Below are 72089 nucleotides of genomic sequence, written 5' to 3' on the forward strand. Positions count from 1 at the left end.
ACACAAGACTGATTGAAAGCAAAAGGAAACAGCTGGGTACAATTCGGGAAACACACGTGGGTAAGCAGGGGGCGTGGCACACAGGAGGAGCGGACGAGCCGGGCGTGACAATAATATGTGATCTTGATCTGTGGTTTTTCAGTGAGTTGGAGGGATTTGACAAAAGCATCCTTTTAGAAATGCGTGAGGAAGTAAGTTCTTTTCTTTTTGACAAGTAGTGTATCTGTCAGGTTTGCGACACAACAGAGAAATTAAATATTTTATTTCACTCCTCAGGGTCAAGACTCTGGTCTCCAGCTCACCGCTCTCTGTTACATTTCCATGGCCATTTTGTCCGATAGTATCATTCGATTTTTCTATGCTATAGTTTTTTTATGTTTAATCATTGCACGGTATATAAATTATTATAAATAATAGTTTATTTTCCTCGTGATGTATGTGTGCCTAAAAGTATTAAATAGAAGTAAAATCAACTACAGTTTCCTCAGTAATGTATTTCATGAACTGATATTTTCCCAACAAAACCCATGTTTGCATTCAAGTCTCTGTCATATTTTCTACATAATATTTGCAACAACCATTATGAAAATTTTGCAGAATATGTACTACAAGCCTCTCCAGTTGCAGCCACACCCATATCCAAACTCACATATAAGGTATATTTGTATATTGTTTCCAAGGTACCAACATTCCTACAGAACCATGTTACATAATATATCCACATATAGGCAATTTCAGTGTGAGTCCTGATGCATTATGCATACTGCTTTCAAATCTGTCATCAAAGCATTGACTGTAAAAAACATGGAGACCAAAATGTCTCTAAAAGGTGAAAACGCAACATGTCAAGCGCCCCCTACTGGCTGGCTGCAGTACTATTATTAGCACCACCCATACCAATGTGTTTCAGTGGTAAGAGGCGATTTTCCACATTACTTTCATGTCTTTCCATCTACACAATAACAAAACATTTCTTCTCAATGTATTATTAGTTATGTAATTAATGTCATCTAAAAATGAACGTCACTAATATTATTATTACAATTACTTTGAATATTTTGTAAAATGAAAATCTATACTTTTCTTCAACACAACATGCAGCTTCTATCCCAAGCACAATCCACATTATTACTTAAAAGCTTATTGACCCCCTGATCCTGGTATCACTTTTCAGTCATTTCAAGTAAACATCATGTGTGTTGTATTTGTATGAGGAAACCAATCTTATCAACATCAACAACTGAAATAAACACACAATCATTCAAACTTCACCACTTTTTAATTTTGTTTTGTCTTTCATTAAAAGCTGCAACATCAAATCTGGCCAGTTCTGATCTGCCTGCCATTTTTGCCTAAAAAATAAATGCTGGTGTTATCAAAAACTATGTCATATAGCTATATTCCAGATTTATTACAGCCAAACACATCTGGGAGCTCCGAGGAACCTCCTTCTCCTTACATTTGGGGAAGATGGTGGCGCAGGAGGTAGTGCTATCGTTTAGCAACCAGAGAGTTGCAGGTTCGAGCCCTGGTTTCTTCTCACCCCATAAAAAGTGTCCTTCAGCAAGATGCTGAACCCCAAATTGCTCCCGGCGTGCAGCTTGGCGCCTTGCATGGCAGCCTCCGCCCCCGGTGTGTGGATGGGTGAATGTGAGGCATGAATTGTAAAGTGCTTTCAGTTCTCATAAAAGTAGAAAAGCACATTTACCATGTGTGTTTTGGATTTGGATTGTATTGGTGTGTAGTCAATCGCTCATGTACATGCTCAATTGCAGTAACATTTTCACAGGAATTTCGGAGGTTGAAGTGCTAATTCTATGGGGGTGTATTCAGTGGGAAAGGTGTGTATGTAGGGCATGTCCCCCCCCCCCCCCCCTTCGTGGTGTTAGATATTCTGTTTCCCCCCCTGTGTGTTAAGTAGTGGGGTTGCTCTTGCATGTTTAATAAAAGATTGTACTACACTGCTTGTCCTGGCATATTGCCTGTGGTTTGGGGGGAGGTTAATCTGTGTGTGTGACCATGAGTGACGCGACATGTGTGTTACAGTATACATCCAGTATGTAACTGTATAAAGTAAAACTCACTGTGTAATATAAAATGCAAATGGAATACTGTAATATGAAGCATTGCAGTAAGAGGACAATATTACAGTACAGGGCACATTGTTGGATTACATACCTGTTGGCTCTATTAAATGTTTGAATGGTTGTGGACATGGTTGTTCTCCCATCATTCGGCCGACCAGCCTCAGCCATTGTAAGGCCATGATTGAGGACCTAATTATATATATACAGTACTGTGCAAAAGTCTTAGGCAGGCAAAGAAAATGATGTTTAGATTATTCTCCTGTTGGTGTAAAACTATGATATGATGCCTGTCAAAGTGTGTCAGCTTCGCCAATTCAGAACCTCTGCTAAAATCATCCTAGTATTTGCAACGACCGTCCAGTGCAGCCATGTATTTTTTGACTTGGCCACTAGCAGACCTCATACAGCTAGTCAATCTCTCACTGACTTTTTAAACCAATATATTTATATATTTAATTGGGCTATTTGTGAAATTTAACAAAGTCATGGAACGGCTGAGGTCCCCCTGAGGAGAAGATTGGGAACTGAAGCGGTGTTCATCTAGCCATCCAACTAGATATCAGTAACTTTTTAGAAAACTTAAGAAATTGTTACTAGTTTTTATTGTGTTACTCTTAATTTGCACACGTTCTAATGTTAAATTGTGTTTTTTGTTCTAAGCCAAAGTACACTTGCTACCCAGATAAACAGCTTCAAACATTTCTTTGGACTGCCTAAGACTTTTGCACAGTACTGGATATATATACATGCACAGTTGTACAGATGTATAGAGAACATGCTTGAGCGATTATGACGACCATTTTGCAGGTAATGAGTTATATAATGAACTAACACCAGATGTCAGACTTTTCAACAGAGAACCAGTATAATATATTTTGACCAACATGTCATGAACAATTGAAAATGTAGGATTGTACATAATTATTCGCATGACTGAACCAAAGCATTTGCAATTTGACCAAAAGAATGAGACTTTGCATTTATGATGTGCAAAAGGGACTCGATGATGTGGAGGTTGTACAAGTAGTTATGAGAATTTCATTTCTGATCTGAGAAATGTACCAAAGTGACCGAGAAAACCTTGTTCTGTTGTACGCTAGAGTAAATGCATGGGCTGGACTATTCACAGTCCCTTAGAAGAAGCTAAATCACATTTCCTTGGAATTACATCAAATAAAATACTCTGTTATTTTAGAAATCTGCTGCATGACCACAATTCTGTGTCATATCAGCCGCCTGTCAGCTATGAGAGATGGATCTCTCCTATAATCAGCTCTCACTGTACTGTACAGATCTGTGTGGACCACAGGCTTTAAAATGTTCATGTGCTAAGGGCTCTCAAACAGAATTTCTGAAAATACTGTTCCATCCATAAAGTTTTTTGCAATTAACTTATCTTTATAATTTGCGTAATTTAAAGCCAGACAGGCCTGCAGTAGTTGCTGGGGATGTTCACATCTCCTTCTAATGGAGGAGGTGAGGAAAACAATGGAGTGAAATCGCTGCCGGGATGAAAGGCTACTGTGGCCAGCAGTGATCTGGGACTGAAGTCTGCAGGAAATGGCAGGACTTCTACAGCCTCGCAAAGTGATAACTGGGGATAAATGGGGATTGAGGATCATGCTGACTGGGCAGGGGGTCAGGAGCTGCGTCACACACACAGGACAACACAGAGGGGTCTCTGTGAAAAGGGTCATTTTTCGTAGAGACAATTCCTCACTACGGCTTGTGGGGACTGACCGGCTTAATGTACAGTCAGAAGAGCATCAGTGTGTTTTGGCCAAACTCTGTGTCTCTGTGACACGACAGCAGGCAAAAAAGGATGTAGAAAATAAGGAGTGGGGGGGAGCACTGGTTACTCTACCAGCATTACCCACTGATCTAATACCAACCGCCTCCTGTTGGCATTCCTCACTTCCTCACGGGTGGTTCTCTGCTCCACTGTGGGCATCTTGCGGTTTCTATTACGTCACACCATTTGATCTTGACATCACTCCAGGGTCTTATCCTCTCTGTCCTCAGTGCTCTTCTTCTGGCAGGACTTGGGATGAGAGAGTCCAGTTGTCTGATGCAGTGGGTCGGTCTCACTGGATGGTATAATTTAGAAGCCAATCATTTATGTCTGTTATTACAGTCAGTGACGCTAAAAGGTGAGCTTCAGTGAACAGTGTGTGGCAGCTGCAGGAACAGAGGCACTCAGGCAAACCCAAGTGCAGAATATTACCCCCGAATGGCAGCTTTTTATCAGCAACAGGGAGATCTGGGATGGGGGAAGGGTGGGGTGGGGGGGGGGGGCTGAAGGGCTGTTTGCTCTGGTGGGTCCAGGCCAGTCACTGGCAACTTCAGCACTGGTGATTTGACAGGTCGCTGCTGCCTGTATTTTGTCTGAAATTTTGTGGTTTCCTTTCAATAGGCTGTCAGGCTGTAGAGTCACAGAGAGGCTGTTCTTCCCTGACTTCAGCTCTGAAGTCAAACCTCAGAAAGCTGAATCTGAGCTACAATCACCCAGGAGACTCAGGAGTGAAGCTGCTCTCTGCTGTACTGGAGGATCCCAGCTGTAAACTGGAGAAGCTGAAGTGAGTAGAGAATGAATATTTTATGTCGGTTTAAGTCAAGTTTATTTGTATAGCACATCTTCATACAAGAAGGTCATTCAAAGTGCTTTCCAGAAAAGATGATAAAAAATAAAATGCATAATGCACAAAGTAAAATCGTGGGAATACATATGAAAATAAAACATTTAGTGCATGTGTGAGTGACTGGTGTGTGAGTAACTGGTGTGTGAGTGTGCCCTGCGATGGGCTGGCCCCCCATCCTGGGTTGTTCCCTGCCTCGTGCCCATTGCTTCCGGGATAGGCTCCGGACCCCCCACGACCCAGTAGGATAAGCAGTTTGGAAAATGGATGGATAAAACATTAAATTAAAAGAACATGAAACATATAAGGAGAGATATTAAAAGTGACAAATTACCAGTCCCATCAGACTGCCATCGGCCATCGACCTGCGGCCCAGGGTGCTCCGGTGACAGGATTATGTTCCACCATGCTGTTCGTTATGGACACACTGTGGGCAGCACAGGGATTCAGATCGGCCAGGCCGTTCCTCCCAATCACACCCTTCCAGGTTTCACTGTCGCTACGCACATGAGTGTTAATGTCTCCCAGCAGGACAATGCAGTCCCCACGGGGGGCACCTCCCAGCCCCCCCTCCCAGGTCTCCAAGCAGGCCAGGTTCTCTGAGCTGGTGTTCGGTGCATACGCATAAACAGTCAGACCCCCTCCGCCAACTCGAAGTGGAAGGGAGGTAACCCTCTCGCTCACTGGGGTGAACTCCAACGTTCTGGCACTGAATTGGGGGGGCTATTAGTGACCTCTGTGAAATAAGCTATTTTGAAAATGAAAACGAGGCTGAGGTGGGATGAATTCCACAAAATTCGTTGATGCTAGTATGGCATATTCTTGTGAACCAGGATGTACATCTTATCAAAGACGAGAATGTGATCAAGGTTTGTCTTTCCCTTGATTTCCTTGTAACCGGGACACTTAGAAGCTAAGTTCAAATTTAGAAAACACACTTTTGCAGAATCATGGATTTACAGTAGTGAGGATGTTTCATATAACCAAGCTGCCTCCTGCTATAATTCCTCACAGTGGGGCTGAAGATTTTTATTTTCTATGTGAAAACCCATGATCCATTGGAGGTGAAGTACCTGACTCTGCTTGGACCTAAAATATATTCATACCCCATTGATTAACTCTGTAATGTACCATATATGTTTAGTAATATGTATCCAGCATTTTCAGCCTCTCTCAGGATAATAGTGCTTGTTGTCTCAGAAAATTGTAAACTCAGAAAATAAATCAAGCTTGTTAATGACTAACGTTAGTTATTCACGCTGCAAACAATATTTTGATATTTGCTGATTAGCTAGTACATTAACACTTAGGCTACGCCTGTCAAAATCCTTAACTTACCTTTAATATCAGTAATGTTCCCCTCTATTCAGTCGCTGTATCCTTTTAACAGAACTGCTCTTGATATTCAACATCCCTCCTCAGCCCATTTTTCAGCATCGTTTATGGTAAAATGTGGCACCAGCTCAAAGTTTACGGTCCAAGCCGTTGTTATGTGACTGTACTTCCAGGCTGCCACTTGGGGTGACTCCCTCCTCTGCCTCGCTTTCCATTCAAAATGGCGGCCGTGTGAAATCAGCACATAAGTAGACCCACACCTGCCCAGCGTCTCTCACCAGGGGCAAGTCAAGAGTGGAATAGAGGGGAGTCCAGCCCCTCTCACCAGGGGCAAGTCAAGAGTGGAATAGAGGGGAGTCAAGCCCCTCAAGCCCAACCTGTGCATATAGTTAGTCGGTATCTCTCTACCTCCCCAACCAGCTCAGGTTCCTTTCCACCAGAGAGGTTACATTCCATGTTCCTAGAACCAGAACTGGTAGCCGATGATCGGTCCGCCTAGGCCCCTGCATACACTGCCACCTCATCCACATTGCACCCAACCCCCACAACTCGTCCCGCAGATTTGACACGGTTCCCTGGTAACCAGCCGACACCTGCCACACTGCTCCATAATGTCAGGCCAGCGTCCACCTCTCTGTCCTCTGATGCCTGGCCAGCACCCACCTCAATGTCCCCAGACGTCCAGCCGGTGCTCACCTCATCTCCTGACGGCCTGCTGGTGCCCACTTTCTATCCTGACGTCCCATGGGCACATGCCTGCAGGCTGCCACCAGCCCAGAGAAGATGGATCCAGAGGATGTCCTGCTGGACTGCCCTGGGTCCTGCTACGTGGGTCCCTCCTTCATCCCAGACTCCGGTTACTCTGGTCCCAGTTTCTGGTCACCAGTATCAACAGGAGTCCCAAGAAAGCGGCAGGCAGAATGTCTGTCTCCCAGAGAGGGTTTGCCAGTCTCTGCTCTTGCCCTGTATGTCCCTTGTCATCTTCCTGTTCCTGTCCTGTTGTCTCCTTGCTGCCCTACTGCTCTGCGGTTCTCTCATCACCTCCCAACTCCTCACGTCCTCCGGCCCTGCTGGCCCTCCCAGACCCTCTGGTCCTGTGATTCGGCAGAGTTCAGCCTCACCTGGAAAGGGGCCTAGGAGGGTCCCCAGCCCCGAATCTTCACCTGGCTTCCCTGGATGCCCCATGTTATTCCTTTTTGTGCCTCAGTGTTTGTCTTGTTGCTCTGTCCTGCCTGTATCTCTCCTTGTCTTGTGCATCCTGTGCCCCTGTTCTTGTTGACCCTCCACCGTGTCCATCCTGTTTTGGGGTCTGACAGGACTGCTGTACCTGTGGTTCCTAGCTTTTCTTTATCCGCTCCATGTCCTTAGTGATGTCCTGCAACTGCTCTTATGTCTGGTGTTGCTGTCTGTCTAGTGTTCTGTCTAGTCTTGTCTGGCCTTGTCCTGTCTACCATCTGTTCTGTCGTCCTCTGTCTAGTCCAGAGTCCAGTCTGGTTCCATCCCTGTTGTCTAACCCCTTTGGATTTCATGGCCGGAGCGCATGGTTTTGGTGGGTTTGGGGGGGGGGGGGGGGGGGGGGGACTGTCACATTAAGCAATGCCATTCTTATCCACTATGCTTGTCCATTTATGTGTCGATGCATGTTCTGACCATCCATGCTCTCTGCCTCCCCACATTTCCAGGTGCTGCCGGGGGGGGGGCACCATCTCAGCTGGAGTCCCTGGTTCTGTCCCATGGAGGGGTGACACTGCGAATTGGACCTGCTAACTGTGTCATCCTGGGTGCAGCCTTGAGTGTCACCCTACACAGGCCAGCGTGGAGAACAGGCTTATTGACAGACTTTAATCACACCTCACACCTGGCCTTTAGCAAGCAGCTCCACTCTTTTCTGTTCTCAGTAATATTAGTCTGCCGGGGGGGTTGGGCAGCCAGTTGTCCATGGACCCCCAGAGGTCTTTTTTTCTCCTTACTTGGGGTTTTTTGGTTCCTCTCCTCCGTTGTCATCTGGCTTTCTTATTTAATATCTTTCTTTCCTTTTTCCCCTTGTGTATTACTGTCTTTAATGATGTTGTAATGTATGACTACGCATCTATGTAAAGTGCCTTGGGACGACTCTGTGAGGCACTATATAAAAATGAAATTAAATGTCCCGCCTCCTCCCTGACGTGGCTCTAACAGGCCATGTTTGCTGCTTGTTGGTCTCACGTCTCGTTCCAGCCTCGTGTTAAACACTCCCAGCTGTCTCCAGTCTCTTCCATCATTAGTCCTCCATTTAAGTGCTTCCTGGTCCTGTGTTCCCAGTTCGATCACTGATGTTGTGCCTTACGTGTTGCCGGGTTCCATAGCCTTCCATCCTGATCCCAGTAAGTCCCCGTTTGTTGTCTGAGAAACACCTGCTGCACGAGTCTTTCATCCCGGTGACCACGACACCAACCGCCAGTGATGTCTGTGGAGCCCAGAAATACCAGCCTAGCTGCACTAGTGCCCAGGCAGCACCTTGACAGCGGCATGTTTGCATTGTTATATTTGCCTCACTTGTTCACCACTTTCAGCAACAGGTATCTGCTATGTACTAGAACTGTAATCATATGTGAGTGAGTCTGTCTGCTTTGAAGGAGCAGAGATCCCAGCTCCTTACTGTAGGTACAGGGCACAGAAACGGGTAAATCCTGTAAGGTAACATTCTTACAGTCAGCATAGATTCCAACACAGTTCTGGAATATGAAGTTCATAGTCAGTCATCATTTTGTAGCATTAAAATATAACTTTTAAATAAATCCTAACAGTATGTGTGATTGTGGGGGGGTGTGGGGTCTCGGGGGTGTAACCTCTGTCTCTTGCTTGTTTCCTGTCCCTCCTGCTGTATGTGTGAAGTCTGCATGTTCTTCCAATGTGGGCTTTCTCCTCCTACTTTGGAGAACATGAAACTGCGATCAGCCGATTGGAATCTCTAAGCTGCCCTTAGTGTGAGTCTGTATGTGTGAGTTTGTGCTCTGCTATAAACTAGTATCCTGTCCATTGTGTCCCCTGCCCTGTGCCACCTGGGACAGGCTCCAGGCTCCCCACCCCCCCGTACAGGATAAGCAGTAATGCAGGACGGCTCCACACTGTTCCAAAGAAATGGCGCTCCAGCTCCCTTCAGGACTTCAGACCAGCTGCTCTCACTTCACACCTCCAGGCTTGTGGGTGTGGTTCCCAGTCCTGGTTCTGCATGTACAGCTTGCATGTTCTCCCCGTGTTCCTGTGGGTTTCCTCTGGTTTCCTCATGCTGTTCACGATCATGCAGTTTGGTGAATTAGTGTCTCTTGATTGTCCTCAGCATGTGAGTGAGTGTTTGCCCTGTGATGGACTGGCATCCCATCCAGGGTGTCTCTGCCTTGTGCCCTGTGCTTCCTGTGATGTGTGTGTCCCATAACCCTGTACTGCAGTTATTGGAATTTGTTGGATACTTTTTGATATATGATCTTCTGTTCCTGGGGATGGCTGAAGCTGGTCCATTAACTTTTGGCTTAAATATAAGAGTAGTGTTCAATTTTCATTATTAGAGTATGGAATTATTTTGGATGATAAAAATGATCACTCTGAACTTGACTGTCCCTTCCTAACATAAATACACTCCCTGCACAAACACACAGAAAGAAAAGGAAGAGATGACATATATTTTCATGAATATTGTATATAGAATAATGTAAAAAAACAAATCTGTGCATTGACAGTACTTGTCAAAGCTTGTTCTGTCTAATCCTGACACAGTCTGTCTATAACTGCACATCCCTGCATGTTTCACCTGAAACCACATGATCCCAAACGTGATTCTAAACCGACACAGAAATTCATTCTCAGTAGATCTGCTCTCTTATACCTTTATACCTAATTTCTATCTACTGTACAAAATCAAAGAGTAGGATTATAGTTTGTTTACAGAAAAACAATGTCAGTAACTGTTATTCTCATAAAAGATAAATAAATGTTCGCTTTGGGTACAGTTTGTATAATGTACTATTTTGTTCATAAACTGCAGCTCCACTGTTTGCCCAGTCTGCTCTTCTCAGTCTGGTCTCAGTCCAAAACCACACCTGCTGCAGCCTGAGAAGCAGGAAGTTCCTCCCACTGTCACACACAGACGACTGTGAGAGAAAACGAGACTGAATCCTATCACTGTTCGTGGTAAAATGGCAGAAGCCAGAGTTGCAGTGGATGTAAACGAGTTAAGTTGTGCAATCTGTCTGGATCTACTAAAGGATCCAGTGGCTATTCCCTGTGGACACAGTTACTGTATGAGCTGCATTAAGAGCTGCTGGGATCAGGAAGATCATGCTGGAGTTTACAGCTGCCCCCAGTGCAGACAGACCTTCATACCCAGACCTGTTCTGGGCAGAAACACCATGCTGGCTGAAGTGGTGGAGAAACTGAAGAAGACTGGACTACAAGCAGCTACTCCTGCTGACCAGTATGCTGGACCTGGAGATGTGGAGTGTGACGTCTGTACTGGGAGAAAACACAAAGCTGTCAAGTCCTGCCTGGTGTGTCTGGCCTCCTACTGTGAAACTGACCTGCAGCTTCACAATAAACTCCACCATGCAAAACAGCACAAGCTCATTGATGCCATCGGCCATCTGAAGGACAAGGTCTGTTCCCACCATGACAAACCGCTGGAGGTCTACTGCCGTACCCACCAGCAGTGTATCTGTTATCTCTGTACGATGGATGAACACAGAGGCCATGATACAGTCTCAGCTGCTACAGGAAGGGCGGAGATACAGGTCAGGCTAATTTAAAAGAATTTCCCCTTTCTATCTAAAAGAATTTCCCCAAAGGGATCAGTGAAAGTATAAATTATTGTTATTATCTAAAAGTTAATTTTAAATAAATGTATTTTGTCTTAACACTTGTTAGTGTAATTGCTACGAAACACTCAGATCAAGTCTGGTTCGGTAAAGTTGTCATGACCTACTTGTCCGGTCTTACTAGCGGGGTTACTAGCTTGTCGGATTTAAGATAGTCTGGGCAAAATGTAAGTAAACGAATATGAAGTCCATTTAAACTGTGATACCTTACATCCGACAAGTTACCCCGAGAAGCCAGTAACCCTTCATAGTACAGAAGAACTCACTAGAGCCACAGTACAGTAAGGCCGTGCCCGCCGAAGATGTTTGTACGGGACGCCATGACACTCAAAATAAAATAATAAGTATATCAAAAAATATAAATAAAATGATCAATATTTCAATAATGTATCCTTTTATTTTTAAATAATTTCATAAAATTTCATAAATTTCATAAAATTATATTTCATAATAACACTTGTCTTCTATGTATAATTTTTAAATTTTACAATTTATTGTTTCGTAATAATGTTGCGATTTTCATTAGACAATTATTATTATAAAATATTATTTTCACAATAAAGTTTAACTTTTCACATTATCCACATGCATATTTATACTCCATCAGGAGGTGTTTTGCAGGATTGGCACTGCAGCCACCGGATAAAACTCACACTGTTCCATTGGGACTGGTGTGGTGCTGAGGTGTCACCCACTGCACGGCTGCACTCAGGTTCTCATCCCTGAGGTGGTTCGTCGTGTGGTGGGTGCGGTAAGGCACTGTACTCAGTGTGTGCTCCTTACCTCCGTACCTTACCTTACCTTACCTACATCAACACAGTACAAATGTACATGTTAAAAAAGGTCTTTCGGTACTAAGATGTACGTAGATTAATACTTTTCTATTCAAGGGTAAAGGGCTCAGCCTTTAATGCATTGTGTTGGTTGCCATAGGATAATATTTTGGCTTTCAATGATAACCAGTGAAGCTCAAAATTTATGAAAATATTAACAAAGAGGTTCATTGTTTTGTCTGATATGCTGAATTATGTCTGACTGAACATGTGAAGTAAAAGTAGTCAGGGCTGGAGTGGGACTGAATATCTAACCAGGAATTCAAGCCCCCGGACAGCCCAATATAAAACTATATAAACAATTACACTGTTATTATATGTTTCTATTCACACATCCATTTGCTTGGCTACTGAACACACATTCTTACCTACATGCTTTAATTTTACCTTCATGTCATTTTTACCGGCACATTTCACTAATATTAATAACGCGTGGAGCAGCTTTGACATAAATAATGAAGCTTCGTCTTAGTGCCTGTCCTTCTGTCTCTTCCCCGTGTGGCCAGCAGCCATCGCTGTCCATCCCCTTTGTCCTCTCATCGTCTTTGGCCCTAGTGTGTTCTTCCTTTTCCCCACATGGCTGCATTTGACTCAATGGGATGGGTGTGTGACACAGAGGCTGGGACCAACTGGTTATGGGTTTGAGGCAGGTCAGGAACCAACCTCACCTCTTTAATTTAATTATTGCTTTTCTATTCTTCCCAGTGTTTATTAGTTTTCTGTTCTGCTTGTGAAGCTTGTGCCTTGTTTTATTATGTTCCACATGTTTCTGTACTTTCTAAGTATTGAATTCCTTGTGTGTGTTTCTTACTTTCAGTGTTTGTGGGAGTTTTCCTAGTCTTGTGTTCATTAATATAAGTTACTGCACTTGTTGCCTGTTTTCCCTGCACTGTTGTTATTGGTTAATTGTCTCACATCTGTCTTTGTTAGTTCGCTACAGCAGCCTGAGCATTAGATTGGCTACAGAAACCTGCAATGCAGGTTGTGTGTCTGACACAGACAATCACATTTTGTGCAGCGTCAGTGTGAGCCATCGGACTTTATTCTGTATTCCCCACTCCTCCATCAAAGCTGCCTCGACTGCAGCCATGTTTTCTGCAGAATGAGACTCTGGGAATTTTCCTGCTCCCAATAATAAGGTCGACAGCTCAGTCTTATCATTTATAAAATGGCATTTGACTGCTAAATAAGCTTCCATATGTATGAATGTCCACATGTCAGATGTTAATCTTACTGCTTTGGCCTTTCTCACCTCTTCCTTTGCTTTCTCTTTTTCTATCTTAAATGTTTCTGTCACCAAACCCTTTCATGTTTGCCTGGATGGGAGAATGTAGGTTGGATCCAGGATCCCCACAACCTCCCTAAATCCTGCGTTATCCACTATGGTGAAGGGTTGTGCATATTGACCAAAGCCTCATCAATCATTTGTTTCTTGGTCTCTATACTGGGAAAATTATACAGATTACTGGGTAATACCCTCACCCAAATCTGATATTATGTATTCATACAATTATTATTATTATTCATACTATTATTATTATTAAATTCCATCCATCCATTGTCCAAACCGCTTATCCTATTGGGTCGCGGGGGGTCCGGAGCCTATCCCGGAAGCAATGGGCACGAGGCAGGGAACAACCCAGGATGGGGGGCCAGCCCATCGCAGGGCACACTCACACACCAGTCACTCTCACATGCACACCTATGGGCAATTCAGCGACGCCAATTAGCCTCAGCATGTTTTTGGACTGTGGGGGGAAACCGGAGTACCCGGAGGAAACCCCACGACAACATGGGGAGAACATGCAAACTCCACACACATGTGACCCAGGCAGAGACTCGAACCCGGGTCCCAGAGGTGTGAGGCAGCATTGCTAACCACTGCACCACCATGCCGCCCCTATTATTAAATTAATTATTGAAAATGAATTATTATTAAATTATTATGATGATTAAAACTTACGCTGCAGTGTGTGTGTACGCCGAAATATGTGCTGTACAACAGGTTTGAAACCGGTAATGAGGATTGTGCCACATTTTCAGTTTCCAAAGCAGTCACATGGTTGAGTGCAGAATGAAGCTTCAGATGACCATGGTCACGTGTTCAGGGTGGAACGAAGGAAACTGAAGCTGTGCTTCAGAATGTAGTGAATCGCTTTTTTATTGTCAAGCTTAACATCACTAGCTGCCCCATTCCCTCTGTTAGTCTACGTGTCATTTTCTTAGCTACTTTTTCCCTGGTGAGTTTTGACCCCTTATTGTTCCTTTATTGTGTGTCTTTCCAGTTTGGTTCAGTCTCCTTAATTCCCTTTGTCTTGGAGCTTTTAAGTGGATCCTCACCTTGTTTCCCTGCCTGCACCAGGCTGCGCCCCAACATGCACATTAAATATATGATATGTTCAAATTCTGAAGAATCTTTAATGAATCCCATTTTACACATTTTCCTTTCTGAATTTGCGTGGAACATCAGTGATGCAGACTTTGACACAGTTTCCATATGAATGGGTCAAACAGTCCAATATTAAACCAACTTCCCAGCGGATTCAGAGTTTTTAGGGTTGCAGGAGAAAAGATGCATTATTGTTGTTCACAGTGCAGTTTATACACAGTGGCCCATTATCAACTGACATGCGATCTGACATCAATCTAATAGGACGTCAGTTGAGTAGCCGGTCCTGCAGTGCAGCCCAGGACACATTCGCCTTCACATTGCTATAAGAATGTGGCCATATGCAGCCCAGACCACCTCCCAATGTGGGTTGAGTGATCGGATCTCAATGTATCTTCAATGCGTCCTGGGTAATTAGCGCTGTTCACTTGTGATTGGATCACCCAGGACGCATGTTAATACCAGGTGGAAACAGGACCAAAGGGTCTATGTCCATTGTATCCTACCTACAGTCAATAAATCATTTATGAACATCCATCCATCCATCTCCTATCCGGTAATCCCGGTCAGGGTCAGGGGGAGTGCCTGGAGCCTTTCCCAGGCAGCATAGGGCCCAAGGCTGGGGTCCACCTTGGATAGGATGATAAATGAATGTGATCTCAGCTAATGAAACAAACTTGTTTTGTCATCTTTTTTTCTATCTATAGAAACAAATGGGTGAAACACAGAGGGAATTTCAGCAGAGAATTCAGATGAGAGAGAAGGAGCTGCAGGAGCTGCGAGAGGCTGTGGCCTCATTCACAGTGAGTATGAACCTGAGGAGAAGATAACAGCTGGCTTGTGATCATATTGTATCTTCTTTCAGATTCAACAGATTGCAGATTTACAGACTTGTGCGGATTAATCAAATTAATGCTGCTCTGGGTTATTCTGGGTCAGTGGGATAGAGTTGCTGGATTACAGAGTTTAACCAAGTGTTGCAGCAGTAGTAGCTTATTTATTTAAAAAAATACCATAAATGCCTATTTGAGAAAAATGCAACTTTTCACAACCCAGCGTAATGCAAATAAACACTAAAAAAGTCACCTATTAAACTGAGACCTAATGGTGACAACCAACCTGCCCCATACAGCCACCAGTCTCTGCCAAATCCCTGCAGCTGACAGTGTATGAGCTTAATGAGGGATCATTTCCAATCAGTGCTGGCTGGGTTTCAGTACCTGAGGCATCCAGCATGGTGTCGCTCCAAACCTCAGCCCTGTGCTGTTTTTATACCTCCTGTCAGCTCACATCTCTATTGTACAATGAGGCTCTCTGGAGTCTCAAAAGGGGCCAATTGTAATTTACTGTCCTCTGCTCCCTGTGTCACCAACAGAGCTCAGCACAGTCAGCAGTGGAGGACAGCGAGAGGATCTTCACTGAGATAATCAGCTCCATTGAGAGAAGATGCTCTGAGGTGACAAAGCTGATCAGAGATCAGGAGAAGGCTGCAGTGAGTCAGGCTGAAGGAGACATGGAGAGACTGAAGCAGGAGATCGATGAACTGAAGAGGAGACACTCTGAGCTGGAGCAGCTTTCACACACAGAGGATCACATCCATTTCCTCCAGGTAACAGAACAGCTACTTTGGCAATAAGGAAACCAGAGTATTCAAATGAATGCATATTGCCATTTGTATTTCAACTAGTCTGTCATTGGTCAGATGTTAAAGGTTCTGTTAATTAGATTGCAATACACATTTGTATTGATGAAGCTGTTTAATCAGACTGTGTGTCTGTAGAGGCGCCAGGCTCTTCCTGTCACTCCTGAAGCTGGATTTGGACCCAGAATCTCTGTCAGTCCCAGATCTGATTTTGGGAATTTGAGGAAGGCGGTTTCTGAGCTGAAAGATCAACTGGAGAATTTTTGCAGAATGAAAATGGCAGAGATCCATCACGCAGGTTAATACATTTTCTAGTCTGTTCATGTTAATATAGACCAGGGCTGGCCAATCTTACCCAGAAAGGGCTGCTTTTGCTGGATTACTAATTAGAGGACTGATTGGCTGAAGGGTCTCACACCTGGGGTTGAACAGCTGACCTAAAGGTTACCCCAAAGGTTACCACTTTGCGGGTAGAATTGCCCCCCCCCCCCCCCCCCCCCCCCCCGATGTAGACCGTGCAGAGAGAGTATGCAGTACAGTCAGCCTCACATTTGTGTGACCAAGTCAGTTTGTTTACAGTTTAAATCTTAGTGATAACTGGTGAAAGAGCTCCACATTCTACTGGCTGCAAAACCCAGATCACATGAACCATGTTTCTTCTACATTATAGAAACCAAAAATCTGTATTATGTGTAACTTACCATGATTTGCAGTTTGTTAAAATGCCTGTGATTGTCCCTCATAATGATAATACCCCACTGCTGTTATCTCCACAGTGAGTGAAGTCCATCTCCCACAAGTAAATTCCTTTTACTCACATCCCTGTTTCTCTCTGTCTCCTTCTAGTTACTGTTGGAGTTAGACTCCACCGAGTCCGTTGATGAGGGAAGGATGCAGTCTGAGGCGAAGGTTGGTTGCAAGTCAGCTCTCTTTAATGACGTCACAGATTGCAATCCGGGAGCACACTTAGATGCACAAAACAGTACATACCAAGAGTAGCTCAATATCTCTTGTCAGGGTCTGGTTTTTATAACCCAAACAGGGCGTTTACTGTTCTTGTTGGTATTTTTCCAGTTGGCGTAACATACAAGTGTTGTTTTGAAATTACTGGCGTTAGTCCCCACACCCGTTCCCTTTTACCTTGTCTTATTATGTTGCAATTAAGCAGCGTCAGCGACCCCCTCCCTTGTTATGTCCCCGCATGTCAAGCGTAAGCTTAATGTCACCGCGACCCTGTCAATGTACCTTCTGCTTTTCTAAATTTACTTGCACTTCGAGGAGGGCCGGAGCCCCCCTTTTTGTCCTGCCTATGTTCCAGTTCCAGTTACTTCCCCATTCTCAGTGTGACAGAGGTTAGCACGCGGCCTAGCCCCCCTTCAATTCCCCCTTTTGATCTCTACTAAGAGATCATTACTGGTTTTAATGATTACATTGCTTTGCGCGAAAATTTGCGGTATCCCCCTTTTGATCTCCGCAAGGAGATCACTACGGATTCTAATGATTGGATTGCGTCGTGCGAAAATTTTGCGGTATCCCCCTTTTGATCTCCGCAAGGAGATCACCACTTACAGCGGGCGCTCCAGACTAACCAGAGACAGGCCGATGACCCCCTCCTCAAACTCCCCCACCTCTTTAATCGGCAACCGAGGCATCATGGGCACATACGTGTCAGGGGGTTCCTCAGCCTTTTTCTCTATGGCGGTGGTGATGAGTCTGACAGCGAGAGCCCGCAGGCAGGGAATACAACAACATCCACAGGTAACAGTTATGGCGAGAAACGTAGCGATTGATATAAGTAGCGAAGCGATTAGTCCCTTCCACTGCCGAACTTAGAGGCGATCCAGTCCTCCCACACGTGCACGATACCAGACTGCTCATGTAGGGTGTAAGAGAGGGTGTGGAGACCTTCTAGCGCCTTAGTGACAGAACCGTACATTTTCACCATCGGCATGTTAGTCACGTTATACGTCATACACATTACTTGTTTTCCCCCAAAGTCCCCCTTTTTATCTTGATCATCGTCATCCGGGTCCCGATTTTTCTCTGGTGAATGAGGTGTAGTCGTCTTCTTTCAGTCAGGGGTGGACTACCCTGCTGGTTGCTTCAGGTCAGGGGATTATTCTGCCCCTACTGCTGGGACCTGAGTTACTGCCGGTTCAGCCGAACCGGGTTGCTTTGCGCTGTCGGCGAGGTCCTCCTGGATCTCGGCAAATGATCTGCTGGGCTCTGCTACCGCTGCGCACTGGCTCCAATGGTACCAGGTTTCACCTTTGCCTTTCAGCCGCACCGCGTGAGACGTCCGTTCCGTGACTTGGAAGGGGCCGGTCCACCTGGGCTCTGACCACTTCCTTTTGATGACCTTCAGAAGGACCCACTCCGCTGTATGTGGCTTGGCTGGCTGGGCCCCTGGTCTCGTTTCCTGGACCTGCTTGGAGAAACCTGTACAAGAACTCGTAATCCATCATAATATGCCTTGGCCGTTCGTACCCCTTCTTGTGCCGATTTCCACTTAAGTTCTCTGTGGGGCCCCGAAAATTGTTGTGCCGTCTGCAGCTCAAACGGAGTGAACCCTGTACCCTGATTTATGGAGCATCTGATGGACATCAGTGCCCGGGGTAATGCATCAACCCAATTCAATTTAGTCTGTGCACAGATTTTTGCCAATTTTTGTTTGACCGTCTGGTTCATGCGTTCCACCTTCCCCTGGGACTGGGGATGATACACTGTCCCAAAAGCATGTCTACGTCCCAACGCCCATTCTGCTTTCTGCAGATCCTCGTTTTTGAAATGGGATCCATTGTCTGACCTCACTCTCTCGGGGAACTCATGCTTGGGTATATAATGGTTGACTAGGAACTTCACCACCGAGGCCCCATATTCTCTCCTTGTGGGCCAGGCTTCTGGCCACCCTGAGAATGCATCCACACACATCAGCACATATCGCATCCCACGCACCGGTATTATCATGTCGGTGTAATCTAGGACTATTTCCTCTCCAGTCCTATGACATGCTGGAAACTGACCCTTTTCTGGTTTTACCGTGGGTCTCGCAGCGCACAGATCTCACAGCTTCTCACAAACTCCTTTACCATATCCTTCAGGAACGGATGCCACCATACTCTCAAATTGTGAAGCATCTGTCCTGTCCCTGCGTGCCCCACACTGTGTGCCTCCTCTATGACCTGTTGCCTAATTCCCAGAGGGAGGGCTGGCTTCCCCTCCCTGTTACACCACAGGCCCTCTGTTTCTATGCCCCCCTTTTCTGCCCACATGTTCTTCTCCTCTGGGGAGGCTTGCGCCTGCATGACTCGGATCCTGCTTGAGGTCAGCCTGCCCTGTCCCTCCAGTTCCTCTTCTACTGTAACCATCTGCCTGCTTACCTCATACCCCGCTGCCACTTTTGCTTCCGCATCTGCAGCTTGATTGCCTTGTGCTATCACTGTCCCTGACCCCTCATGTCCTTTGCACTTTACCACAGCTATTTTCTTCGGAAGCATCAATGCCTCCGCTAACTCTCTCATATCTGCCTCATGCTTAATCGGTTTGTTTCCTGCCGTTAAGAACCCAGCCCTCAGCCACTGGCTGAGTTCCACATGCACAGCCCCCACCGCATACGCTGAGTCTGAATAGAGGGTGACTGCTTTACCTTCGGCCAATTTCAAAGCTTCAATGACTGCCCTGATCTCCGCTCTCTGGGCCGATTGGGCCCCCTCCCGTCTCTCTGCTTTCAGTGTCCTAAATCCCAGGCCCTCTCTCGCTACCACTGCAAACCCTGCTTGCAAACTTCCACTCTCTGATCGAAAACAACATCCATCAGTAAACCACTCCTCCGTACCTTCTATCTGTTCGGCTGCTAGGTCCTCCCTGACCTTTTCCTCTTTCCTAACCCTGGCCTCACATTCGTGGGGTGCCCCTCCCCCCATTCGATCAGCCATGTTGATGCCCTCATGGACAAAAGTTAAATGTGGTGCCTCTAAAATTTTGCTGAGCCTCTGCTGTCTTAGAGACGTCATTGTGAACGTTTGTGAGTTCACATAGGCCACCACACTGTGCGTGGTCAGGATGTGTAGGGCATGGCCCATCACAATGTGTGCTGTTTTCTGCACGGCTTTTGCCACTCCTGCCACATGTCTGGTGCATGACGGATGTCGCTGTTCTGTGGTGTCGAGTTTGGTGCTAATATACATCAATACCTTCCTCTCTCCCCCCTTTTTCTGAAACAAGACGGCGTTCACGACGTCTCCAGTTTCAGAAACATCTAAATGAAACGGGAGAGAATAATCAGGTAACGCCAAATCAGCTGCTTGGGCCAACCTCTGCTTGAGAGTGATGAAAGCCTCCTCTGCAGGTTGATCCCACGTCAGAGTGGCGCTGAGGCTCCGCAGGCCATGTGGCCGCACCAGAGCCCTCAGTGGTTGCGTCAGACCTGTGTAATCTGCAATGTAAGTTTGGCTGTATCCGGTCAGTCCCAAAAAGGACAACATGTCCTTCACAATAATTGGTTTAGGGTGACTCAGGATGGCTGACCGATGGGCCGGAGAGAGCCCTGTTCCCTTACCTGACAGGACCCTCCCCAGGAAGGACACCACCGTCCGGGCCACCTGTATCTTATCCTTACTGACCTTAAATCCTTTTTCTGCCAGCCAGAGGAGCACTGACCGCGTTGCCTCGAGTGCCGCCTCCGCTGTCGGGGCCGCGATAAGCAAGTCATCGACGTACTGGACGAGGGTGACCCCATCAGGGAGATGGCAGCCCTGCAACGACTGCTTCAACACCTGGTTGAAAATCCCAGGAGACAGAGCAAATCCCTGTGGGAGTCGCGTGTACCTGAACTGGCATCCCCTGTACGTGAACGAGAATACGTCCCTGCAGTGGGGTGCTATTGGTACAGAAAAGAAAGCATTAGCCAGATCAATGCAAGTGAACCATGTTTGGGACGGCGTAAGATTGGTGAGAGCGACGTAGGGATTAGGAACCGGAACAGTGGGAGTCAGCAGCAGCTCATTGATAGCGCGCAAGTCGTGCGCCATACGATACTTGCCTGTTCCTGCCTTCTCTACTGGGAGTATAGGAGTATTCCACTGAGAGGTGGACCCTTCTAATACACCCGCCCGTAAGAGACCGGCTACAGTCTCTGCTATCCCTTCCTCTGCAGCTGGTTTGTGTTGGTATTGCCTGACCCAAAGAGGTCCTGCCGTAGGGCGCAATAGGAAGTCGACGGGCGTGCAGTCCACCAAACCAACATCAGTGGGGCTGGTGGACCACAGTGAGTCTGGCAGAGAAGCCAGTAGTGCTGCTGCACCGGGATGATCCATTTTTTTCCCTACCATGGTCCCTAGACAATTGTTCATGCTGTAACCTGGCTGTGTCTGTCACCTTAGTTTGAATACAGTAGGAACTGCAGGAGGGGGAGTACGAGATTTGAGGGATCTGGGTGAGAACCCAGTCCGTAGCCGAAATGGCTCTTTTCACCATTGGGCCTAAATCTTTAGCCTGATGCTTAGGATGTAGGGCGAGAGAGACGTGTGGCACCGCCTCCTCTCCCATCCTGTACCAGGGCAGTTGCTCAGGAGACAGGTGGACTGCTGAGGCCACCCCCTCGGGACCTACATAAATGTTTTGGGAAGCAACTTGCCACTCGTGGCCTTCCAGTTGCTCAGAAAACAGGTCCCCATACCATTCTGTGGAATTATGGTCATAAAACAGTGTCACATGTGGGGGGTCGGGCGGAGGAACGTAGGGTTCCAGGAGGGAGATCCAGGAGCGCCACGCGGAGTACACCGCCAGGATACCCGCCGGGCTAGGCTGCAGGAGGCCCCAGTAGATGTCAGCCACCGGGTGTTGTGACACAGGTTGCATCAGCCACTGCCCGGTGCCGCCTGTCGCTCCGTCACATGGCAGGCGGGTCCCTTCGGGGAGGGTGACAACCAAACCATCAGCATTACACAGAATTGAAGCCCCCAGCTTCACCAGCATGTCCCGCCCCAGAAGGTTCACAGGCACTGCAGCGGAGACCACAAACGGGTGTAGAAAGGTCTGTCCCCCCAACCGCACTCTCACAGGCTTAGTCACTGGCAGTTTCTGCTCTTCCCCGGAGAAGCCCACAACGGTCACTGTAGTGGTGGAAAGATGTTGTTGGTTAGGCATCACATTCAAAGTCGAATATGTGGCCCCTGTGTCCACCAAGAACGGCAGTTCTTTGTCCATGACCATTAGGGACAGCATGGGGTCTGCCTCCCCCGCGTCCCGGGCCACCCGTGGACACCGTCACATGGAGGAGTCTCCCAGTCCCAGTCCTCGGATCCAGTGAGGATGAGATACTGTCCTCCTCCCGGAACAGCCTGTGGGTTGGGTGCGGTCGCTTGTCCTGCTGGGGGTCCCCTGGGAGGGACCCGTCCTGTTGGGCACTCTCTGACCCAGTGGCCAGCCCTACCACACCTGTAACAGGTTCCCTGCGGTGGCCACCTTTGCGACCTGCCCCGGCCTCGCCCCCGGTTCCCGGCTCCCCGGCCTCGGCCCCCACGGCCTCTTCCCCATAGCTGGGGACCCCAACCCTGATTGCTGTAGTTGGGGGTTTGTCCGACCCATAAGCCGAACAGGGGCTGTGGTGCTCCTGCCACCATCTGTCTCCCCTGCCCTTTCTTTTTGTGAGCCTGTACTTTTTGTCTCGCTTCTCTCACCTGCAGTTTCAACAACTGTGTCTGTAAATTTTTCAGATTACCTTCCTCTTTTGTGACCTCATCCCTCGCTCTCTGGAGATGATGCAACACCTGTCTATCCTGCACGGGTAAATCAGCTCCTGGGAGATCAGGAGTAGCCAAAATAACTGCCTTAACCTCCTCCGAGACACACTCCATGACCGCCCGCCTGAACCACTCCTGCTGAACCCCAGCCTGCCCAGGGTGACACCCTATTCTCCCAGTCCAATCCTCCGTACATTTGTTCAAATATTCTCTGGGGTGTATTTTAGGGTCCCAAGTAAATTTTGGAATGCTGGCCCCGCTCGGGGCGGGGAACATCTCCCGCATGGCTTCACCCAAGTCCATCACTACGTCTGTTAGAGTCACACTATCACCGCGAGTGAGTGTCCTTGCCATTTCCTCTATTTTCTGCAGAGAGTGTTTAGTTAGGCACCTCGCAGCCACTGCTCTGAAATCACCCAAGGCCAACTTTGTTCCCTGCGTCAGCTGGTCTAGTTTATCCATCCAGTGACCTCCCCCGTCTGCAGGGGGAGGCATCTCATCCGCTAGCGCCTGCACGTCTCCTAAGGAGAACGGCTTGTATCTCTCAGGTCCTTCTGAAGCCCCCCTTCTTAAGGGGAACTGCTTAGGCTTCAGGTTTGTTTGCTGCTTCAGGGTGCGGGACCTGAGGGTCATTCTCCCTGACTCCCTTTTACCTTGCTCTGGTCCCTCACCTTGCTCACCTTCCAAATCTATCAACACTTTCTCATCCTCATCTTCCTCACAATACCCCGACAATTCACCGATAATCTCCACTTCCCCTCTCTGGAGACGGCTCCGTTCGCGGAGAGGGGTGAGGCTGCCCCGATTACCCTGGGCCGCCTCCTCCTTTTGCTCTCTAATCACCCTTTCCTGAAACGCTGGTTTAGTTATACCTTTTCCAGGGGTTCCCTTACTCTCTCCCTCGGATTCCCTAGAGGTTTCACAATCTGAATCCTTTTCCTCCCCACTACAGCAATCCCCACCTAGGAGGCTCCCTTCTCCCTTCGTTTGAACCTGAACCGTTCCACCAGTAACATGTATTACTGGATACATGTGCGCAGGGGGAGCGGTGGGAAAACCCCCACGGCTGGTGTACGCCGGGGGTTGCTTGTCGCCTTTCCCAGACCCCTGCCCAGCTGGGGCTGGGTCACAGTTATTGTTATCTCCACTTTCCCTATGCAGGTGATCGACACACTGCCAGAAAATGGCTAGGCGAGCCCACGCTCTCCTGCTCCTGTTTCTCTCCCTCTTTTCTCCACTTTCCCTGTTGTAACCCCCTTGCTTTCTCTAGCTCGCGTCCTGCCTCATCTTTCAGGCCGCTATGCTCCTTTTCCTTACGCCATAAAAGTGCTCCTAATGATTGCCTATCCTCCGGTTTGTATCCTGCACATTTCACTGCACTACCCATACGCTTCCACGCATCTGCCGTCTCTCTCTCTCGGCCCTTTTCCTGTGCTGCTTTACCCACTGCTATTTTTAGCACCTGCATTTGTTCAGACAGAGGCTTCCACCGCCCGCGTACTGGTGGACCCCAGCCTCCGTCATCCAATTCTCTATCAAATTCGTGATCCATATTTTACCTTAGTCGACCTATCCACACTTAGTACACCTTTTCGTTGTCACTGAGTGCCCCACCAATAAACACCACCAAAACATAAACACACACAATTATCAAGCCACGGACAACGGTAAACAGTAAACAGTAAGTAATCAATTGTAAATACAAAGAATAAATGGCTCTATGTACACCTTATCTCACACCAGTTCCCCACCAACCCCCAGTCACCAACTTGCACTAAATACACTTTATTTACAAGGGTAGCTTCGAGGACTCTATACCTCGGGCCTACAATGACCCGTTTTCGGGAGGATGAACCTGACTCCTCCAGCCAAACGAGCTGCTTGGGGGTCCTATATCCCCGGGCGGCTCAGGCCCAGCTGTCCTACTACCTGCCAGCAGTAGGTGGGGTGCCAATCCACGGACGGGTCCCAGACCCTTGCCAATAGGTTCTGTGCGGGGGTCCCTGACCCACCGTCACATCTGAGAGCCCTCTGTTTTACAGGGTCCCTGACCCCCTGCGAAGGCTCCCAGGTCCCAGACCTTCTATCACAGCGCTTTCCTCATGGGTCCCAGACCCTCCTCAACAGTACTTCTCCCTTCTCTCCTCCAGGGTCCCCGACCCTTCCACACCGGTGCTTTCCTCCTGGGTCCCAGACCCTTCTACAACAATACTATTCTCACGGGTCCCAGACCCCTCTACAACACTACTTTACTCAAAGGTCCCAGACCTCTCCACAACGATACTCTTCTCAGGGGTCCCAGACCCTTCCACAACGATACTATTCTCAGGGGTCCCAGACCCTTCAACAACACTCCTTTACTCAAAGGTCCCAGACCTTTCCACAACGATACTATTCTCAGGGGTCCCAGACCCTTCAACAACACTCCTTTACTCAAAGGTCCCAGACCTTTCCACAACGATACTATTCTCAGGGGTCCCAGACCCTTCTGAGCTACACCCCCAACAAACCCTCGCCCCAATATTGGTTGACAGATCCTGAGACACTTCCAGCCACTTTTTAGGAATAGCCAATATGCAGAGTTTGATAAAACAGGCTCTGCCTACCTTTTTTCTCTGGGCCCCGTGGCTGTCCGCGTCCGCAAGACCTCGTCTCTGGTTCTAATTAGCACAACCTCCTCCTCATCCCGGACGAGCCCCCAAATTGTTGGAGTTAGACTCCACCGAGTCCGTTGATGAGGGAAGGATGCAGTCTGAGGCGAAGGTTGGTTGCAAGTCAGCTCTCTTTAATGACGTCACAGATTGCAATCCGGGAGCACACTTAGATGCACAAAACAGTACATACCAAGAGTAGCTCAATATCTCTTGTCAGGGTCTGGTTTTTATAACCCAAACAGGGCGTTTACTGTTCTTGTTGGTATTTTTCCAGTTGGCGTAACATACAAGTGTTGTTTTGAAATTACTGGCGTTAGTCCCCACACCCGTTCCCTTTTACCTTGTCTTATTATGTTGCAATTAAGCAGCGTCAGCGACCCCCTCCCTTGTTATGTCCCCGCATGTCAAGCGTAAGCTTAATGTCACCGCGACCCTGTCAATGTACCTTCTGCTTTTCTAAATTTACTTGCACTTCGAGGAGGGCCGGAGCCCCCCTTTTTGTCCTGCCTATGTTCCAGTTCCAGTTAGTTCCCCATTCTCAGTGTGACAAAGGTTAGCACGCGGCCTAGCCCCCCTTCATTACCAAAGACACCGTCCTACCGGTATTAGTGCCCAGGACCAGAGCAGAATTCTTACACTGTGAGTCTGTTCACACACTCGCTTCTCTCTCCCTGTATGAGGTGGAGTGTGTTTTATTGTGTTTTATTGTGTTTCATTTTCTACTGCTAGTGGAGCTTCTCTTTCTCTCTCCCGCTGCCTCCTGGTCTTTCACATTTACATGAGCTTTTTATCTCAGTGGACTTTAAATCCAATTGCTAAGTAAGGCAAGTTTATTCAGGGTGCTTTTCCACTGCACCAGGTTTGGTACTTTTGGTTCTTTCCCTTTTCCATTAACTTCCAGTCGAGTACCAATACCAGAAGTTCCAGTACCAAAAGCATCATTGCAGCTGTGGTACTTTTTCGATACTTCGGAACTTTGGTGTGGGACTTACAAACACGTTCATTGTCAATTTAAAAAACAATTTTAAAAAGTCTAAAAGCCCAAAACACAAATAAACAGTTAACTAAAAAGAAGTGAGATTGTAGAGGCAGCGTATGACTAAACTCCTGCTAATTTAATTTATTGAAACAAAGCAGCAACAAAAACGTTTTAAGCCCTGATTATAATGAGCTGACAGTGTTAGCAGACCTCAGGTCTTCAGGAAGCTTGTTCCACAGACAGGGAGCATAGACACTAAAAGCTGCTTCAGCCTGTTTGGTCTTCATTCTGGGACACTGAGTAAACTTTCAGGGGTCTGGATGCTTCACAAGGTTCAAGGAAGTTAGTGCCATTTAGTGCCTTGTACACAAGTAATATTTAATTATTAATCCTGTGATGCTCAGGAAGCCAGTGCAGTGATTAAGGAGCTGTGTGATATGCTCCACTTCCTTGGTGTTAGTGAGGACTCTGGTGGCAGCATTCTGGATGAGCTGCAGCTGTCTGACTGATTTATTACCAAGACCTGCAAAGACACCATTTCAATAGTCTAGCCTGCTGGAAATAAACACATGAACAAGCTTTTCCGTATCTGGTTTAGAGAGAAATCCTTCTCTCTCTCTCTTATTGGGCTGGTTTCAGCTTCCGTTGGGTGGATCTTAAGCAGACCTTGGGCTGGACCTGGGAACACTGTACTGATGCCTCATTTCCACCAACATGGAGCCGGTGCTGGGCTGGTTGTCACTTGATGCCTTTTCAGAACCTGCCTGTGTTTCCACCAGTTTAGAAAATGAACATAGGTGACAGTGAGAGTAAAGGTTCATATGTATTCCGTTTTGTTGGATTTATTCTTTTCTGTTCCAGAATAAGTTTTATAAGCTGCCAACTGTCCTTTTAACAGTCGCACTATTAAAGATGCCAATAACTGAACTTTGCAATCTGCCTCATGATCTCTTCGCCACTCAAGTGCCATAATATTTTATTTATCAGACCTGTGGCATGGTTTTCATTTACAATGCAAAGTTACTCCGATAATAAGCTGGCTACTTGTTTTACTGCTGGCACCGAAAATATTAGACAAAACTACATTGGTTATTGACTGAATTATCCAGGTATGCGGACGGTTTGGACACGATGGCCCCTCCCAGTTGCACTGATGTTATGAGAACTATTTTTTTTATTTTTTGTGGTGGCCTGTAGCTTTGTGCCTTTGACTGAATCACAGCCATGATATACCGGAGTATCTTCTTATATGTTATTGCTTAATTATACTGCACTCATAAAGCATTATAAACACAGCTATAAATATTTATAAAAAAGCATAACACATTATATCCACCATTATAACGCTTTATGAATGCTTTATGACACACTCAACTATAAGGCACTATAGATACCTTCATAATGCAATACAAAGCATCCTTAATGCTTATACCGATCATTATAATGCATTATGAAGGTATTTATAGTGCACTAAAGATGAAAGCTTCATACATCATTCATTATGCATAATAAGCATGCCTATAATGTGTTATGCCTTTTGATAAATATTTAAAGCCATGATTATAATGCATAACAATGGATTATTATTTGTTGTGAATTTTTATTTAATTACTAACAACATGGCCTTAAGTGTTCCAGAGATTTTATAATGTTCCGTAATCTGAGCAAATGGAAGCATGTAGATGTTGAACAAAGAGGCTCAGTGAGGATTATAATTCTAATTGATGGTCAGTGTTGACACACCACAGCACACAGTGCACAACACCGAAATGTGTCCTCTGCATTTAACCCATATGTGACATCGTGACATAGCAAGGGGCAGCTAATTCAGTGCCCAGAGAGCAGTGTTTTGCTTAGGGTCCCTCAGCGGTGCCTTGCTGGTCGGGGATTCAATCCAACAACCATTAAGCCACCACTGCCCACTGCCAATAACGGACCCTTGAGGAACTCCACATGTAATTTCTGTTCATTCAGATTCATAATTACCCTTCTGACAGAAAGTAGTGCCTGACTTGTAAAAATAATTCAAACCCATTAAATAAGGCGGCTGCTCCACCTCCTTCCCTAAGTGCTCTAGTCTCACTGATAAAGGGCAGGTAGGAGTAGCTGGTTTGATCAGGGCTGCTGCATAGTTTTCATTTGACCCCATTTCAGTTTAACGCATAAAAATCAAGGTTTATCCTGATAATACAATCAGTCATTAATAAAGGTTTTCCAACCAAAGGCTTGATATTCAGTAAAGATCAGTTTAATGTATAAAACACATTGTCTGACCCAGTGTGTAGGTGACACACAACTGGAGTCAGATGAGAGAGAGAGTAGCTGTGGGCTTTGATGCACTTTGTTCCCCCTGAAGTCCTTCCTTCACGTTTGCTCTTTTTGTGCATTCGCTGAGTGTACTTTTTTCAGATTGTTTAATATTGTCCTAAGACGGCACCTGCAGTCTTACCCAAACTGGCTGTGACACTGAACATCTCCTAAGTCTGTGCTCTAGGGCCATGACTTCACACGACACGACTACACTTGCGTGCGTAGTTTACATCTATCTGGAGGATTGAAGGTCATGTCCACCAGGGGGCAGTGCGAGAAAACCATCTTGGTCGGTTCCTTCGTTTCCAGTCTCACTTGTGAGCATGTGGTTGTGGCATTAAATGTAGAAGGAGGAGGGAGTCAAGATGGCGCTCTGAAGAACACGCTTTGATTAGAGCTGCAAGCCGACTTGTTTTGTTTACCGTGTAGTGTGAACTATATGCAGATTTACTACTGTCTGGATTTATCATCCAGTGACTGCAATAACTATACATAGTCATGATAGGCTCTGAAAGAAGAAAAAATGATGGAAGAGATTAAACAAGAGATTTTCCAACCAAATGTGTTGGACCTTTTCAAATCAGTCACAAACTGATTTTTGGCTTATTTCTAATGAATTAGGAAATATTTAAACAAACATTATAGCTTCACCATTTTCTGACCACTGAGCCATTGACATCCATATATCCATATTGTCATCGTCTATCCATCTATCCATCCATTTTCCAAACCGCTTGGGTCGCGGGGGGTCCGGAGCCTATCCCAGAAGTGATGGGCACGAGGCAGGGAACAACCCAGGATGGGGGGCCAGCCCATCGCAGGGCACACTCACACACCAGTCACTCACACATGCACACCTATGGGCAATTTAGCAACTCTAATTAGCCTCAGCATGTCTTTGGACTGTGGGGGCAAACTGGAGTACCCGGAGGAAACCCCACGACGACATGGGGAGAACATGCAATCTTTGTCATCGTCTACTGGATATAAAATATTTTCAAACTGGATATTAAACAGTTCAATCTTGAGAAAAAAAGTAGCTATTTTAAATATAGAATAATTAACTGACTTACACTGGAACAGACCCAATACAGAAAAAAGTATTGCAATAATAATATGATGTAGCAAAATTTGTCAGAAGGTTTAGTAGTGACTTGGCTCGAATCGGAAGAGATGAAGAAAACAAAATTATAAATGAGATTTACTGCTTTAACCTGCAAACCAGTCAGTCGTCTTACTGATACAGAAAATAATGTAGGAGGTGCCTTACAGAATAAATTGTATGATTATATATAAACATAAGGCAGAAGGAGCCTTTGTTAGATTGTGGCAAAAATGGCTTGAACAAGGTGAGCAGAACTCAGCCTATTTCTTTAGGCTGGAAAGTCAGCAAGTCAGGAACAACTGCATTATGCGGGCGAGGATTTATGGAAATGCTGCAGATGACATCAAGAAAATAGCCAAATTCTGCACTGAGTTCTTTAATAATTTGTATGTCAGGAGTCTTGATCCAAAATTTTTGATTTCTTCTCAAACATCACGGGAATAACTGATGTGGATCGTGAACTTTGTGACGTCCCAGTTGGTTTAACTGAGATGTCTGCAGCAATAAATTGCTTAAAAAATAATAAATCGCTGGGAACAGACAGTCTAATCCAGAGTCTTTTTTCATCATTGCTGGAGATTTCAATCAGGCAAATCTGAAGCCAGTTTTCCCCAAATTCTTCCAATATATGAACATCCCAGCTAGAGGGAGAATCTGTCTGGACAATGTTTACACAAACGTTTGTGAGGCCTACAAGCCCCCCCCCCCCCCCACCTCGGCTACTCAGACCATGTCACTGTGATCATGGTTCCTGTGTATAAATCCCTGCTGAAGCACAACAAACCAGTCAGTAAGAGTGTGGCCAGCTGGTGCCTTCTCAGCTCTCCAAGGCTGCTTTGGATCTACTGACTGGGACATTTTTAAGGAGGCTGCTATAAATGGTGACGCCATCAACCTGGAGGAGTATATAAACTCTGTGATCGATGACCACGAGAGCCGACCAAAGGCCCTGGATGATGAGGGAAGTGCTCACATAGCTAAGAATCAGAAATGCAGCTTTCAGATCTAAAGACAAGGCTGCCCTCAGGACGCCCACAGACAACCTGTCCCGAGCTATGAGGATAGCCAATCAGGCACATGCACAGAGGATCAATGTACACTTTAAATGCATCAAAGACACACGCCGTATATGGCAGGGAATTCAGCCAATCACGATCTACGAGCCCATCCTACACATCAATGGCGGTGATGTCTCCCTTCCAGATGAGCTAAACAACTGTTTTGTACAGAATAAGCCGACACCGCCCCCCCCCCCCCACCCCCCAAGTGAGAAGCTACTTTGTCTGACCACAGCTGATGTGAGAAGTACTCTATCCAGAGTCAACCCACGCAAGGCAGCAGGAGCTGACAACATACTTGGCTGAGTGCTGAGAGAATGCACTGACCACATGGCTGGTGTCCTCACAGAATGCACCTCTTTAAGCCAGTGGTCTGTCCCAGCATGCTTCAAATTAACCGCCATCATCCCAGTGCTGTAGAAGCCATCAGTGACAGGCCTGAATGACTACTGCCCAGTAGCACTCATGTCAATCATCATGAAGTGCTTGGAAAGGCTGGTCATGGCAGTAATACATAAAGACTAATCTTCCCACCTCTCTAGACCCTCTCTGATCTGCATACCGGTCCAACAGGTCTACTGAGGACACCGTAGCCTCTGCCCGTCACCTTTCCCTGACACATCTGGGTAAGAGAGTCACAGATGTCAGGATGTTATTCATAGACTTCAGCTCTACCTTCAACATGTCCCTCAAAAACTGAGGGGGTTAAGCTTGAACACCACTCTCTGCAGCTGGATCTTGGACTTCCTGACAGAGACGCCCCAGTCAGTATGTATGGGCTGCAACACGTCCAACACCATCATCATCAAGTTTGTGGATGATACAACTGTGGTGGGACTGATAAATAGAGAAGATGAATCAGCATACAGAGAAGAGGTGGAAAGTCTGTCCACAAGGTGCAGAGACTACAATCTATCTGTCAACGCTGACAAGGCAAAAGAGATGATTGTGGACTTCAGAAGGACACGTCCTGCCCACACCCCACTCAGCATCAATGGTACTGCTGTGGAGATTGTAAGGAGAACCAAGTTCCTCGGTGTGGACATAACTGAGGAATTTACATGGACAAATAACACCAGCTCCTTATTCAAGAAAGCCCAGCAAAGACTAAACTTCCTGAGGCGCTGAAATAAGCAAACCTTCCCCTCCCATCCTCACCATGTTCTATAGAGGCACCATCAGCAGTGTTCTGACTAACTGCATTACCATCTGGTGTGGCAGCTGCAACAAATCTGACCACAAATTCCTGCAGAGAGCAGTGAAAACAGCAGAGAACATTATGGGATGCCTCTCCCTTCCCTACAAGCCGCTTTTTGCAAACGCAGTGTCCGCAAGGCCTGCAGCATTGTGCAGGACCCATCACATCCCTCACATGGTCATTTCACACTCCAGCCACCTGAGAGAAGATACTGCAGCATCAGAGCCGGGTCTGCCAGGCTGCGTGGCAGTTTTTACCCCCAGGCTGTCAGGCTCCTCAACACCATGCTGCCTCCCAGGATCCCTCACTCTGCCTCCTCACTGCCTCAACCCCCCCGTAACCCACAGCTAAAGGCCACAGACTGACCCTTAAGCACTGCACTACACTTAACACTTTGTCACTCTGACATGGGGGCAATAATAAGAATCCCCATTATTCTCTGTCTGCCCCATTATTCTGCTTCTATTCCTATTTTCAGCTGTTAGAAATGTTAGACGTGTTACTGCTGTTACTACTATTATCATACACTGTTTACACCGTGAACTCAGGCTGTTACAGCGTACATGATGGTGAATTCAGGTCTAACTGACTGCAGAAAAAACATCATATATTTAATATAGTTCTAACAATATTGCACATTGTCCGGTATTGCACATTACTGTATATTGCACAATCTACTCCTCTTCCTCAGTTGCACTGTCCTGTAAGTCCTTTGCACATTGTCTTGTCTTGTTCTCTATATTGGACTAAGTTTATGCTTACACTGTGGGCCCTGAGCTTCGCCATTTCATCTCTCTGTATACTTATATATGGTGGAGATGACAATAAAGTTCAATTTGACTTTGATCTCGGGGGTTTGTTCACGGTGCAGCAATTTGGAAAAAGCGGGAACTGAGCTGGAAGGTGAAGCTTTTAATTTACCAGTTGATCTACGTTCCTACCCTCACTTATGGTTATGAGCTCTGGGTGATGTCCGAATAAATGAGATTGTGAATACTGTACAAGCAGCAGAAATGAGTTTCCTCAGCAGGGTGTCTGGGCTCAGCCTTAGAGAGGGTGAGGAGCTCAGACATCCGGGCTCAAAGTAGAGTCGCTGCTTCTCCGCATTGAAAGGAGTCAGTTGATAGTTCTAGGATACCTCTTGGACGGCGCCCTGGGGAGGTGTTTCAAGGCATGTCCAACCAGGAGGAGGCCTGGGGGCAGACCCAGAGATTATATATTATATATAACCTGAGAGATTATATATAATATATACTACATTATATACCAGCCTAGATGTGTCCGCGTTGGGAGCGTCGCGTTGGTGCGCTGCTGGAGAGAGGTGTGTGTCCAATGTGGATTAAAAGACGTTCATATTGTGATCTAAAGACAAACTCACTTTTATTAATAGCTGTTGTAGAATCAATATTAAACTCACTATTTTATTTGTGTCCATTGCTTGGTCAAAATATCAGGCTGATCATTGTGAGCAGCAATAAGTAATAAACATAACAATCTCAAATAATGATAGACATTAATTAGCTTTGCACATTAGTTAATTTTGCACATTGCTTACTGAGCAAAATTAGCACAATACGATCATTAATAACATAATCAGTTTACTGAATGTGTCTGGCAGGCTGTGGGGTGGACTCTCTATAAAACAAAACAGGTGTTTAGTACCAAATTAGGACCCAATAAACTCATTTTTAATTCTTAATTAAAAATTAAGGATGGCATGGTGGTGCAGTGGTTAGCACTGTTGCCTCACACCGCTGGGACCTGGGTTCGAGTCTCCGCCTGGGTTACATGTGTGTGGAGTTTGCATGTTCTCCCCATGTCGTCGTGGGGTTTCCTCCGGGTACTCCAGTTTCCCCCCACAGTCCAAAAATATGCTGAGGCTAATTGGAGTTACTAAATTGCCTATTCAGTAGGTGTGCATGTGTGAGTGACTGGTGTGAGAGTCACTGGTGTGTGAGTGTGCCCTGTGATAGGCTGGCCCCCCGTCCTGGGTTGTTCCCTGCCTCGTGCCCATTGCTTCTGGGATAGGCTCCAGACTCCCCGCGACCTAGTAGGATAAGCGGTTTGGAAAATGGATGGATGGATATATATAACCGCACACACACACACACACACACAAGTAGATTATATGTTATATATTAGATAAGTGGCAGAAAAATCGATGGATGGATGGAACTGTATGAAAAATAATGCTGCTTATGAAAGTAGGCAAGTAAGAATTTCAGGTTAGAATTTCATTGTACCTTGTACGCATGACACTGCTTTCTTAGAAACTTATACTGCCATTAAATTTTGAAGACGCTGTACAAAGAAGGACACAATAGTGTTCGGAATATTTTTTTCTTGTCTGTGAAAATATACAGCTCTTCTGGACACTCATTCTTAAAAAAATCAGATGCTACTTTAATGCTATCTGTACCGTTAGTAAAGACAATGTTCCGTGACAAAACGTGACCATACTGCCACGCCAATTTCTGGTGGCACTGCACGTCGCGCATGCGTCTTGTTATCCTCATGTAAGTGCACAGACGAAGCCGGAATCAACACAGAAAACACGTGGCGGCCAGACTGGTACCTCTCCGCGCGCGTATAAACGGACGTGTTTGTATAGACTTTTATGATGCATTTTACTCCTCCGCGGACGACCGCCTGCCGCACTCCAAATTTGTCTTTAAACGCCAACATAGATGATTTTGATGAGGATTGGGGTAGTTTGCAAACCCTACAGCCAATTTTCAAGGTAATAGAACTGTTACATACATATAAATGCGTATGCATATGTGTGCAGACTTGTCCCAAATTGAAAATCTCACGCCAGCCAGTTGATCAAAGTTGGCAGCCGCGTGAACTGCCGCTCTGAATTTGTAAAACGTAGGGAAACATACACAGACCTCGCGGCTGTGGTACGTGTGCAGGGAATATCAGAATTACTACTAATAATACTTAAATAGGGCACGTGCGCATGTGTAAAGTACACAGCTTGACCAGAGAAATATGAACGTTTCCATGTACGCATACGCGGTGTAATACGCGAGTGCTGCGCTTTGCGGAGAACCAGCCTAGATGCGTCCGCGTTGGGAGCGTCGCGTCGGCGCGCTGCTGGAGAGAGGTGTGTGTCCAAAGTGGATTAAAAGAAATTCATATTGTGACCTAAAGACAAACTCACTTTTAGTGGTAATCTTTGTTGTGTAATTTTATGGTTAATATGTTTGATGAATGCTGTTTCTAATTTTATTTACCTGTAATTAAGCCTATTAGTTTAACACGCGCGTCATTTCGGCGCGTTTTCCCACCGGCGTCGCGCGGGCGTCCAACATTTCCTGAGGTATTTCACATATTTGACTTTTTATATTTTATGTATCGTACAGAATAATAGAGCGCAGGCTAAAGTGCAGTTCGGCCCCAGCGAGTCTCTCAGCGCGGCGTGTCTCAGCGCAGGGGGCAGCCGGAGCGCCGCAGACTCGGGCGGCTACATGAGTATATTGGGAATAAAATGTGTGTATTGGAGCGAGTTCTGTGTGAGTGAGTGTGTGAGGTGTGACAGTGATAATGATGGAGATGCTGGGCTTCGTCATGGGATTAATGGCTCTTCCTCTTGCCTACAGACTCCTGCCAGCTGACGCTGGACCCCAACACAGCAAACAGAGAAGTGTCTCTGTCAGGGGGGGACAGGAAGGTGACATGGGGGGGCAGAGCAGCCATATCCTGATCATCCAGAGAGATTTGACTGCTGGAGCCAAGTTCTGTGCAAGGAGAGAGTCTTACTGGTCGCTGTTACTGGGAGGCTGAGTGGGATGGAATTAGAGGCCGGATAGCAGTGACTTATAAAGGGATCGGGAGGAAAGGAGGGAGTGACTGTGGGCTTGGATACAATGACAAGTCATGGAGTCTGTACTGTAATACTGACAGATACTCTGTCCTGCACAATAATAAAGAGACTCTCATACCCATACAGCCCTCAGGCTCCCATAGAGTAGGAGTGTATCTGGACTGGGGGGCTGGTGCTCTGTCCTTCTACAGAGTCTCCTCTGATGGACTGACCCCCCTGCACAGATTCACCTCCTCATTCACTGAGTCCCTCTATCCAGGGTTTGGGGTTTATCCAAACTCCCCCGTGTCGCTGTGCATGCTGGGATAGCTCACTGTGTGCTGGAGGAATCATTTTTACCGTATCAGAGTCTCACATGTCGCTGCTTCTCCGTGGCAAAAAGGTAAAATCTCTGCTTTATAACCAGTATAACCCTTTTTACTCTGTCTGAAGTGTGACGTACGTTAATAATTGGGTTCTGTAAGCTGAACAAACATACAAAATGACTGTTTTTCTCTGACTTATGTTCTATGTTGGCTGTTAATGCACCAAAACTGCCTAAACAAATTCATAGTGCATGCAGTTGTACCAAAGGAGTGAATTCTGATTCTGAATAAAATAAAATGTAATGAAATCTAAGCCTGATGAGTGGGGGAGCTTTTCCCCTCCCCTCTATATGTATATTTTATATTTCTGTCTATATATTGTATTTGCTACCTGTACACTGACAATAAAGGCTTCCTATTCTATCCCATTAATGTCCCGGTTCCGCGCTGCCCAGAACGTAACTGAGTAACAGACTTAATCCGCGCTCTCTGCTCACTGAGCGCAGCAGCCTGATATCGCAGCGGCGACGCTTTGGCCAGCAGGGGGCGGCAGACGGCAGACAGTTTATTAACTCAAAACCTACAGCGGTCCTGAGGTAACTTAGTAAAGATAATAACATAATCAAATTAATCATATATTAACTAAGTAAACATAAATAACATAAAATCTTAATAAGTCACATTAGTACAACAACAGAAAAGCACCTGATCATCATCAAGTAGTGTAGGTGATTACCAATTACCAGAAAAAAACACATAAGTCCTGTTTCATTAGGAATCCTGAGATATATACAGTACTGTGCAAAAGTCTTAGGGAGTCATAGGAAATGTTTAAAGCTATTTATCTGGGTAGTAAATTTATATTTTCTCAGTATGAAAAAGAAAATGTAATATTAGAACATGTGCAAATTATGAGTAAAACAAAAAAACTAAAAGGAATTTCTTATGTTCTCCAAAAAGTTACTGATATCTTGTTGGATGGCTAGATGAACACCAATATGGTTCCTAAACCTCTCCTCAGGTTCACCTCGGCCATTTCATGTATTTGTTAAATTTCACGACCAGCTCACTTAATTAATTAATGAAACTAGTTTTATAAAGTCACTGAGGTACTGATTAGCTATATGAGGTGAGCTAGTGGTCATGTCAAAAAATACATGAGTATATTGAAAATACTGCCAATACTGGGATGACTTTAGGAGAGATTTTGAAACGGTTAAGGGCAAACAGTTTGACATAATACATAATATCATAGGTTTAAATCAACATGGAGATCATTTTAAAAGTTTATGTGACTGCCTAATATATATATATATATATATATATATATATATATATATATATATATACATATATATATATATATATATATATATCCATCCATCCATCCATTGTCCAAACTGCTTACTGGGTCGCGGGGGGTCCGGAGCCTATCCCGGAAGCAATGGGCACGAGGCAGAGAACAACCCAGGATGGGGGGCCAGCCCACAGCTGTTTCTGCTCCCATTGCATTAATATGGAAGCTATCTGCTTGTGTTGATGTTTCGCCTGATATTTCAGGTGATATTTCAGGATGCAGGCGGGTGGACTCGGTGGTGGTACTGTTATAGTGGGGTTTGCTGGATAGATGGACGATTCACAGTTTATATTCCATGCAAGTCCACATATATCATTCAATTCACCCTATTCATGTACACTATCACAGTGGCCGGTGTCCAGGCAGGATTTTCACCAGTACTTTTCAATCTCTTAATGCATGTTACAGTGAGCAGCTGCCATTCTGGGAAAGTCTGGCTTCCCTCTTGGGGACATGATCAACAGAACAACGTGTGAAAGACAGTGAACTAGAGTGATGTGTTTTGGGGTAACTCTCAGGGGGGAGGCTGATTTATCACTATTTGCCCAATTGTGAGTCAAAGTCAGAAAACAAAAGCCTTTGTTCTGTTTTGGGCTCCTGCGCCCAGATGGGGTGACTGGCCCTGCAGGCTGTTTGACTTCACTGGCTTGTTGTCAGACAGTTTAGCTGTACCTGTGGCTCAGATCACGTGGGGACTTGTGGAACCCATCAGCTGGGTCCAATAAATCTGACCGCCGTAGTCACAGTTAGCATTAGCACAACTTCTCTATCCATGGCCTTCTCACTTCATAAGTCAAATTAAACTTTACTGTCATTGTGTATGAGCACAACGAAATGGAGTAGTAGGGCCAATAAAGGCAGTAGAATAGAATAAATAACAATAAAGGCAGTGCGACAATTAGCGTCCTGAATATATATACATATATATATGAAATTGCTAATGGCCACATTCGGATTCAGATATAAAGTCAAAGTAATTAAAAATCTGGGGCCGAGTGCCTGAAAGACTACAAGTCCTGCTACAGGTTGTCCTGTAACTAATAGTTGTCCTATGGACAGATTCCCCCACCTGAGCTGTAGATCTCTGCAGCTCGTCCAGAGTCACCATGGGCCTCTTGGCTGCATTTCTGATCAGCGCTCTCCTTGTTCGGCCTGTGAGTTCAGGTGGACGGCCTTGTCTTGGTAGGTTTACAGTTGTGCCATACTCCTTCCATTTCTGAATGATCGCTTGAACAGTGCTCCGTGGGATGTTCAAGGCTTTGGAAATCTTTTTGTAGCCTAAGCCTGCTTTAAATTTCTCAATAACTGTCTCTTAGACAACCTCTGAGGCCGTCACAGAGCAGCTGTATTTGTACTGACATTAGATTACACACAGTTGCACTCTATTTAGTCATTAGCACTCATCAGGCAATGTCTATGGGCAACTGACTGCACTCAGACCAAAGGGGTCTGAATAATTACGCACACCCCAATTTGCAGTTATTTATTTGTAAAAAATGTTTGGAATCATATATGATTTTCGTTCCACTTCTCACGTGTACACCACTTTGTATTGGTCTTTCACGTGGAATTCCAATGAAATTGATTCATGTTTGTGGCTGTAATGTGACAAAATGTGGAAAAGTTCAAGGGGGCCGAATACTTTTGCAAGCCACTGTAAACCACAGGCATCACCCTAACGGTAAGAAGTGTGATCCGCTTACGACTGACACGCAGTAGAGACAGGATCCCATCCAACACGGGACCCACTATAGGCTCACACAGAAATAAAGGAGAAAAACACCAGCTGCCTTTTCCAAGCTGTTTACATTCCTGCGCTTCCTCATGGTGACAGTAACAGCCCGTGTCACATGACCACTGTCATGTCCTACCCATCACACCTGCCTGACCCTCCTGTCTCCTCACTAGCGTGACCCTGATGATTCATGCCTGTTGCTTGTTGCCCCTCGTTAGTCTTTGCATTTAAGTATCTATTTGTCTCGTCAGCCCCAGTCCGGTCATTGATGTTAAACCTTCCTGCTGCCTGTGACCTTCCCGGTTACCAGTCCTCCCATTTGTGATCCCTCACGATCCTCTTTGTTTCCAGTCTCAGCCCATCTAGTTCAGCAAACCCCCTTTTTGTTTCGCTACCAAGGATACAGAGATGAGAGTCTTTTACCAAGCTTACAGTGTCCAGAGTGGATGAGCATGACCACAGTGAGAAGAGGATCTAATGGATGGAGGACCTAAGTACCATAATCTTAGTAACGCATGAGCAGAATTGGACCATAAGAGGAACTGGCCGGCTCCATCTCATACATGGTACGTGGGTGTAGAAGTTACTCAAAACCATATGGCTGAAATCCTCCACATGTGCATTTTGAATGTATTGGGCATCATGTCCTGTTTTAACCATGAGAATCCAGTGAGGGGCGGCTCAGTGGGTAACAGGGCTGCCTTGCAGCTGCAGTGTTGAATGTTTCCATCCTTCTCCTATGCTGCCTGTGTGGCGTTTGTTTGCTCTCTTTATCCCACATGGGTTTCTTCCTGCAGCGACTCTGACAGGCATCTGTAAATTGTCCGGACTCCATAACTGTGAGTGTTCCTTGTGATTAAATGGCATTGTATCCATGGTGGACCCCAGCTTTGTACCCTGTGTTTCCTGTAATTGGCTCTGGGATACCCTTGTGATAAGTGTTTGGAAGATGGATGCGTCTAATCTTAGTACTTACGTGATCTATCCCGTCTCCTCCCAATTGAGCCAGCAGAGCTCACTGCTGACACTCCGTAACTCTCCTAATTCTCCCCAGCTGTATCCCATCGCTGACGTTCTCCACCCTGATCTGTTAGCCTCCTACACCTCTCTCCCGTCGCTGATTACTGTGTATAAATGTTCCTGCTCTCATGGTTCCTCAGCTCCGTCATCATTCTTCCAAGTGTTGTTTGCTGTATTCCCTTAATAAAGCCTGTGTCTTTCCCAGAGCTACTGCATCTGAGTCGTCCTTAACCCAGATTATATTACTCATCACATAGAATATCCATTTACATTTAACCCCATGGACATTAGGCTTTTCTCCCAGGGGTCTAAGGTCAGAGAGACCAATTGGACCAATTCGTCCAGATAAATACATTTGTAAAAGAAGTAGTGAATACGTTTCCAATCAATTCCTATTACACATTGATGTTATAATCAGAAGCCACATTATGAAATGGAATATATCCAAACAGCATTTTAATCTGACCAGTAGGGCATGCTGTTGTACCACTTGTAGAAACACTTTTTCATTTACCAGACTTGTTTACCCAAAGTGACTTACAGCAGTGGGAAGGGTTATGTTTTATGCATATTCTTGGGGGATTTGAACCCATGACCAATGCATCATAAATGCAACACTCTACTTGTGCAGCTAGAGAATCTCTATGAAAAAAGTCCTAATGACTTGAAGTAATCAGCTCCTAATGCCAGGTAGCTGAAAACACAATGAGGTTCTTCCTCAATGTGATGCTGCCCAACCCAGCAGACGGGAATCTGATGAATCAGACATGCCTGCCAGTGTCCAGTTTAACCTTTGGGGTCCGTGGACTCGACGGCCAATCAGAGATGGCAGACAGCTGTCCACATGGCCCCGATTGAGCGGTACGTTTGCGTAACCTGCTGGCTGTAAAAGGAGACCATGTGTTTGAATGCTGCATCGCAGGCCTGACACATGAGAAAGACCAGATGCCAGCCACCTCAGACATGTGGATTTTATCTGTGTTCCACAGGCACTTCCATATAAGTGATTTACAGGAACATCCAGTCTAGTGCAGGGCAGCGCAAACACCCTCATGCATATACTGGTTTTAGCACAGCTTCATTGTAAAGCATATCAGATGGCCTCAAAATCCTGCTCCCTGCTTAATACAAGGTGAATAGGGAGTAGGAACTGGGGGACTAAGGAGTAGTGGACTGTGGGATTAGGGGCCACAGGACTAGGAGACTATGGGACTAAGGGAATAGGGGACCAGGGGAAAAGGGGCTACAGTGTTAGGGACCATGGGACTAAGAAACAAGGAGACTAGGGACTTGTGGATCATGGAAGTGGGGCAAAGGGGAATTGGGCACTATGGACTATGAGACTAAGGTATAGAGGGACCACAAAATTTGAGCACTTAAGACTAGAGGACTGTGGGACTGCAATGCATCATCTCCGGAAACCTGTTTACTCCTGCTGGGCAGCTTTCATGTGGCAGCCCCTGCTGGACAGTGGAGACACTACAGAGGCTGTGTATTGTGTTCAGTCACCTTTTACTGTAAATCACACATGGGTTCACGCTCACTTGTGTCTGCTCTGAATCCCCATGGGCCGAGGTGAAAACTCCATCCACTTTAGGTAATTCAGGGGCCTCTTGCCAAGTTATGTGAGCTTCGTGTCTGATTCTTTGGGCTTCCGTACTGGAAGCAGTCCAGGGTAATTCTGGGAAAGTGTGGAGCTTAGACAAACCCAACTACAGCGTAACATGCAGCCAAGGGGGATTTTAAGATTTTGGTATACTGTGTGGGCATCTTTCTATTCTTGATATTGATTGATGTATGTAATTATGTAGTATTTTTAATATACGGATAGCGCACTATTGTATACAAAGCGACAAGCCAAGCTTGCAGTTTTGCAGTGATCATGTGCTGCCACCTTCTGGGAAAACGAAGAACGGATTTTCAGATTAAGATCTAAAAAAACTACACATTTACATTTTAGCCCATGTTACACTGGGCTTTTCTCCCAGGGCAGTAAGGTCAGAGAGACCTACCAGAGAGAAATCTACCATAGTTACTGTTGTATATACATTTATACTGACTTACATTTTACTTATTTATCAGAAGCTTTTATCAAAACGACATACAAATGAGGAAGCAGATTAACACTGTATGGTGCTGGGCGTCGCCCCGGTATGCAAAGTGCTTGGAAAGATTAAAAGCGACAAAACATTGTATAAAAGATCGAGTGCAAGTGCATCAATTATTAAAAATAATTTTTAAGAATATCAGTAACAGAGCTCAGCACCAGCATGTATGGGTCCGCAGGACCTGTGATAATGAGCCCAAAAACACCAACGCAAATCCCCAAACTGCACAATATTGTGTTTTGAGTGAAACCTCAATGAGTCTTTAGGTCCATGATACTGTAACAATTTCGAGGAACTTTGGCGCTGCATGCAATTCCCAAAGCGCACCACTAGATGGCGGCTTCCTACCGTGAGCTGAAACAGCCGCCGTAGGGGCGATACGCGGCAAGTTTCCCCAGCCGCCAACCGGCGTGCACCGGGGCTGCGTCTGGGTCAGGCTTTTGCCTGCCGCTTTCCTCCAGCTTATTTTCTTGTGTAACTTGGTGCTGGGCTCCTCGCCATATCAACAAACTCAGCCTAGCAAACATTAAGAAATCTGGATGCTATGAAAGGATCGTCTACCAAACTCCCATATTCCACTCTGCTTTCATCCGATTGTCTTTGGTTTGTGCTGCTGGGAACCATTATCGCTGTCCTTTTATTTTGCTGCAAACGTAATCGTATGATCACATTATATCGCGACGTCCCTTGTCCCCACCCACGTTTTGTTGAAACTGCATGAAGGTCAGACCCACTTTTGTACCATTTAAAATACATGTTGATCATTTTTTCTCCTGCAAAAAAGAGCATTTACTTTTATTTTGGAGATATTTTTTTGCAAAGCGACTGACAATTGAGAAAGCGGCGAGTTGAGCAGCAAACTTAAGGCGGTGTGACTAAGCAGGTTTGGACCCACGAAGCACAAATTCCACAGTCAAACAATTTAAATTTTTTTCTTTGAGAAGGCAGACGCAGGCAGTCACTGGTGCGTTTGGGGTTAAGGGCCTTAGTCACAGGAGCATAGTGATATAAGCCACTGAGCCAAACGCCAACCCACAGCACTGACCTCTGGCAGAATTCACCTTTACAAGCATGTTTGGCAAATGCCACTAAGTACAAAACTGATGCACTTTTACATAAATAATTGTACTTATCATCACAATTCAAGTGTCAGAACTGCTTCTGCTACTCTTTAGTAAGGTTGCAAATTCCATCTGTCCATCCATCCATCTTCTGTAGCCAGGTATACACACGCACACACACAGAGGCGCACACATGCACGCTAAGACGCACACACGCACGCTAACGCGCACACACACACAGAGGCGCACACATGCACGCTAACACGCACACACACACAGACGCACACACACACAGACGCGCACACACACAGACGCGCACACACAGAGGCGCACACACGCACGCTAATGCGCACACACACACAGATGCACACACACACAGACGCGCACACACACACACACAGACGCACACACGCACGCTAACGCGCACACACACACAGACGCGCACACACACAGACGCACACACGCACGCTAACACACACACACAGAGGCGCACACATGCACGCTAACACGCGCACACACACACAGACGCACACACACACGCACGCTAACGCGCACACACACAAACACACATGCGCACACAAACACGCACGCACACGCGCACACACACAGAGGTTTGTAATTATATCTTTGTGGGGACTCTCCATTTGTTTCAATAGTGAAAACTCTAATCCCAACAATGACAGTCTACCCAGCCCCAACCTTAACCATAAGTAAGCAAACAAAATACAAGATTTTAGGTATTTTCAGTTTTGTGATTCTATTCACAGATTTTTTTATGAAATTGAGGTTATGTTTGTGGGGTGTGGGGAGTGAAAAATATCCTTACATGGCAAAAGGTTTTTATCTCATCGTGGGGGACATTTGGTTCACACAATGTAATACACTGTGTTCACAATTATTAGGCGAGTTGTGTTTTTGGGATTAATTTTAATAATAAACAAATATAGTGTCATCAGTCAGTCCAAAATGTTAATGAACCTGAAGCCTGAATGTTATGCAAAGGAAATGTGTGTGTGAACGTTATCAGGGGAAAACACGTGTGTGCAGAATTATTACACAACTATTAGTGTGCAGAATTATTACACAACTATTAGTGTGCAGAATTATTATACAACTATTAGTGTGCACAATTATTACACAACTATTAGTGTGCACAATTATTACACAACTATTAGTGTGCACAATTATTACACAACTATTAGTGTGCACAATTATTACACAACTGTTAGTGTGCACAATTATTACACAACTATTAGTGCGCACAATTATTATGCAACTAAATGAAAAACCTACATTTTCCCATCTCCCTTGTTTATTATCATCTTTCAAAGTGCGAATAATAAACAAACATCACATAATTTCCAAATAAACATTTCTGACATGAAATATCAATTAGTGAGCAATATAGCCACCTCCTTACGGACGCAGCAGGAAGTGTGAGTGTCCTGCAGGCTGGAGAGAGAGCTGCTGATGACGCGCTCAGCGGTCCGGACCCTTCAGAAGACTGTGCAGACCGCTGAGTGCATCATCGGCAGCTCCCTCCCCAGCCTGCAGGACACTTACACTTCCCGCTGCATCCGTAAGGGCACCAGCATTGTGACTGACCGGTACCATCCCACCCACCAACTGTCTACTACCCCTCTTCCATCCGGAAGAAGATTCTGCAGCATCAGGAGCAGGTCTGCACGACTGTGCAATAGCTTCTTCCCCCAAGCAGTCCGGCTGCTGAACAGCAATAAGTCTTCCATTCATGGAATCTGTTATTTTCTTGTTCTGTTGACGATTAACTTTTTGTGCAGCAGCAACCACAGCCTCCCAGACACTGTTCAGAGAGCTGTACTGCTTTCCTTCACTGTAAATCTCCCATATAAGCAGGGCCCACAAGTTCTCAATAGGGATTATGTCAGGTGAGGAAGGGAGGCATGTCATTATTTTGTCATCCTTAAGGCCTTTACTGGCTAGCCATGCAGTGGAGTTCTTCAATGCATGCGATGGAGCATTGTCCTGCGTAAAAATCATGGTCCTCCTGAAAGATGCTGACTTCATCCTGTACTGCTGCTTGAAGAAAGTGTCTTCTAAAAACTGACAGTAGGTTTGGGAGTTGAATTTGAATCCATCTTGACATTTTCTGGGAAAGTAGAGTGTACCCTTGGGGAGGTGGGCTCCGGCTGGGCTTAAGATACGGTTTCATTAATGAGACTCACATGGTCAGAAGGTTTGAGGTAAACGAGTCTCACTGGCTGTTTCTGAAGGTGGGACCCCCCCCCCCCCCCCCAATAAAAATCTCAGGTCTTCCCATTAAAATAATAATTGTAACTCTCCACTATGATTATTCATGTTACAAGGTCCAACTGACAGCACTACTTTGAGGCGAGTTCTTCATCTTCTACCTGTGTGTTGGTAGAATAGTGATTCAGAACATGGGCTTGTGATCTGAAGCAGGCGGGTGTTCGCCGTTGTACCTTTGAGGGAGGTTCCTCACTAAATTAGCCTAGTTGTGGGCATCTCCATCACTGCAGTTTGCGAGGGCTTGGTAACCTAGCCACTTGCAGTTGTTTCCCGTTTTAAGGTTCCCTTTTAATAGCGCTTGTAATCAGTCAGTGGATGGCGATTTGGTGGAGTGTCCCGGACCGGCGTGAGCCAGGCAGCCGGCGGGATACTGAGCCACTGCAATTGCTGCTGTTTTGTCCTGCTGTGTTTTCTGCTTTTGTTTCGTTTTTTATTTTGTTTTCGGGTTTCCTGTTTAATTAGTATTAAGTATTTATGTGTTTTGTTTAGTTTGTTGTACGTAAACCGTGGGGCGCCGTTGGGGAGGCTTGGTGTTGGGTGGTGAGGATCTGGTTTGGGGAGGGGGGGTAGGTCCTGGCGATATAGCGCTGTGTGGTCGCTCTGCCTTCTTAGCCCTCCCCCCTGGTGTGTGTATCTACGCCATGTGATGTGGTGCCCCTGTGGAGTACCTTCTGACAGTGTCCCCCCCCCCCACCCCAAGGTAATAGCTGCCGGGTTTGGGTTTCTTTGTGTGATTGGAGTGTTATTCTAACATGATTTGATTTGTACTATTTGTGGGTAATTTTTAAAGTCATTGCTTTGCTGTTTGGTTTTTCCTTTGGAGTGTTAACTGAACGCAGAATAATAAAGGCAGTGTTCATGGTCTTCACGTCTCCCGGGCGGTGACTATGAATTTGTGTGCTTTTATATCGGAGTGGGCGTAGTCGGCAGGATTTCACTAGTACATGGTGCAGATGTGACTCCCTGATCGCTCCCTGCGGAGGTTAGGTGAGATTTTTTTTTTTTTGGTGTTTAATTTGTCATAGTGGAAAGGCAAAGTAAAACAGCAGCATGAGTTTCCCAGGAGCCGCTACTATCTTGAGTAAATTTAGTTTGCCGGGCTTCGTTTGTGCCGTCTAGTTTTATTGTCCTATTGTCATTATGGACGACGAAGTGCAGCAGCTCAGGAATTTGTTGGGGCAGCTCCAGCCTGATAATGATCGTTTGCACCAGGAACGAGCAGAAGTTCCAGGTCCCTCTACTGCCACCCAATCCTCCCCCACACCTCCACCTGTTTCGGTCGAGCCTCGTGTCTATACTGAACGTTTTACTTTTATTTCTAGAGACCGGAAGTGTCCAATGTTTGGGGGCAGGTCTGGTGTGAGCTTTGAGGAGTGGGAGGAAGAGGTGCGAGTTTGTATGCGGGCCTGGCTTCTGTCGTCTGCTGATCAAGCATTTTTTCTTTTTGACCATTTAGAAGCGGAAGCTAAGGAGGAGATTAAATATGGCCCTGCTGTTGAACGGGGTGACCCAAAAAGGAGATACTGGCACATGGAGAGTCACGTCTCCGGTTACAGGGTGGTCCCACACGCAACTACAACCGGATCTTATATACGCACGCTGGCCACAACAATTAATCTATCAATTCAACAAAATCACGATACCTGAAAAGATCGCACATGGAACTCATGTTTTTTTTCATTGGTACATGTCAGGGTCTTATGTTCACCAGAAATGGTTGTCAGTTCAACAAGACATGTATCAGGATGCACCAAGAGAGCTACAGAAAGTCAGTGATACCAGATGGGCATGCAGGTACTATGCATGTAAAAATCTCATGGACAGACTGCCGGCTGTATTGCGTGTACTACATGAGATAGATGGAGAGAGCAGTGCGGAGAGATCAGTGGATGCACGGGGCCTGCTTTCACAAGTAGACCTTACCTTTATTGGAATTCTAGCAGTTCTTAGGAAGATTCTTGGGGAAGCCAAATATCTGTCAGACATGCTTCAAGCACCTTCCCTTGATCTAGCTAGAGCTGTGGACCTAATCCAGGCCCTACAGGACACTTTATGGGAATACAGGGGTGAATCATGTTTTGATCAACCATGACAAGATACTGTGTACAGCAAAAATGTATAATGTTGTAGTTGAGGCTGTTTTTTTTTTGTGATTATAATTTTATCATTCTGTCAATTTATCAGAAGGCACATACAGGACAGAGATACCACAAGAATAAATGACAAAAAAAGCAGCAAGAGAAAGGAGAAAAAAGAAAAGAAAAAAAGAAAAGGAAACACAGAACAACTTTTCACACTTGACATGTTGGCAGCAAACTCATATAAACTAGACCATTCAAAGAAGCTCTTTAAGAGCAGCAGCCATATTCCTCCAGGTATTTACAGTGATTGCTTTGCCTTGTTAATCTTTGCAGTGGTATACTCTAAATAGACAATGTAATGGAATGAGACAATCCAGAATTGCTTCAGGTTTGTCTCAGGGTGTATCCATCGCTGTAGTGTGGTTTTCTTAGCAGCTGTAAAGCCTGCCTTTAACAGTTTTTTATCACGTAATGAGAACTGGTACATCAAGTCATCGTTAAGCAATAGTAAGCAAGGCTCCATGTCAAAGTATAGTCCAGTAAGATCACATTACACACGAGTGACAAGCTTCCATAAATGTTGGGTCACTGGACAGTCCCAGAACATGTAGAAACGTACCAGTAGTGTCAGTGTTGCAAATGCTGCAGTATGGATGGGGAGCAGGTTTGATGAGATACCGTTTGTAGGGTTACAATAGAAACGATGGATAGTTTTAAAGTGAATACGTACATGACTAAGGTTTTTGGAAGTAAGGCAAAGATTCGACCGCACTGTTTCCCAAACCAGGTGGAATCCTAACCTAGAAAGTTCTAAATCCCATTTTGACAGAATCTTCAAAGGCTTATGAACGTTAAGGAGTAAATTGTTGTAAATGTTTGTGACTGTGCCTTTAGATGCCTCGACAGGATCGATCCAGCTAAACATTGGGTGATCATCTAAGACAGAATTCCATGGCACAGCATAGGCCTTCATTGTGGATCGTAGCCTGAGGTCGAAGAAAAATGAGAAGCCAGGCAGACTGTATTCTTTTTGAATGTCCTGGAATGTGCGCACAACATTCGCATCAAACGTATTAGAAAATGTGAAAACCCCCTTGGATGACCAGGGGGGACAAACAAAAGCTTTATAGTCTGACAGAAAGTGGAAATTGTTCCATAAAGGAGATTGTTGACCTATTACTTTTTCGGCGTTGTACCATGCAGCTAAGGTGGATGAAAAGATACAACCAAGTTTGTGTCGTGATTTACAAAGACCTACCCCTGGGAAAGGTAAGTCCTGGAGTCCGTGGGGATGCACTATAGCCGATTCAATACCTCTCCACGACACTACACTGCCTGCGTCTGTCCAAGTGCGCATAGCCCTAATTTGAAATGCCCAATGCTAGAGCTTAAAATCAGGGAGGGCGAGGCCACCGTCTGATTTGGTGCGCTGTAAAACTGAGAAGCGTTTCCTGGGTTGTCTGCCGTTCCAAATTAATTTGGATACAATGAAATTCAAATCTTCAAAATAATTTGGAGGTGGTACACATGGAATCATAAAAGACCAAAAGATAAGTGAGTAAAATATTCATTTTGATTGAACGGCATCTTCAGCTAGAGAAAGACGTGGAGACAAAAGGCTGGAGGAGATAAAGACAGCGCAGAAAGAAGACGACGTATGCAGACAAGTGACAAACCACTGTTTCACAGAATGGCCAGAGAGATGTAAGTTAGATCCAGACATTAAACCATACTGGCAGCACAGAATGGATTTTCACCTTGCTCACGACCTTCTCATGAAGGGAGAAGGACTTGTGATACCTCCCCCCTTGAGAGCGGATGCTCTTCAGCGTCTGCATGAAGGCTATCAGGGAATTACAAAATGCCGAGCCAGAGCTACACTGTCAGTATGGTGGCCCGGTATCACAGCACAGATTAGCCAGATGGTGGACAGCTGGGTCCTAAATGGCCAGATCTGCAAGTTTTTCGCAAGCAGGATGAGGAGAGAAGGCGTCAGCAGGCAAAACACTACAACCGCAGACTCCGCTCCAGACCTCTCGCAGAACTGACATCTGGTCAGACAGTTTGGATTAGCACAGAAGGGACTGCTGGGAGTCGTCAGACCTGCAGATACTCCTAGACCATATGTGGTAGAGACTGATAAAGGTCATCTTTGGCCTACAGGGACTGTTACTAGGTCAAGTTGACTGGAAAACCACCTGACAGAATGGACTTGTGAACAAAGAGGGAAGTTCAGTAGAAGAGAGAGAGAGAAGGAGGTTGTTGATAGCAGTAATAGAAATTAATGTCAAAAGGTACACAGCACATTTGACTTAAGCTAAAAGGAGGAGGTGTAATAATAGAACTACTGTTCCCATAATGCTCTGTTCCCCACAGTGCTTTTGTGCCTTGTATGCAGTATTCCAGTTGTTGTATTAAACACGATCTAACCATGTACTGACAGTCCCATCTGCTCATTATACAGTTTAGTCAGGGTGATGACTGATAACTGAGGGGGACAGTTAAGTTACTTTGGTTAGTCTTTATTTATTTATTATTTTTTTATTTTGGGTTATTTCTGTATTTTTTCCCCTTTTTTTAAATTTTCTTTAATTACATTTGGTTGTTTGGAGCCTATTGACACTTGATAGAGGGATTTAATGGACAATAAAGAATGTGCATCCTATCCTATCCTGTAAGGCATTCAAGTTTGTCCATCAGCCCACAGGCCAGCAAGCAAAGGCAGTTTAAAATTTATAAAAGTTTAGATGAATGCAAGTATTTTCTGGCTGATCATGTACACGGGACTGATTGCTTCCTAATCGTATAGTTTTTATTGTTTATCATTTTATATGTTTTATCCTGATTAATTCTGCAAGGTTTTTGTGGTTTTTCGACCTCCCAAGAGCAACTTCGATTTCGTTTTGTTTTTAGTTCATACTTGGTTCAGGCAGAAGTTCTTTTGGTAAGTAGTAGTAAATTTATCGGATTTAAAATTTTAAATAAAAATAATAATTAAGTTCCGTTTCAACCCAAGTAACTTATTTTAGTGTACTCTGCACTTTATTGCATTTAACGGTACGCTAAATAATCTTTAAAGTTAAATACGCTATATAAATTTACTGGGCTGGGAGTACGGGGTCATAGTGAGTTAATTATGGGGCCGGCTCAGTGTTGCGTTTGCAACATGTTTGCCCTTCTGGACGTTAGTGTCCAGTCGGACTTCATCTGCAAGCGATGTAAGCTAGTGGACTCGCTCATGGTCAAGGTTCGCGACCTTGAGGAGCAACCGGCTCTCATCCAATGCAACAGTGAGTTAGAGGAGCAAGTTAATACGCCTTTTAGGGAGAAGGTGTGTACGCCACTAGCCGGGAGGGGGGAGAATGAAGAGCAGAGAGGTTGAGAGAGCTGGGTGACCGTAGGTCGTAGACGCAGGAAAGGGCGTACACACGTTGCAGAGGCGGCATCACCTGAGGTGACTGTGTCGAACAGGTTTCAGGTTCTTCCAGCTTTAGAGCCGGAATGGATTGGGGAGGCAGGTGGGCACTTGGGCACTGAGGAGCCCCCTCCCCCCAGGAAGAGGGAGGTTGTGGTAGTGGGGGATTCCATTATTAGGGGAGTAGACAGTTATGTGTGCACGCGTGATAGAGGGTCCCGTACGGTGTCTTGCCTGCCTGGTGCCCAGGTAGGAGACCTTCCAGATCGTGTGGATAAGCTTTTGGCCCCAGCTGGGGTGGATCCAGTTGTCGTGGTGCATGTTGGCACCAACGACATAGGCAAGGGTAGAAGGGCTGTTCTGCAGGATAAATTTATAGAAGTTGCCAATAAGCTTAGAAGCAGAACGTCCACGGTGGTATTCTCCGAAATACTCCCCGTGCCACGTGCAAGTCAGGCTAAGTTAGCTGAGATAAGGAAATTAAATGTGTGGCTAAAAGGATGGTGTAGGAAAGAGGGGTTTAGGTTTATGGGGCATTGGAGGACCTTCTGGAACAGGTGGGACCTGTTCAAGCCGGATGGGTTGCACCTGAACCAGAGGGGAACCAGTGTATTGGGGAGGCGTATGTGTAGAGTAGTTGAGGAATGTTTAAACTAGGGACTGGGGGGGCAGGGAGGTTAGTTAACTATGTCAGTGGGGGGAAACGGAAAGCCCCAAATAATCATATTGTAAGTGGGCACCGTAATAGGCCTACCCTTTGTTGTCTGTATTTAAACGCCAGAAGTATTAGGAATAAAATTCATGATTTAGAGGCTTTTATCTCATCGGACTCTTATGATATTATAGGAATAACTGAAACGTGGTTGAGTGAAAAGGATGGACAAGAATATAATATGGATGGTTACACGTTGTTCCGTAAGGATCATATAGGAAAAAAGGGAGGTGGTGTTGCAGTATATGTAAAGGAAAACTTGCAGGCAAGGGAACTTACTGATATAAATAAAACTACGGAAGCAATATGGGTAAAATTAGATGCTAAAAACTCAAATAGCCTAATTGTCGGTGTTTGTTACAGAACACCTAATATAGCTGCTGAGGAAAGCAGATTGTTATACAGTGAGATTAGGACTATGAGCAATAAAAATGATGTGGTAGTTATGGGTGATTTTAATCTACCAGGAATGCAGTGGGACATTGTCACTGGCTCTTCAGAAAATGAACTGGAGATGGTGGAATTAGTACAGGATTGTTTTTTACTCAGTTTGTTAACACCCCTACCAGGGGAGATGCCATTCTTGATCTTGTTCTCTCTAATCACCAGGACAGGATTGGTAAATTAGACGTTTTAGAACCACTTGACAGTAGCGATCATAACATGGTCAAATTTGAGGTTAAGTTTAGTGTTCGAAGAGCTAAGTCCAAATCAAAAATATATAATGTTAGGAAGGCTGACTTTAAGTGTATGAGACTAAAACTAGAAACTGTGAACTGGATGGAGTTAAATAACAAAACTGTTGAAGAGGCCTGGGAATTTTTTAAAAGCACATTATTGCAAGTGCAAGAGGACTTCATACCTGTTTCCAGCAAGAATAAATCTAGGAAATTGCAACCTAGGTGGTTTACTAGGGAAATAAAGCATAAAGTAAGGAGGAAAAGGGCTTTGTTCCAGCAATGGAAAATAACTGACGATGACAGAATTAAGCAGGAATATCTAAGTCTACAGGCTGAGTTAAAAAATGATATTGGACGAGCTAAAAGAAATGTCGAAAGGATGGTTGCATTGGAAGCTAAGGATGACGTTAAAAGTTTCTTCCAGTATTTTAACTCTAAAAGAGCTCTAAAACCTGAAATTACTAATCTGCAGGATAGTAAGGGTCTTATAATAGTAAACGACATTGATATAGTAAATTAGTTCAATGATAGTTTTGCACGGGTATTCACTGTTGAGGACCTTAGTAATTTACCAGTTATTACCTATCCAGCATTGTCTATAGCTAATATATATATAACTGAAGCAGATGTTTTGCAAAGCCTAGCTAAGCTCAAAATAAATAAATCACAGGGCCCTGATGGCATCTTACCTATAGTGTTAAAAGAGATGAGGGATATTATTTGCCGACCCTTAACTTTACTGTTTCAAAAATCCTTATCTGAAGGTGTGGTACCTTCTGATTGGAAGCACGCCTTCATAACGCCTATTTTCAAAAAATGGGATAGAAGTAATTTGTCTAACTATAGGCCAATCAGTCTAACTTGTATAACTGGTAAAGTTATGGAGGCTATAATCAAAGAGAAAATGGTAGATTACCTGGACTCCAATAACATTTTGTGGGATAGCCAGCATGGATTTAGGAGAGGTAGATCCTGTTTAACAAATCTGTTGGAGTTTTTTGAGGAAGCTACTCAGGAAGTTGATGATAAGAAGGCCTATGATGTCATCTACTTAGATTTCCAAAAGGCTTTTGATGTTGTCCCCCACAAGAGGCTCCTACTTAAACTCAAAGCGACAGGTATTTTAGGTACCGTAGCGACCTGGATTGATAACTGGTTAACAGATAGGAAACAGCGAGTAGTTATAAGAGGCACAATGTCACAGTGGGCTTGCGTTCATAGTGGGGTACCGCAGGGTTCGATTTTAGGACCACTATTGTTCCTAATTTACATAAATGATATGGATACCAATATATACAGTAAACTGGTGAAATTTGCAGATGACACCAAGGTGGGTGGTGTAGCAGATACTGAATTAGTGGCTCAGCAGCTACAGCGGGATCTTGATTTAATTAGTGACTGGGCCAATACCTGGCAGATGAAATTTAACGTCGATAAATGTAAGGTACTCCATCGAGGGAGCAGAAATATAAAGTACAGGTATTTCATGGGTGTCACTGAAATAAAGGTAGCTGATCATGAGAAAGACCTTGGTGTGTATGTTGATGCTTCCATGTCCCATTCTCGCCAGTGTGGGGAAGCAATAAAAAAGGCCAATAGGATGTTGGGGTATATCTCCAGGTGTGTGGAGTTTAAGTCAAGGGAGGTAATGCTAAGATTATACAATTCCTTGGTGAGACCTCACCTAGAATATTGTGTGCAGGTTTGGTCACCATATCTTAAAAAGGACATTGTGGCCTTAGAAAAGGTGCAGCGTAGGGCCACAAAAATGATTCCTGGTCTTAGAGGAATGTCATACGAGGAACGGTTACTTGAGCTAAATCTGTTCAGTCTCAAGCAAAGGAGACTGAGGGGGGACATGATCCAGGTATATAAGATTCTAACAGGTTTGGATGCTGTTCAACCAAATAGTTACTTCAGCATTAGTTTAAATACACGAACTCGTGGCCATAGGTGGAAATTAGCGGGAGAACATTTCAAGCTGGATTTAAGGAAGCACTTCTTTACACAGCGTGTAGTCAGAGTATGGAATAGCCTTCCTGATAATGTAGTGCAAGCTGAATCCTTGGGTTCCTTTAAATCAGAGCTAGATAAGATTTTAACGACTCCGAGCTATTAGTTTAGTTCTCCCCAAGCGAGCTTGATGGGCCGAATGGCCTCCTCTCGTTTGTATAGTTCTTATGTTCTTATGTTCTTATGTATAATGACAGACAGACAATATGTAAATCAATTTTGAAATCAGCCTATGGCTGGGCAATATTGTACAATAGTAAAGTTTTTTTCATAGGAAATGATATTGATAATTATCCATCCATCCATCCATTTTCCAAACCGCTTATCCTATTGGGTCGCGGGGGGTCCAGAGCCTATCCCGGAAGCAATGGGCACGAGGCAGGGAACAACCCAGGATGGGGGGCCAGCCCATCGCAGGGCACACTCACACACCAGTCACTCTCACATGCACACCTATGGGCAATTCAGCGACGCCAATTAGCCTCAGCATGTTTTTGGACTGTGGGGGGAAACCAGAGTACCCGGAGGAAACCCCACGACAACATGGGGAGAACATGCAAACTCCACACACATGTGACCCAGGCGGAGACTCGAACCCGGGTCCCAGAGGTGTGAGGCAGCAGTGCTAACCACTGCACCACCATGCCGCCCCGATATTGATAATTATCACGATATAATTTTATTCTACATTTTTACTTAAAATTCACATAATTGCGTTTAAAAAGGCAACGTGAAAATTGAGAAACGTGGAAATTGAATTGACTGCAAACTTAAATCTAAATTTAATAAATCATATATATGATATTTGAATGATGTGTGAATGTGCCCTGCGATGGGCTGGCCCCCCATCCTGGGTTGTTCCCTGCCTCGTGCCCATTGCTTCCGGGATAGGCTCCGGAACCCCCGCAACCCAGTAGGATTTGGTGATTTGGAAAATGGATGGATGGATGGATGGATATATATGATATTTGATGTATACACAGGCCTATAGAGGACTCAGACGTCAATCCCTCGCACAGGCCTATAGAGGACTCAGATGTCGGTCCCTCACACAGGCCTATAGAGGACTCAGACATCAATCCCTCGCACAGGCCTATAGAGGACTCAGATGTCGGTCCCTCACACGGGCCTATAGAGGACTTAGACGTCGGCCCCCCACACCGGCCTATAGAGGACTCAGACGTCGGCCCCCCACACAGGCCTATAGAGGACTCAGATGTCGGCCCCTCACACAGGCCTATAGAGGACTCAGACGTCAGCCCCCCACACAGGCCTATAGAGGACTCAGACGTCGGCCCCTCACACGGGCCTATAGGGGACTCAGACGTCGGTCCCCTCACACAGGCCTATGGAGGACTCAGACTTCAGCCCCTCGCACAGGCCTATAAAGGACTCAGACGTCAGCCCCCCACACAGGCCTATAGAGGACTCAGACGTCAGCCCCCCACACAGGCCTATAGAGGACTCAGATGTCATTCCGCTGGATGCATTAGAGAACCAGAGCGTACCTCTGGCAGATACGTGGTGGCTGTGTGGTCAGGAGGGAGGATTGAGGCCTCCTCTCCCCAATAATTGTGGAGGCCTCTGCACTAGGGGGATGTTAGCTAGCCAGGTGGATATTTACTCTGACAAACAGCCCTCTAGGTCCCACAGGTTTGTTACGAGCTGCGAAGATGATCCCAGTGTGTATATAGATGCCATATGCCAGCCGAGGGGCATTCCAGACAAATATAAGGTGAGAAGTGAGATAGCTGCAGGGTTTGAATCATTATTAATTTGGCCTACTGTTAACAAAAATGTGGAATGGATACATTATTTGTACTATAATCAGCAGAGGTTTACCAACTATACTCAGGAGGCACTCGCATCTCTGGGGGAGCAGCTTCAGGCCACCAGTCTGATGGCATGACAGAACAGGGTGGCCCTGGATTGGCTCCTGGCAGAAAAAGGGGGAGTGTGTGTGCTGTTTGGGGATCAGTGCTGTACATTTATTCCCAACAATACAGCCCTGGATGTTTCATTTACTGAGGGTATGAGAAAGTTGCAGGGGTTACAGGATGAGATGGCGAGAAATTCGGGACAACATGACGGGTTGTTTGACTGGTGCTATAATATGTGGGGTAGTTGGCAGTAAGCCCTTATGAAAGCACTCTGTGTGCGTGCTGTGTTCGTTCTTGCTTTGCTACTAATCTTTTGTTGTGTACTTCCTCTTGTTCGCTCCCTAGTGGGAAGAGCGCTGTCTCAGCAGGCGACTATAGCTGCAATGTTTAGAGTGGTGGGAGGACCGTTTGGAGCGGCAACCTCCTGGACCAACACGGAAACGGATGGCGACATAGACACCTTGGATACGCTCCTGCCCATAGCTGAAGTTCGGCCGTACCGCCTGTGAATACTCCATGTTGGAAACGCTGCAGCCTGCCTGCCGCCCACGACACCTGGGACTTTCCTGCTCATGACAGAGTGCCTGTTATAGTAATCTACAGTGTTATCAGTTAACCTTTCAGTTATCTTTGCATTTGCCGTATATGTTTATGTAATGAGCTTGTGGTAGGTGATGTACTCCTGGTAGATTATGTATTCCTGATAATATATGCAATGTATCCTGGGGAGTTCATTGCTGTTGGTTGATTCTGAGTGTTGATAGTTTGTGAGCCATGTCAGCCATGGACCCCGAAGGGGGGCCGCGCCTGTGGCGGGCTGGGAGTGGAATTTCCCTAGATCTTAGGGTTTTAGCCCTCCCTCCTAGGCTGGATGGACAGAATTGTGTGTGGGACTCTTTAGAATCCCAAAGGGGGGAAATATATGGGATATTATTTAGCACTATACAATGTAGAATATAATCATTACGGTATTATTAAAAAGCATGCCAAATACCCGTGATGTAATCATTACAATGTAATCATTATAATGTAATCAACACAATGTAATCAATTGAGTATGTATTTGCACCTTGTATTAGCCTCAAATGTTCTGTTAGCTACTTTATGTTAGCCCTGAATGCATGAATATCCACCTTTATTAGTGTTATGCCTTATCATTATGTTGAAGGACAAATATATTATCAACCCTCTAATTAGACAATGTGCAACAGGCTCACCAAAAGTTCACGGCTGAGCATTTTTAAAAAACCAAGTGGAGATGGTCGCACCACCATTACGTTCGGCTGAGGGACCAAACAGTAAAAGAATTGATGGACAAACTTATCACCTAGGGGTGTGGATTGATGTAAAAAACAATGATTGTGAATGGTTGAAGGAATGATGATGCTTAAGTGACGAGATATTGTTAAATGATAAGAACTTGTATAAAAATAGGTATAAAACAGTACTGGACACACTTTAAGTGTCCGGCCTTGGTTGTAACTTAATTGTTGCAATAAAGACTGAATTTGGATCTACACCAGCGGCTTCTGACTTCTGATTTAGCAGGGAATGAAAAACCACAAAACTAACATTTTGCCTTTTTCCCCATCTGTAACTGTTATTATGTTATTATCATTTAGAACTGAATATCCATACTCCCTTTTAATCTCATGCATCTTTTTTATCATTCCCCAGACTTTACTAATGTCAGTTTCCCATCCTACTGAATTACAGAAGGACCTCCAAAACTCCCTCTTTGCTCATTTAACTACCCTCCTTACGTTAGCCTGCAACTTTTTGTACTCAATCAAATTCTGAAAGTTGTGAGTACTTTTTAACATTGTAAAAGCTTTGTTCCGAGACTTAACTGCAGTATCACATTCCTTTGTTTACTATGAGATCTTTGGTTAGTCTGCTTTGCTGCCTCTAGAATTACTGCATCATGATTATATTTCTTTTGTCCGACATAAAGCCGGCCCTGCAAAACGTCACCCAACGTCACCAAGTCACATGGTACAAAAACCTACAAGACGATCGTGACAGATCGTGCAGCACGTGCAGAGAGCAAGTAAGATCGTGCAGCACCTTTCAGCCGGCGTAACTGTAAATGTCGCTACTATGTGCCCCTGGCTTATTTTGTAAATGTCTCGTAAATGTTCTTGTTTGTTTTGTTAATCTTAATGGTCACTGGTCAGCTATTACTTCTGTTGTAATTTAAAGCTTCAATAACAAAAATAATAAAAAAAACCTCTCAGCCGGCTGCACAAACTGGAACTGCCTCCGTGACACAACTTTGCCCTTATTGGCTGAACAATTTTAGTCACACGCATGACGTTTGTATCTCTGGAAGTTCCGATGCGTTATCTGCTATTTCTCCCGAAAAGCCTGTAAAGAAGTAAAGTTTCAATAAATGCTCTAATAGTACACATAAGTTAATCATTTATTTATTGTTAGTTACTGTAATGTTGCGCTGGTTTATGTGTTTAATCGTCTAGTCTGTGAAGAAGGCATTCAAGTAAGAATTGCATTGTATTCTGTGCATGACAATAAAAACTTTGAATCCTTGAAATAAATGTATTTGATCTTTTTCCTGGCAGCTATCTTTTCACTGCTAGCACTTTGGATCAGGAGTTGGTTATTGTAGAAGAGGTAATGTGCATGCAGGTGATATTTTTATAGATGTATCTACACCCTTTTGGAAGTGCGGCCATCTCAGTCAGGTCTCGCACTACGAGGAATAGAAGTTGTTTAGTTTGGCTGCTGTCAGTTTATATTACAAGTTTATATTACAGTTTATATTATTATATTACACTCCTGCAGCCGCCAGCAGATGGCGCTCCCCCTCACGTCAGCTGCAGTCAGACCTAAGTGAAGTCGAACGCACCCAATGGCTCCTCCCCATTCCCAATTATCAAAAAACCCACTAATTGAATGGGTCGCGTAATTATCGCTATGAATTCTGGGAGTCTGTGCAACTTCAAGCTCTCGTGTTACTTATAACAAGGAAGGAATATTATTCTATATTTTTAATGGCGACCGAATGATTGATTGATATAATGTAGTGTTTCATTCTATATCCTGTTTTGATAAGATATCGACATTTCGTAAACATTCGATATACAATTAAACCATAATTGGTCCGTCTTGTTTCTTTGTCACCCAGAAACTTTACAACTGTGTTGTGAGCGGATTTTCAGCGCTTATATGTTTTTAAACTTGTCTTAAAATTTTGTGGTACTTCTACGTTTCTGCGCTTTTGTAAATGTAGATCGTATGTTTCGTCATTTGATTAAAGCGTTTGAAGACTTTGCAGCGCGCTGACACCAATCGGCCACCGTAGCTTAGCAACCGAATCATAACAATTCTTTTCCGTTTAGAGTTTTCATTTGAACATTTAAAGCAGCTCAGACTTGCAGTTTATCAGCAAGAGAGAAGACGCGAAAGATGTCCATCGTGAAAACCACCGTGAATCTCCAGAGGATTGACTGGCTGCTGCCGAAAGGTGCAGTCAGTGTGCGGATCGCCCCGGAATACATCCCCGGTCCAGTTGGCCGAGGTAAGGATGGCAAAATGATGCCCAGACTAACTCAGCACTTAAAGAGTTAAAGTCAGAATATGCTTGACTAGTCTTCTTGAATCTTCTGTTCTATTATCTTGTTTTAGAAGTACATGTCTAAATAATAAAGTAGTTCACCTTTAGCTTTAATATACGGGAGTCTTTTTGCATGTCTACTGCATTATATAATGAAATCAGTAAAATCTGTGGCTGTGCTGTGTTTAAACATCAGAGAAAATCATCATGAAGTGGTAAAGTAACAGCTGAATATGTCCATTATAATATACGGTGTTTCCCCGAAAATAAGACAGGGTCTTATATTAATTTTTGCTCCAAATGACGCGTTACGGCTTATATTAAGGTAGTATTTTCACAAGTATAACATGCTACAGTATATTTACCGGTATTCATGAAAAAAATCCACATTTATTCAAACACAGACATCATGTCATCTTCTAACAGTATCTTTCCATGTAAACAATTTGACGGTGAATTTATTCATGAACAAAATTCTGCTGTATACTGCATATGTTTATTCAAATATAGTCGTAATGTCATGTTCTTCTGGAACATCATCGTAAATCTCCAAGTTCCAAATTCCGTCCTGAATATCTCGCAACTCAATTTCCTGTAGAACCAGTGTCCCCAATCTCTCATGTTTAGCAATAACTCTGTCCTTAAATGAGCGCCTCTTGTCCATGTAGCCATCTCGTAGTATAACCGCATCTCATTCTAGTTACCGTACAATCCATGGGACAATAACTAGGGCTTATATTACGAGCTTCTTGAAAAATCATGTTAGGGCTTATTTGCTGGGAAACGCGGTAGAAATCAGAAAAAGCATAAATCTTAGTTTGGTACCTTGAGAGTGAATAAATAATGCAACTTATGGAAAGTGTAAGATATGTAAAGGATTTGACTTAATGGTCAGTTGTTGATGCCAGCATTTGGATTGAGTGGGCTGCTATATTTGATGCACATGAACCTTTCCAGTGTTGTTTTTCGCTGTTGTTCTGCGTATCAGGGAATCTGTGCACAAACTGGCTTGTTTTTATAGGTCAGGTTCCCCTGCTGAAACGCAGACGGCCCAAGTCAAGACCAGCGCATAAGTTTCCCAAGCGTGTGTTTCCTGTATCCAATAAAGACGGCAGAATTTTTCTTAGTGTGCAATACCGACTGCCAAGTGTGATATCTGTGATGGTTGTGATGTAGTGTTGTTGTACAGTGACATAATGTTTCATTTAAATTAAATATGCTGTCCCCTGTCTTTATAATCCCAAAGGACAAACCAGTTCCAGTGATGCTGGCCGTCGGAAGAAGTGCCGCACCAGGCCACCGGCAGCCAGCTCCCTGACCACGTCTGCCTCTCCTGGATCTGCTGCCATCCCGGTGGCAACCAGCAGGGGTCAGCAGGGCACAGGCCGCCGTAGAAATACGGCGGGAGGCCGGTCAGGGCGAAGAAGGAGGTATGACCAACAGAAGGGGTTAGAGCCTAAGCCCAGCTCACCAACCTTCTCCTCCTCTTCATTTTTATTTCCGTCTTCAGCCCCCTCCCCTTTTGTTTCATCCCCATTTCTTTTTATGGGCTCCTCTGTTTTATCCCCACACTTAGTCACACCTGTAAGCCCAGCTCCACATCCATATTCAGCTCCAGGCCTGGTTCATCTGACCCCTCTGCTTCAGGCTCCAGCACAGGCTGTAGCCGCCTCATCTCACCTGGAAAAATTCTATTGGTTGTATAACTATTATGTAACCAAGTACTCTAAAATGACCTATGACGCCAAGTGCTTTACTGAGTACTGGTGTCAGGAGTTTTGGAACAGACATTTAAATGAAATTAACTTAGCGAAACAGGGGAAGAATGAGGATAATGAGGGTACTCATTCATCCAAGAGGCGTAGGATTGATGAAGATGAGTTCATCTTTCCTATTGATGCACTGGAGCAGCTAAGTACCATGCCCAGGGCTCAGGAGATGGGTGTGGAAATGGGCTATCAGTCAGATGCACATAGCTACATTTCCCTGTAGATTCAGCACATAATTACACGAGACTTGTCATACGTACTTAGGATAAGATAAAATTAGGATATGTTACCATGTAGTTCTATAGCATAAGGTACTATAGGATAAGCTTAAGATAGGATAAGGTTAAGATAGGACAAGTTAAGATAGTCTTAACTTGTATGCCATTTTATGTTTTACAAAGACATGATAAATTACCATAAGTTTAGGATAAGATTATATGAGATAACATAGTATAAGAATAAGATAGGATTGCATAGCATAAGATAAGAAAGATAGGATAAGATAACATAGAATAAAATTAAGATAGGATAGGTTACGGTAAGCTTAAGATTGTATAACATAGGATTAGATTAATTATAAATAAAGCAGTCCTCCTTAGAGGGGGGGTGGTGGAGGGAATATTTAAGAAATAAAAATAGGATCAGTTAACATAAGGTAAAGATAAGATTGTATAACATAGGATTAGATTAATTATAAATAAAGCAGTCCTCCTTAGAGGGGGGGTGGTGGAGGGAATATTTAAGAAATAAAAATAGGATCAGTTAACATAAGGTAAAGATAAGCTTGTATAACATAGGATTAGATTAATTGTAAATAAAGCAGTCCTCCTTAGAGGGGGGGTGGTGGAGGGAATATTTAAGAAATAAAAATAGGATCAGTTAACATAAGGTAAAGATAAGCTTGTATAACATAGGATTAGATTAATTGTAAATAAAGCAGTCCTCCTTAGAGGAGGGGTGGTGGAGGGAATATTTAAGAAATAAAAATAGGATCAGTTAACATAAGGTTAAGATAAGATTGTATAACATAGGATTAGATTAATTGTAAATAAAGCAGTCCTCCTCAGAGGGGGGGTGGTGGAGGGAATATTTAAGAAATAAAAATAGGATCAGTTAACATAAGGTTAAGATAAGCTTGTATAACATAGGATTAGATTAATTATAAATAAAGCAGTCCTCCTTAGAGGGGGGGTGGTGGAGGGAATATTTAAGAAATAAAAATAGGATCAGTTAACATAAGGTTAAGATAAGATTGTATAACATAGGATTAGATTAATTGTAAATAAAGCAGTCCTCCTCAGAGGGGGGGTGGTGGAGGGAATATTTAAGAAATAAAAATAGGATCAGTTAACATAAGGTTAAGATTAGATTGTATAACGTAGGGCTACAGTGAAGAAATCAAAAATTTCAAGGCAGCATGAAGGTAACGCACAATCAGGGATGTGCAATTTCTGAGGCATGTATTCAAAAAAAGTGTTTTAATTGTGTTTTATGATATTTGAGTTCATGAAATAAAATGTTTTTTTCTACAGACTTTGATCAGTGTTTTTGTATTTTGTAAAATACGAGAAATACTGTATGCATGGTAATGTCAGGTGTGCAAAATGTTTGTGCTAACAAAGGACACAGAGCCCCTAGAAGGGCACAGAGCCAGGCTGAGCAGCACAGCGCTATCCAGCCCATGGCTGCCGATGGTCACATTCCACCAGAACCCCCCAACACTAACTCCCCAAGGAACAAGCAGCAGAGCAGATTCCAACAACCGAGGATCAAAGGAAAGAAAAGATACTGGCAGGAAGAAGATGATCTTGTGGCCAAAGGTTAAAAATGTAGAAGTTTGGAGAACAAATGTGTTACAAATGAAATATTATTTGAAATGTGCTACAGCTTAATCATTCTATCATACATCCATCCATCCATTTTCCAAACTGCTAATCCTACTGGGTCGCGGGGGGTCCGGAGCCTATCCCGGAAGCAATGGGCACAAGGCAGGGAGCAACCCAGGATGGGGGGCCAGCCCATCGCAGGGCACACTCACACACCATTCACACCTACAGGCAATTTTTTAGCAACTCCAATTAGCCTCAGCATGTTTTTGGACTGTGGGGGGAAACCGGCGTACCCGGAGGAAACCCCACGACGACATGGGGAGAACATGCAAACTCCACACACATGTAACCCAGGCGGAGACTCAAACCTGGGTCCCAGAGGTGTGAGGCAACAGTGCTAACCACTGCACCACCATGCCGGCCCACAAATTTAAACAAATTCATTTTAAATAACTTTAATCTCAGAGCCAATTGCCATGTGCCCACAAATATTTCAATTATTATTCTTTATGATTATAAATGCCGAATACATTACTGGAGCCTTCGATTTAGCATACACAGTGCCCTCTACAGGATTCTGTCGAAACAGCATCTCTCAACCTCGTTCACAAGATTTGTCTTTTTCACAAAACGTTTTTCTTTGTAAATCCCAAAATCTTCCTATAAATGTATGTATGAATGCTTCTCGTCTTTTTCAGTCACACGAAGCCTTTATAAATGAGCTCCCCGATTAATCTGTTTACATGAAAACATCTTAATTGCGTTAAGGCATGTAAACGTAGCCACCTAACGAAAGGTAACCACGTGACTTAGCAGACTGCATGTTCCTCATCTCCTCTGTATGGACCATAGAGCTGTGTATCGGAGAGTCTGACAACACGCTACGTTTCAAGATACAGGCATTACAATTCAATGCGCTGCTCTATTTTGCCATTCTTTTTTTAAAAAATCTTCTTTTAGAAAAACATGGCACATTATAGAGAGCACACCACCAAATGGATTAAATCTGAGTAAAAACATTTGATTTTTAACGCAATCAGAATAAAGGGGTCTGCATTTATCACTGTCCCTGTAACAATCCAGCATCGTAGCACTACAGCTATTTCGGATTCAGCCAACGAATAACGTTGCTAGTCAGCAGCCTTGTGCAAGCTACTGAAAATTACTAATTACCAATTACTGCATATAAAAGTAATTATAATAAGGGTGGGATTCGACCGTGTGTCTGCCTGGGGGGTCGCCGGCCAGGATCGCCAGCAGTTTGGTCGTGTGGTTGGTCATCAATGTGCTGCATCAGCGTCTGCTCCCTCTGCCTGACCTGCCCTGTATAATTACATAATCAAGGAAAATAACAGTGGGCTAAAGGTTGCATAGTGATCACAGTAACATCGCGTCGATGTTGAAATACATGGTGCAAACAAAAGTAGTGGAATTACACTGACGAGTTACTACCAACACTGCTAGGCAGCTAGGTTTGCTAATGCTAACGTTAGCAGCGCACCCATATGCTACTTCCTCTCGCAAGATAAGGCAGCGTTACTGTCACTGTGTAAATACAATGAGATCTCTTTGGAGCAAGCCTGTCGATACCATGTTAAGTGTAAAACCACAAGTAAAATACCTGGAAAAATAATAGAAATATAGATGGTGCTGAACCATGGTGAACAGTGGAGTCATAACAGAGGCTGTGCGTTGTGTTCAGTCACCTTTCACTGTAAATCACACATGGGTTCACAATCTTTTGTGTCTGCTCTGAATCCCTCAGGGCTGGAGTGAAAACTCCATTCACACTAACATGGTGCCAAGGGGTATTGGGTAGTCATGATTCTATCCTTTTTGGATGCAATTTGTTTTACTGATTTAAATAAGTTTTAAAAAATTTCAAAATATAAGGATAGCTCATTGTATCCAAAGGGATGTGCCAAGCTTGCAGTGTTGATGTGCTGCCACCTTCTGGGAAAATGATGAACTGATTTTCAGATTAAGAACATGTATGGTTTTCTGGTATCAGGTGAGAACCGTTCATGCTGCGAACCTATGCTTATGGGTTAGGGTTAAGCTTGGGTCTAGAGCTCAGGGTACTTCCAGGCTTGGAGGCCAAGGGTAAGGTCTCTCTTTCCCCATGTAAGCATTTAATGATGATCCAGCACCAGGGCTTGGGTAAGTCACCACGAGTTGGGAGCCTCATTCCCCAGGTAAAGGATGAACGATGTCCATCCATCCATCCAGGTAATGCTAATACTTAAAAGTAAATAGCATAATCATACAATGATAAGAAAGAGAATAAGGCAAAAACATTTCTTGAAATTTGGCCTGAGGGTGGCGCTAGAGTGATGGATGGATTGAACCCAAATTTGGTATGAATAGTTGGAACTGACCTCTATCGATGTGCCAAATTTCAAAAAAGTTGCCAATCGGCTCTATGGGCTGCCATAGACTCCCATGGCAAAAAGCATAATAATAGTGAAAACTACTAAAAACTATAGGTATCCTAATAATAATAGACTGTCATCTCTAAATTGCCCACAGTGTGTGAGTGAGTGCATTCCCTGCAATGGACTGGCATCCCATCCAAAAGTATACCATTGTGTCCTATGCTACCTGGGATAAGCTACAGGCCCTCGTCTCCAGGATATGTGGTACGAGGATGGATGAATAATAATCATGTTTATTTCAATTTCAATTATTGGCAAATATAAACATGTACCAAGGATAATAGCAATAAATACAGTATGCCAAAATAAATGCTAGAGGAGAATCCTGCAATTCCTGCCCCAGTCCTGGGTCTGGGGAGTTTATTCTCACTGAGATTGCATAGGATTCCTCTGGCTGCTGTTTTTCTCCCGTACACATGAAGTGCTACTTCTTCATTGCCCACATGTGAGCCAGTATGTGAGCCCTGATCCGGGCTACCATCCCACCCAAGGCATTTCCATTGTATGCTGCTTCCTGCAGTCCTGCAGTGGATAAAACTAAAGGACAATGGTTTGTTGATTTATAGCACATGTATTATTATATTTTATATTGTTCAAATACACATTACTCAGTAATAACTTAGTAACTACTCAAGTACAAATGATGAACAAATACACTAACTTATGATTAAGAATGAACGAACGTGGGATCAGTATATAACTAATACTTTCTGGTTAATTAATAAATTAAGTAAGAGTGTACTACTTCAGGGGCGGCATGGTGGTGCTGTCATGCCCGGCTCGTACGATCCTCGTGTGTGCCATGCCCCCTGATTACCCACGTGTGCTTCCCTGATCTTGCCCAGCTGTGTCCACTTATTTTCGTCCAGTCTCGTCTATTTCAGTCCATGACTTGCCTTAGTTTCTGGTCCGTCATTGATGTTAGTTAGTCTTAGTGCTGTCTGCTCCATCCCGATCCCGAATAAATCCCTGTTTTCCCCGTACTCCGCCTGCTTGCCTGCTTCCTGCCCGCTTGTCAGCCTGTGCGCACTACCCGCTTTAACCAGCGAACTCTGACAGGTGCACTGGTTAGCTCTGTTGCCTCACACCTCTGGGACCCGGGTTCGAGTCTCCGCCTGAGTCACATGTGTGTGGAGTTTGCATGTTCTCCCCATGTCGTCGTGGGGTTTCCCCCCACAGTCCAAAAACATGCTGAGGCTAACTGGAGTTGCTAAATTGCCCGTAGGTGTGTGTGTGAGAGTGAATGGTGTGTGAGTGTGCCCTGCGACGGGCTGGCCCCTCATCCTGGGTTGTTCCCTGCCTTGTGCACATTGCTTCCGGGATAGGCTCCGGACCCCCCGCGACCCAGTAGGATAAGCGGTTTGGAAAATAGATGGATGGATGTACTACGACATTATTTGTGCCCCCTCAAGTAAAGTGTTGCTCCTAACTCATCTGGTCTTTTTATATGTTGTTAAAACATACTGAATTAATCCCTGCAAGAAATTCTTTGAGGGGGTTAGAGAGAAAATGCAGGAGACTGAATCCAGGACCTCAGCTATATCTTTTTTAAGTGTTTATGTGTAAACAGTCAAGACTTAACTATATGGGCTCATACTAAAATTAAAAATTCATGGCAAAGTGTTACTCCATTTTGAACAATATGAGCAGAGTATGCACAACCTTTTTATGTGAGACACAGCTATATGCACTATATATTTGTGCTTCCCCTAGACTTCCTGAGACCTTAAATAGTGTGACATTTGCAATAGCGAAAGCCTTCGTTTTAAAAATGACTTTTCATGTTTTCACTTGAAATCATGTGGAAAGATCACATCTCCACCCACAAAGCTCTTTCATATTTCCTGCGAGCCTGCTGCAGTGGGCTCTTGGGCAGGCAATATTGTATGTTACAGACCAATAAAGGAGGATCACTGTTTGAGTGTACTATTATAGCACTTGAATTATATTACTTATTATCCACAGTCTTGATAGAATGGTAGACTTCATTGATAAGGACCTACAGTGGTCTGTCAGTAAACCTACAGCTTGGACCACTACCTTAATTTCAGATCAGGTCAGGTCAGGTCAGGTTGGGGAGATTGCACTGGAATAGGGTAGTAGGGACCTTGCGAGCTGGATCACCCTCAGGGAATCATGCCACATGGTCATAGTGCTGTACCTGACACTTACAATGCAGGTAACCTGACTCACGCGGGACTCCCTGAGCAACCACTCATTTGACACGAAGTCAAACCAGTGGTACCCAAGGATTCTCCGAAGAGACACAGTACCAAAGGAGTCCAGTCTTCATCTCTGGTCACTGGATAACGTCCATGTCTAGCAGCCACACAGCAAAATAAGGAGCACCAGGAGACCTTCACCGTCTTACAAAAATATCAGGAGTGCCACAGACCCCATTCCAGCGACTACATGACCCCCATGCTCTCCCAATCCATCTACTGACATGATAGGAAGAGGCACGAGAGACATGAATGTCACTGCTGAGGTAAGTGATCCTCTCAAGGTTGACATTCTCTCTTTTTCTGAACTACATTTCACTGTAAACAGTACATCTACTGTAGATTCCCATTCATATTCCATTACTGCTTCTCCAGTACAGGGAACTGCTGTGCTGGGAGCTTACAACAGGACCCAAGGTACCCAGAGTAGTATACACACAGTCATAGTTCACACAGTCTGTTGATGGAAACTAGTGAACACAGAAAACTTGCAACATTATACTGATTTTTTGTCAGGGTCAGAACTGAACTCACAGCTCCGTAATTGTGGGGCCATGGTGTTACTCACTGAGCAAAACAAGCTCATGTCTGGATGTCTGCAAAGACCCCTATGAAGAGAAACAGAGAGGACCCTGTAACTTTGCCAGGATTAGGGTTAACAGGGTCCTGCCCAGGGGCGATTTTAGCCCATTTTTGGGGGTGCTTCAGTACCCCCAAAATGAATAAAAGCACCCCCAAAGATTTCTAAAGATTTCTAACTTTTTTTGACAGTTCATGCTGTTTATGTGAGACAGTATTAAAATATGAAAAATCATTCAGATGTAATATTTCAATAACTAGTATAGATACCCCCCCCCAGCCCCGAAAAATGGTTCGTTCCAGCTTCACTCTCCGCTACTCTGACTGGCTCCAGCGCTCCTTCCAGAGCAATGGTGGCTGAGACGCATTGCAGCGGTGGTGTGAGTACTTGGCTTAAAACAGGACATGTTAGCTGCATTTAACCTTCAGTAACTCTTTCTTTATATAGTTAGGTAGTAGGAGTCTGACCATGTCTCTTATTAGCTGAAAAATATTACCTTCACAGGTAAACTGCAGTGTTGAAAACACGTTTTCTGACGATGTTTGCTACCCTACAATCCGCCCTACTCTGTAGGAAAATCAGCAACATTTTGACCGTCCTGTTGCTCCCATTGAAATTTATATAGCCTAAATCTACAAACTTAAATTGCCAACCGTTTCACCCGTCCTCTTTGAAATGGAACGAGAGAAGCTGGTTATTTTTTCATGTTCCGAATATTAAACCTAAGGTAGCTAACTGACTGGATGCCCATTAACTTTATAACTTCTGGTGTGTGTGTGTGTGTGTGTGTGTGTGTGTGTGTATTTTGCACAGAAAGACAGCCAGGTTCATAATGGATATAAGGAAGTTTTTTCAAAAAAAGGACGGGCATTCAGATAAAAGGAGAAGATCATGATCTGTCAATCAAGAATAATGTTGGATCAGTGTTTAAATAGTCATATATTTTATTAAATGCACACGTGGTTTGGTTATTTGCCTTTTGATTGAAAGTACACTGAGAGAAGAGTTTTTTTATTAGTGATGTCAATAGCATTTTTTTATATAAATGTAATTTCTTTATCTAATTGAATACAATCTATTTGTGTATGATTGTCAGTTCAAAGAGGGAGAGAGGAAAGAGCAGATAGTGAGGAGAAAGTACAAGGTCAGGAAGAACCAGGTAAGAAAACAAACAGGGAATAGTCAGTGACAGGCAAAACAGAAACTGTTAAACTGACAGAAAAAGATCCTAATTTTACTCATACAATCTGGAAGTTGTGTTCTCTCTATATTAAAGCTGCTATACAGAATCTGCAAAACAAACTGTGTTGAAGCAGTTTGTGCCTCTTTAACAATATTCCAACATAACATTATTATCATTAATTGGGCAGAATAAAATTAATGATATATTTTTCTTTGGTTCAGCCACAAATCTACAAAACCTCAGCCAATAGTAGGTAGGTCAACTTTTGGACCATCTAGTCTGTATGACTGCCGCAGTACGTGCCCCCCACATTTGCATTAAGTCAGAATGAGCATCCTAAGAACGTGAAAATTTAGCAGGCTGACATTGAAACAAGAAGAAAAGGGAAGACAATGCTTAGTATATTCGAAATATGAATTTAGTATACTTTAGGTATTTTAATTCAAAGTTTTGTACTTTTTTGATTGAATTGTACATGTTTGAAGTGTTTTTATTTTCAAAAGATGCTTATAACTTTCCTCCAAGTACCACAATGGGGAGCTCACGTACCAGGTACCACAGTTTGAGAACCATGATCTTATATCATTAGACTTCATTCTGAAATGTAAACAGGACACCTTCATTACATTTTCCTATTTATCGATCTGATTTACTGTTTGGTTAATCTCATTACACAAGGAGGCGAAGAACAGGGAGAGACTCTGAGAAAGCAGACCAGGGAACAAGATGAGGAGAGGCAGAAAGAACCAACCAGGGAAAGAGATGAGGAGAGACAGACAGGGCAGAGTTCCAGTCAGCAGTCCAAAGATGTTCAAGATATGGCTCTTGATTTGGGGGATAAGACTACTGGTCCTAAACAGGTAAAACTGTCCCAGTACCCTCTCACTCAGTTTGGCACACAAAAAAGATCCTTCCAAGAAAACTGGTTCAAAAGCTTTAAATGGTTAGAATATTCTTTATCCAAAAAAATGCTGCTTTCTGCTACGCTTGTCGAGTCTTTGACAAAAGTCTTAGGTATGACACATTAGTGAACGATGGAGTCAGTAATTGGCAAAAGGCACTGAGCAAGTTTCAAAAACATGAATCCACTCAGTCACACAAGGACAGTGTAGTTTGTTGGAACAGCTACAAAGCAAGTCTGTCACAAGGCAATATTGTGGAACAGATAGAGGCAGCAAGTGCCGCAGAAGTAAGTGAAAGAAGGGAGTACCTAGAACGTATTGTGGCAGTGACCTGCTTTTTGGGGAAGCAAGGAATATCATTTAGAGGTCATGATGAAACAGAAGAGAGTGACAAAAAAGGGAATTTCTGTGAGTGCATAAAACTTTTGGAAGAGTTTGATCGATTCTTGCAGAGGTACACACCCCCATGAAACACAACATACATCTCTTGTAGTAGTCAGAATGAGATGATTGAATGTTGTTCACAAGAGGTAACTGCAGCTATTGTTCATGAGATGACGGAATCACAGATGTATGCCATTATGGCTGATGAGGCCAGAGATGGAAAGACAGAACAGTTGGCTTTTGCAACTGTCAAACACACGCTGGGCATGCCAGGTTCGTTCAGTAACGGCTGTGCTTAACAACTTCCATGCCATAATTGAGTGCCTCTCCACTATCAACACACCTATTGCGGTGGGATTAAAGGCAAAACTCAGTAAATTCTCCTCAGTGTATTTGCTGATTGTTTTCAAGGATCTACTGTCTGTAACCGCATGTTTACACACATACCTACAAAAGGAGACCATAGATATTGCCCAGGCACAGACATACAAAGATGCGGTGGTTGAGACTCTGAAGCAGAAGCGCAGTGATGCCACTGCTACTGATATTCATGCAAGGACAAAGGCTGTGTGTGAGGCAAACCAAGTAGCTGTTTTGGAGCAGTCTTCTGGACAGAGGCAGAAACGAAAGAAAATGGATGGATTTGCTGTTGAGTCAACCTGTGGGGCAGGCAGTGAAGTCTGTGGCTCTTCTGTGTCAGAAGAGCTTAAAAGGAAATTGTTGTTTCCTTGTCTGGACAGAATGATCTCTGAACTTGAGAAGCGTTTTTCTGGTGTTAGTCAGGAATTGCTTAATGGGATTCAGGCCTGTAGTCCAACCTCAAACCAATTCTTGTCTGAGCCTCATTTGTCAGCCCTGGCACTGCATTACCATATTGAACTTCAGTTAGAGGAAGTTGCAGTTGCCAAAA

The 72089-nt window shown here is 44.5% G+C and overlaps 2 protein-coding genes and 1 long non-coding RNA gene across 6 annotated transcripts; 2 read left to right on the plus strand and 1 right to left on the minus strand.

Annotated features, from left to right (window-relative positions):
• Positions 1-16679: 16679 nt before the first annotated feature.
• On the minus strand, positions 16680-21120 carry LOC125722521 (uncharacterized). The gene is given in 3 exon segments (XM_048998714.1): positions 16680-18157; positions 18160-18822; positions 18825-21120. Coding segments are annotated over 3 exon segments (3210 nt in total). The 5' UTR covers positions 21100-21120; the 3' UTR covers positions 16680-17885.
• A 4627-nt stretch (positions 21121-25747) lies between these two features.
• On the plus strand, positions 25748-36378 carry LOC125722542 (uncharacterized). Of its 2 annotated transcripts, none has more exons than XR_007386455.1 (2): positions 25748-25805; positions 35422-36378. It is a non-coding gene; the product is annotated as an uncharacterized LOC125722542 (long non-coding RNA). The 2 variants fall into 2 exon arrangements; XR_007386454.1 differs by lacking the exon at positions 25748-25805 and adding an exon at positions 34347-34556.
• A 22991-nt stretch (positions 36379-59369) lies between these two features.
• Positions 59370-62707, plus strand: LOC125722496 (uncharacterized). 3 transcript variants are annotated; one of them, XR_007386421.1, is made up of 3 exons: positions 59370-59839; positions 61122-62416; positions 62651-62707. XR_007386421.1 is itself a non-coding variant. In XM_048998682.1 (2 exons), exons 1-2 carry the CDS (start codon positions 59728-59730, stop codon positions 61865-61867), a joined length of 858 nt encoding a protein of 285 aa, XP_048854639.1. In that variant the 5' UTR covers positions 59370-59727; the 3' UTR covers positions 61868-62432. The 3 variants fall into 3 exon arrangements, 1 of the variants encoding a protein (XP_048854639.1); XR_007386422.1 differs by having other exon boundaries at positions 61122-62299; XM_048998682.1 differs by lacking the exon at positions 62651-62707 and having other exon boundaries at positions 61122-62432.
• Positions 62708-72089: the final 9382 nt, after the last annotated feature.

This window comes from Brienomyrus brachyistius, unplaced genomic scaffold (genome assembly GCF_023856365.1).
Source record: "Brienomyrus brachyistius isolate T26 unplaced genomic scaffold, BBRACH_0.4 scaffold39, whole genome shotgun sequence".
NCBI classification, from domain to species: domain Eukaryota; kingdom Metazoa; phylum Chordata; class Actinopteri; order Osteoglossiformes; family Mormyridae; genus Brienomyrus; species Brienomyrus brachyistius.

Coding starts and splice junctions, on each gene's coding strand:
- LOC125722496 (XM_048998682.1), top strand. CDS start 59,728: ATGTCCATCGTGAAAACCACCGTGAATCTCCAGAGGATTGACTGGCTG. Junction 59,840..61,121: donor CCCCGGTCCAGTTGGCCGAG/GTAAGGATGGCA, acceptor ATAATCCCAAAG/GACAAACCAGTTCCAGTGAT.